The sequence below is a fragment of the Molothrus aeneus genome, chromosome 10, assembly GCF_037042795.1.
Source record: "Molothrus aeneus isolate 106 chromosome 10, BPBGC_Maene_1.0, whole genome shotgun sequence".
Taxonomy (NCBI): domain Eukaryota; kingdom Metazoa; phylum Chordata; class Aves; order Passeriformes; family Icteridae; genus Molothrus; species Molothrus aeneus.
Genome location: NC_089655.1, coordinates 13,840,805 through 13,903,475, shown reverse-complemented (window position 1 = coordinate 13,903,475; position 62,671 = coordinate 13,840,805). Strand labels below are relative to the sequence as shown.

The following is a 62,671-nucleotide window of genomic DNA, read 5'->3' as shown; positions in this document are numbered from 1 at the left end:
CATTATTTTGGGAGGTGCCAGGTGTGGAAAACACGATGGTCACACACGCTTTTTCTGCCTGGTCAGCTTTTGCTGCTTTCCCAAACATCATCCTTGCTCTTTCTAGTGCCAGTAGCAGACTAGGGTGCAGCAGGGGTCCTTGGTTGCTCTGGCACAGAGATGAGAGATGCAGAGTTCCCACCAAAGCAGGGTCTCCAGGGAAGAATAAAGACTCATACAATCTTTTAACTATTCATAGTTTTATTCCAGCTCCAAGGTGTTCTGCACTCTTAGAGACAACCCTCACAGGAGTATTTATACCTTCAAAACTGAAAATTAAGAAAAAAACAGGTTAAAGGTGCAAAACATTCATCATTTCCAGAGTCTGACAATCTGTCATAATAATTAATCAAATTGTTAATCCACAACCAAAGAAGATGGTGACATTTGTTCATTTTCTTAAGCATGTTCACATTGCCTGGAGAGAAAGCAGCCTGAATTGGAACTTTTAGTAATATGATGCTCTCTACTGTTTGGAGTAAGAATTACATAGTATTTATTCATAAAAAGTTATTTGTTAGCATGTCCTATGGAGTGTCATCATTCATATTTTTAAATTGAAACGTGTCTTAAAAAATCATACATAAATTACAAAAATAACTGGTCGAACTAAAATATAAAAGCAAAGTAGGATTTAAAATATAGTCCCTTAAACTTATAAATGGTCACAAAGTAGGCAAGCAAGAGGCAAAAACACGTGCCTCACCTCAACCCAACTTTTATCCTAGTTCTGAAAATACATGTATGTATTATGTCATCCTTAAGCAATTTATTTTGCTTTGAAAAATCTGACAGTATAAACAGAAACCTGACCTCTAAAGCACCCCAAATCTCATTTTCTGTTTCTCAGCATGTGACACCCAGTTCTGGCCACATTACAGAAAGGAAGCTGTGAATCAACTGGTGACATTCCACAGAAGAGCACTGAGAATGACAAAGGAGTCATAAAATATGGAAGAGCTACTTAGTGTTGTTCTATCTAAGGAAAAGGAGACTGAGAAGAGTCATGGCAACAATCTCCAAACAGGTAACTGGAGAATGTAACATTATCCCTGTCCACTGTGGACATGTTACAAGAAAGATTCAGATCAGGCACAAGGGAATACTTCCTATTGAAGTCAGCAAACATTGGCATTGCCAGGTGAACGCTCCAATGTCTGTGTGGTCTTTAGGGACAGGTGTGGCATGCACTGCTCAGAAGTGACCTAACCAGAGGTGGTCCTGTGTGAGCGCAGATGGACAGAGCTAATGAACTCTTCTGATGTCGCCTTTGCCTCCTGCTTCATTGTGGCCAGAAAAAAAACCCAACAATTCACAGAAGCCCACTGGGAAGCACCTTGTGTTTTTCAGCTTTCAAGGCAGAGCTGCCACGCATGTCATGCATTCCCCAGACACAACAACAGCTGGGGACTCATCAGAATCTTTCCTGTAACAGCGTGGGAGCCCCTGCTACCACCACCCGGGCTGGGCTGCCCTCAGCACCCTCTCCAGGCCTGCCCGAGAGCAGCCAGGGGCACAGGGATGAGGCCCCGAGGCGATCACGGGGGTATGGGGGATCCAGAACCCCAGTGTGAGGGGTCCACGACGCCGATGTGAGGGAACCATGATCCCAGTGCGGGGTTCCATGATCCAAGTGTGACTAATCCGGGACCGCGGTGTGAGGGCTCCATGCCCCCGGTGCGGGGATCCCTGATCCAGGTGTCAAGAACCCCTGATCCCGGAGCGGGGACCCCTGATCCCGATGCGGGATCCCTGATCCAAGTGTGAGAGCTCCATGATCCCGGTGAGGGATCCCTGATCCCAACATTAGAGATTCAGCACGCCCCTATTCTCCGCTCCCGGCCGCCCAGCCGCCGCGGTGCTCCCTCTAAACCCTCCCTGCTTCTCCGCAGCTGAGCCCGGAACCTTCACGCAGTGAGGCGCTGTTTCCGGCGGGCCGGGCCGGGCGGACCGCGGTGCCCGGAAGCGGCTGCCGCTGCCCTTGCCCTCAGCGCGGCCGCGCTCCTGCGGCTCCCGGGCCGCTCCTGCTCCCTCCCGGGCCGCTCCCGCTCCCTCCCGGCCCTTACGATGTGGCGGACGCGGGCGGCGGCGGCTTGGTAAGCGGGACGGGCCCTGGCGGGCTGCAGGCGGCGCAGCACAGCGGGTTGGGGTGCGAGGTGCGGGTGTGAGTGGCGCAGGGCTGGGCCTGAGGCTGCTGCAGCCTGGTAGCCCCGGGCTGGGCACTCTCCACCCTCCGGCTCCCCTGGGACCGGGGGAGGCGGTGCATGTAGGAGAGGGCTGCTTCTCCCGCATTCTCGCCCAGGGGAGCTCGGGCTGCTTTCGTGTCCATGCGTTGTCCCTGCCAGCAGCTGCCTTGCGTCCCGCTTGTTTTCCACCGTTCTACTGCAGCATTCCCGGCTGGAGCAGTGACAGGGACTGGTGGATAACAGCACGATATTCCTTGGCAAATTTTATAGAGTCATGGAATAGTTCGGGTGGGAAGGGGAACGTGAAGATCATGTAGTTCCAACCCCTCTTTGGGAGAAGCAGTAGGAAAATAAGCATTGTCTTGTGCTGAGGGAGAAAGAAAATGCCACCGTGCTTTTTGTTGGGTTATGTTTGCTTTGTAGTCACAGGCATAGCTGGCCACTTATTTTGTGTTTTATAAGGCATTTATAATCTCAGTGCAGTGTTGCAGGTTGCAGGCCTGTAATCAGGCAGAACCACTCATATCTGGAAAGATAGTTATTGTTATTTTTGTTATTGTTAAAACCAACGTAGCAGAGGCTTGAAATTTGGAACTCATTAAGTGGTCATTTAATAGCATTGTTCTGCCATCCTTTTCCATCTGGCTGTACTTTTCATTGGAGAGCTCAAGGTGATTTTTTGGTCAGTATTCATCAGGAGACTTAGCAGCAGCAGGAGGGAGGAAATAGAATATGGATGTTTTGGTGTGATGGAGGAGTAGTGGGGGTTTAAATGAATTATAAGATTTCAGATGTGCAAGTAAAGCACAGCTGGGTTTGAAATAGGCAGTAACACTCAAAAGGAAGTTGTGGATTGAGGTTTTGCCAGGCAAATTTAATAGAATTCAATTTTCCCTTCAGTTTAAGCATACAGACAATGCTATACAACACAATGTGTTCCAAAAGAAAAAATCACAGAGAAGAAAGTCACATAATATTGCACAAAATGCCTTTATCCCAGACGAAGATGAATAATGAGGAGTGACTGCTGTAGTATGTGCTACCACATGGTCTCTGCTGAAAATAATAAAGATCTGTGAAATGGTAATGACTGCAAAACAAAATAATGAACAGCCCAGTCATTGGCATGCATCATACAGGATTAGCACACCCTGATTTAAAAACCTGGCTTCAAAACTGGGAAATTAAACATTTCAAGTGTGGAGGCACTTTTTTATTGGTTCTCTTTGTAGTTAATTTCTGAGCCTTTTGTAATTCCATGTCCAAGAGGAGAAATGGTTTACTGGTTTAGGAATTGTTCTGTTCCTGCATATTAATCTCTTTCTAGGTTCTAAGTTTCATATTGCCAAAGCCCAGCCTTGCAGAGATAGTTTAGTATAGCAGCAAAGGGAGTCCTTCTCAGCCATAGTGACTTAGGAGCAAGGACTGGCAGAGCAGTCCCTGGAGTTGCTTTACTGAGCTTTCCATTGCACTAAAGGAAATTTCTAAACTTAGATCATTGGCAAAATTGGTCTTTAAGAGAGAAAAATATCTGAATTCTGATTCCAAAAGCTCAATTTCTGGATTAAAAGTTCTTTTTATGACAAAGTCTTTCACTTGTTTGGACATTAAGAATGTGCCTGTCACCTCTAGTACATTGAAAATCTTGAGGCAAAGAGCTGTATAGATCATAAAGCATGTTATTAGAAAGTGCTGTAATATTGTCCACTAAGTATGATTCACTTGTTCTTGTTAAAATCTGTTAATTTTAAATGTTTTAGGATTATGGAATTAGTAATTTGCCATTTCAGTGATATGAAGCATTTCTTTTCTTTTTTTGTCCCATTTGGAAGTAGATGCACTTGATAATATTGGAAACCCTGAAAAAGGACAAGGTTTCATTTCAACTTTCAAAATTTCATGCCTGTAATTTCACATATAGTACACAAGTTTTATTCCAGACCATGTGTTTGCATAACATAGGCAGGATTTTTTAGGCTCCTGTGTTTTAATGTGTGCTTTTCATGGCTGAGCTCTGCTTTCAGAGTCAAATTTTCCAGACTTTTCCCTCTTAAATCTGAGTTCCTTCATGAAAGCATCAATGCACATGGTGCAGCCACCTCCAAAACTAATCTTGTCTATACATAACCCAAGACAAAACCATAATCTTGTAATCCTAGAACCACAGCAAGTGAAAGGAACTGAAAAATGTCATTAAGCACATGGTTGGCCTAAATAGGACAAATGTATTCTCCAAAGAATTTTTTTCTGTGTATTGGGGTTTTTTAAAGTTTGGAAATCCTCTGCTAACTTAATGTTCACTAAAAGTTCATTTAGAGAATAAGACAGGCCAAACTGTTTTTTGTATGTTGGAAGTGTTTTATGGACTCTTTAGCCCAAACAATGCTTTACCACATGTGTTACTTGCCTTATTGCAGTGTGAAAGTTAAATGTAATCCCTAACAGACTTCAGAATTTGTAGTGAAGGTTTTGTGTCTGTAACCACTAGAAATACTATACCCATTAACAATGTTTGCAGCTTTTTATTTTCCTCATAAGCATAGCAGCAGTAGCTGGAAATTGCGGATTCAAGGTGATGTAATAAGATTATCTGTAGCCAGCTGGAATATAACGTGGATTGCTTCTACAGAGGTGTTTGAGTTAATGGTGTGTTGAAGAAATCAGTTGAAGTTTTTATTTCTTTCTTTTAGTGTCATCTGCCGGAGTCTAGCAAACAGCAGCTGTGGAATAAAGAGAAAATCACCGCTTCAAAACCTGCATCTTGTTTCCCGAAGTATCCATCATCCCTACTATCCAAGTGCAAAGTTCCAGAGACCTCCCTTAAGGATATCCATTCAGCAGTTCTCTTCTCTGAATCGTCTTCCCCTTCACAAAACAAAACTTTTAAATGTAAAACATGGGTACCAGTCCCACAGGAACTTTTGGCTGGCCAGATTAGCCTCTAGGCTTCTCAGAGTTCGCTATCTCATCTTAGGATCTGCAGTAGGAGGTGGCTACACAGCTAAGAAGGTATTTATCTCTGGAAACTACTTCATGCATTTTGTCTTTGCTATTATATACTTCAGAACAGAAGTTCTTGTTATAGCCACAAAAAAGGGATGCCACTGCTTGGTTAACTGATGATAATAAAAATGAGTGAATATGGAAAACATTGTTTAGGAAAGTGCTATAGATCTTAAAAGATCAAAGTACTACTCATAGCTAAAGATGGTGGGTTAGTATGTTTTATGTGTAGGTAGTAGTTGCTCATACACTTCTCTATGTATATTTCTTTTTTCTATTTTTCTATTTCTACCGTGATTTTTCTCCTTTCTTGTTAGACATATGAGCAGTGGAAGGACATGATACCAGATCTCGAGGATTATAAGTGGATTGTTCCTGACTTCATTTGGGAGCTTGATGAACTTGTTGACATCGGTATCACAAAGCCATGATGTTTCTCTGTCTAAAGACTGGCATGTGTAAAACTTAACAGAGGAGTGTAGGTCCTCAGGGCCTCACTCCAGGAGTAGCTTTTCAGGTGTAATTTGAGTGGACTTTTATTTTTGGAGTTTGATGTGTGTTTCACCAAAGAATTTGTATCAGTGTGTTTGTAAGAAGAAATTAAGCTCTGTTTAGCATGGGTATTCCCTAATGCATCCTTTCATTTGAGAATGTTCTTGGTCCTTTCATAAAGCCATATTAGTCCCATTAGTCTCCCAGAAAGGAGAGTTGCAGCATGATCAAGGGGACTCACACAGGTTTTGGTAGTATTATGCAGAAAGCTTTTTCTTTCTATATGATTGACTTATAAGTGAAAATATAAATAGATAGTAAAAAATGTGTGAGCAAAAGACCAGTTGGAAATGCAGAATAGCGAACCTGCCTATCCACACAACTATCTTGAAGATACAGAAGAAAAGAAAGTGAAAAATATAGACTTGCTTTCCTGAGCCTTCAGGTTGCAGTAGAGTCTTTTGTGTATTTTTAGATGAAAGACAGAAATCTGAAAATCAAGCTCTGACTTATATTTTGTATGTAGGGTAGAAATGTGATGATCTTTTTTTTGGAAAAGAAAATGCAGATTTTGCTGCAGAGAATGGTAGAATGCTTTGGATTGGGAGGGGCCTTATAGATGTTTACTTCCAGCCTCAATGCCATGTGTGAGAATTGCATAGGTAAATGCAGAGATTGGAAACTGATACAAGTTTTTCTTGTTCTTACTGCAAATAAACACTGCATTTTTATAGTACTTTAAAGCTAATGATTTTTACTCTTAAGGATCACAAAATTGGCTTTTTATGAAATTGAAAACTAGGCTTTTCTTAAAAAGATTAAAGACGTGAGCATAGATACAGTTTCATGTAATTTTAAAACATCCTCTACAAAGTAAGTGAAAGGATAGTGTATGAAATCTGGTAAAATGCAGCAATAAGTTTTTGGTAACTATAAAGTACCTAAGGCAGCCAACTTATCAGGAAGTTCAAAGTCTAAAAAAGCAAGTGGTTTTTCAGATCTGATAGTCTTTCCCAACAGTAGTGGGGGGAGGTGCATGTGGAGAGAAACTTCTTCATACTTGTTTAAAAATTTTTTTAAAAGCCATATCCTGAAACAGTTGCTAGGTTTTATGGCCTAAGACTTTTTTTTCCCCAAAAAATAATAGAAAAAAGCCCAACTCACTAGCTGTTGTACTGTTTTCCTAGAAAAACTTCTCAAAGCCCTCCCTGATGCAGATGACCTTGCCAAACTTATGCCTGACTTTGACAAGATTGGAGAGAGCCTTGCTTCACTGAAAGGATTTCTTTCTCCTGGTGAGAACAAATTTTCAGCTAAGTTTTAATTTCAAAAGCTGAACCTATTTGATGATGAGGGTGTAGGTATGTCCTTAGACATTAAAACAAACCAGATCCTGAAAATGTTTGTGTTTGCATTGAATATCTCTTCTGAAAGAGTTGTGGACACAGGTAAGTGTGATGTATTTTTAAAAGAGAGAATCCTAGTAGCAAGTGCAGAGAACTGTAATGTGAAATTGAATAGAAAACTTCTATTCAGCTTCATCTTCTTCTTCAGCTTGAAAGCTCAATTCTTCAGTGAGTCAGAGAAGCTGGATGTGTCCAGCTAGAACTCCGTGAGTGTGTCACTGGACAGCAGCAATATCAGCTGTTACAGGAGAAAAGAGTTGGATTGGATTGTTAAGAGCAAAGGTTCTTAATGTTGCAAGCGTGTGAAGTAGGGCATTTGTAACAAAGGTATTCTTGGAGATTTAGGTTAGGTGGGGCAGTGTTTCAAAGGAGCAGGTGAGTTCCAAATCCTTCAGAAAAGGCATGGGGATGGTTTGTCTATTCAGTATATCCAGGCAGTAGGAGGCTTAGTGTATCTGTGAGGGGTTATATCATTGTTCTAAGTGTGTTTGAAAATATTTTCATATCAGTGTGCGTAAGAAGTGTGGTTTTGTTTCTTTGAAATACTGTCAGTGGCAGAACCAGTTTATTAATCTTACAAATGCAGCAAGAATCTAAGTAGGGGCCAAGTTCAGCAGAGTGACAAGTAGATTACAATCTCCTATGTATTCTGGCTGTTTAAAATTTTAACAGTTTAAAATTGTGTTGTTATTGACCAATAGTGAGATGTCACCAATTACTTGTTATCATACTCACACTGGCATAATGGCCATTTATGATTGTGTGGTCCTCCAAATGAAACAAAGATCCCTCATCTTTATCTTGCATTTTGTTTTGTGTTTATAATTTTTATTTCCCCTCTTCTGCTGATTTTTCACAGGTTACAATTTGGTTAGTGAAGTCATAGGAGCTTCTGATCTACTTCTGTTGTTAGGTGTGTAAAAGCCCTTTTTCCTGCCCTTAACTTGCCTTTTTACAGCAAACTGTTAAAACACTACTATACTAAGAGGAGTGAATATCAATATAAATACAACTATTTACAGCAACTTAATATGGATTTATAAATACTTTCCAACTATTTTAAAAATACTTCATTGAATCACAGAATCTCAGAATATGCTGAGTTGGAAGGAACCCATCAGGATCATAGAGTCCAATTCCTGGCCCTTTTCAGGGATATCCTAAAAATCTCACATGTGCCTGAGAGAGGTGTCCAAAATCTTGTTGAACTCTGCCAGGCTTGGTGCTGTGACCACTTCCCTGGGGAGCCTGTTTTAGTGCCCATCCACCCTTTGGGTGAAGAACCTTTTCCTGACCTAGGTCCTCCCCTGTGGGAATGAATAGGTGAATGGTTGATGTATCTCTGCCATAGTCCTTAGCAGATGCTTTTTATTTCAGGCTTGTTTCAGAAGCTTCTTTTGAAAACCTGTCATTACAATAGGAAAGATTTTTTTTTCTCATTACAGTAACAGCAGTGGATTTTGCATTATCCTTCTGTCTTTCTCAAAAACTAATTCTGCAATATTTTGAGAACTTCTAATAGTCTAACTGAAGCTCCCTGCTCCCTTGTGATATAATTAATCTGAGTCATAAACTAGATATAAAATTTTCAGATGAATTTTAAACTGAGTTTCTTCTTCACTTTCTTAAGATGAATTTTTTTTATAGGAACTTCAAAGATTATTGAATTACTAACTCATGGGGGTTGAAGCTTTAATTTTCTAGTAACTGTAGTTCGCGATTTTAAGTGCCTTTTGCATCTTATTATTAGTTTCTGTAATTGTGTCCTAGGTTCTCCAGGAGAAACAGCATTCCGGGCTACTGACCAGGGATATGACAATGACAAACAGTTCAAGAAGGTAATTACTCACTTGCAAACCTGAAAATGTCTCTATAAACAGGTATTTATGGTTTGAAAGTGCATCAGTAGCCCATTGCAGAAGTTCATTTGAAGCAGCTTGAAAACAATTTATTGTTGAATATTAGTTCAGTATGCATTACTGCTTTTTATAAATAAAATTATTGCACGGATAATGAACATTTTGGTGTAAGGAACTTCAAGGCAGACATGAATAGGTTTAGTAATTGCATTATTAAGAAAATTGGTCTGTAATAAAAATGTGATTTTAGGTATTGTATGTGCATTTGCAATTTTTCAGGGCATGATCTCCATGGCACTTGAGTTTATAACTTATTACTGAAGTTGGTTTAGGTGTTTATATTTATTTTTTAGCATTTCTGCTTCAAACTCATTTCTGTTGACATTTTCACAGTTTTAATTCTTACTTAAGAATTTCTGCCTTAAAGGATTCCATTTCTTAAACTAGTCTGTTTTTTAATTTCTTCATATAGATAAAGCATACATCATATTTTTGTTACTATTTTCTGGAAAATAATGTTACTGTATTTTGATAACCTAAAGTTTTAGCACTTTTTTCCTTGAAGTCAAGAAGGTGAAGTTTATTTTTTTGTTTTCATGAACATTTCTGTTAAATTCCTAAATTGTCGTATTGCTCATTCTTTAAAGGCTTTTATTTTTCTTGTCTGTATTTAAAAATTGTTTTACAAAAATGGAAGGAAAACAATATACATCAGGGAATTTGTAAATTATCATATAGTTATTTTTGAACTGAAATTTTCTGAACTATAACTGGGGCTTTTCCATAAACAACTTTTCTGTATATACAGGCATGTATACATTTATTCTGCATTAATTCTGCATGGTAACATAGTGAAACATGTACAAAGCTCAGATCTTACAACCATTTTTCCCCCTGCAGAACACTGATAGATTTTTACACAAGAATTAACCTAGCTTTTTATTTCCCCTTTGTCGGTAAACTGTCTATGTTTTTCTCCAGAGTGATTGCTTTGCACAGGTTTCACTGTATAAAACATAAAGAACACTTTACTATTGATTTGTGAAGAAGTGGCCATCTTAGTTTATTGTCTCTGATGATTGAAATAACTGACACTTCTATTGAATACTAGTAATATCATTAAAACTTGTAATGATTCTGTGGTTGTTTTGGATGCAGTGATATCTGCATTTTAACTTTGACTGTGGTGTGGAAAATATCACCAGATTAAATTAATATGATTAAGAAAATTTTGGTCTAATGATTATATCTGATAAGAAACTGTTAATTTACTAATTAATCTGATCAGTTTGGACAGAATATTTGAAACTAGGCACATATGAATCTCTTACATTTATTCAGAGCATAATCACCAAGTTTGTTGGCAGGAAAAATTATTGCTTTCAAGACAATGGATGAGATGGCCTTTTTGCATTCAATGCTTACCACTGCCAACCAATGCTAGTTTAAGAACTGTAATTGTATGGGTTCATGAAGTGATTGTATGGGTGCTGTAGTATGATACTCAATGTGCCTGATGAGAGATGGTTTTCTTTGTTTCGTTGTGAAGAGATTAGTAACTGATAAATCTAGAAATTATTTGTTTGGAGGAATTTTCTGAAGAATTGTTACAGGATGTGATCCTCAGACAGGTCTCTAAAAGCTTCCAGCAGACTGAGTAAGAAACCAGTTGTTTTGCAAAGTAACTTTAAGAGAGTGAAAGATGTCCTAAACACGAAATCAGGCTGTACTGCTTCTTGTCAGCTAATGTGTTTATCTCATAATCTCTCATTTAATCCAAAAAGTACAATCTTTTTAAAAGAGAATTAAATTACTGGAGTGTTCAGATAAGTAGTTTAAATATGTGGCATCTAAATCTCTCTTTACCTGGATTAAATAAGAAATTTTGTTCTGGGAGAAAGAAGAGCAAAGTTATAAAAACTATAGTGAAGTAAAAGTACTGTATTGTAAGTGAGGAACTAGTTGAGGCTCCTACTTGAAACAGCTGTGTTATCTTCTTAGATTATCTTGCACTATTGTCTGTCTTCATGAAAATTTTCTTTAAGAAATAGTTTCCTCTTAAAGCAGACAAATTCCAAAGCTTAGTCTTTACCATTAAAGGAAACATATAGTGGATATAGCTGTGATGGAGTTGGATTGAAGACTGTGACTCAGGTCTTGGTGTGGGGCTTAGGGTCCTTTCCTGCTCTGGTTCTTTGGCACCATGTCGTGCTGTGGAGACCCTGCTGCTCCCTGGAGCACTTGCAGTGTGTGATTGTCTCACTCAGCCTGCACAGGGTCACCTTCAGCTGGTGTAAGGAGCTGCACAAATCCCACAGCCCCTGACCACAGCTGCTGCTGGAGAGCGAGAGAGACTTGAGTAAGGACTGTCACTCACTTGGATTTTTTTTTAAACATTTGTTTTTTGTTTTGTTTTTCCTTGCAACTTATGCAATAAAGTTTGCATAATTTTCTCTGTTTTATTAAGAGTGCTATTATATTCCCAACTTAATTTCCAGTTGGAGGTTATAGATGCTCTAGATAAAATTGTTACATTTATTCAAATTCTTAAAAATTTATCTCTTTACCTATCTTGTAATTTTCACTCCTTTGTATTCCTTTTAAAATAAAGAGAGAGTTGCACTCAGCTGTAGTGCAGTATCTTAACTTTTAATACAAGATAATAGGAGATGGGAGAAGTTTAAAGAATGCACAGTAACATTGTCAGGGTTTGTCCCAGTATGTCAACTACTGTAGTCTTTTAACTCCTGTTATTCCCTACCCTTTACATTGTTTCTTTGACAATGAAAAGAATAATGTAATGATTGTAAAGAACTTGATTTTTGAAATTTCATTAATTGATTGGTGTTGATTTTTCTAGCAACAATTCTTTGAAGGACAGGTTGATTTTGGTGGAGGGGACATGCAGTGATAGTGTCCAATGACAGAGAGATATCAATATTTTTATTTGTGTCTTGGTTTATGCCAGCTGGGGTGCTGTGTGTGTAGTTCTGTGCTATTTAAAGTTCTTAATTTTTTAATATTAATTTATTTTTTTAATCTAAAACAGTAAATTAAGATCTAAAATATAAGTAATAATGTGATTATTGATTGTAACATTATCTTCGTATCTATCAGAGAAGTCTTTTAAATGACATAATTTTTTTATTTGAATATTTTATTAAATGGTGTGACTGTAGTTGCAAATTATTCTTGTCATATTTTATTGTGGAATAGAAGTCACATGTACCAGATGTCTTTGAAAGGAATTGCTGATTAAATAATTCGATTTGGTGACTTCAAATTTCTGTTACTTGCTGTTTAAATGCTGAAAGGCCTTCATGGCAGATTTTGTTCAGTGTTTTTTCTTGTATTTTTGGACCCATAGCATAATGTTTAAAGGGAATGTGTTGGGTCATACCGAGAGTTTCCTTGTCTGCAAAATATAATTACTGTTCTTCTAATACTAAATCTAGCCAAGAGGCTTCCTCTCCTTGCTTCTGTGTAGGAATGAAGTCTTTTGCTTGAGTTCCTGGCTCAGTTTTAGTGCATCTGCTAGTCTGGCATTAGAGGCATTTATTAAATCTGAAAGTGGTTCAGTAAAATGCAAGAAGATTTTTCTGTGCTTCAAATTATACAAATCACTGTTTAACAATGTTTATATTTGGTCATTTGATTGTGTCTCTCCTTTTATCCATTCTCTTGTGTTGTTTATCCTTATGTGTACATGCCTGTGTGTGTATTTCATGCAACAGATGTATACTTGATGATGGATGTCTTGAATTCTTACACCAAAGTTCTGTTTCAGAGCTTGTTTTGATTCCTGAAGTACAATTTTGAAACATTTCATTTCACTGCATGTTTTCTTAGAAGATGTAATATTTTTTTAAAAGAAATTTATTTAAATAGTTCATTAATATTCTTCTCTGCATTCTCTGAAATAAACAGTTCATAAGATTCTGGTAGAGGCTGGCATTGTATTTCTCAACCAATTTTGAAAGACAGCTCACCATTATAGGATTGTTTGGTGTGGAGGGAGAAGAGAACTAAGCTTTGTGGAAATGCTGAATGAGTAAAAAAATAAGCATCAAGTTTTAGGAAGTTTTGGAATGATCAGGAAGAGTTATGACAGCATGAATTTAAATTGCAGTGTGTTATGGAAGTGGAGAAGGAGCTTTTTCTTTTTTTATGCTCAAGAAACTATTTTTCTTCAGCTAATTTTGGAAAGTCAAGTACCAACCAAAAATCATTTTTTATAAACTGTCTGTATTTTGCTAGCAATAAAAACAAAGCAAAAATACCCTAAAGAATTTTTACTGACAAAGCTGAACCGAACAGTTTGATAATATTTTAAAGCTGAGATAGTTATAGATGGAATTTTAAAAATATTTAGATGCTTTGTTAAAGCTGAATATAATTGTAAAATGTAGCTAAACATTGGTTGCTTTGTTCTCCCTGGATTTGCAAAATGCGTGGTTTTGCTGTCTCTATCCACTCCAGCTAGCAAGAGATCTTGCTAATGAAATTCCACTTGCATTTGAATTGACCCGTTCATACCTGGTTTTCATCTGTCTTTGTGTCATGCCTTTTGGTTTAACTTTGTTCTCCTTACGCCCCAAATTTTTCCTCTCCTTTTTATTATAAACTCATGGCAGGGCCTGCTTGGGGAGCTCATTCTGTTACAACAGCAAATCCAGCAGCACGAAGAGGAAGCACGCAGAGCCGCTGGCTTCTCTTCCCAGCAGAAGCGCAAGGTGATGCCCTGAGGGATGAAATGTTCTGCATTCACTCTAATCCAATACTTCAGCTCTCTGCATTTGAGCTAGAAAAATCTAACTAATTAAATCATGGATGCAAGTAATTGGCCAACTTCACTACAGATGGGTGGTCCTGTTTCAGGTTAACCAAGTTGCATTTAAAGCATGATGTTAAAAGCAAAAGAGGTACTTTGTGTCGCTTTGAAAATGTATTATCTCTGCCTCTATAAAAAGTGTTATTTAAAGTTCAAACATTAAAAATGCATTTAAGGAAAGTACATGAATCAAACCTGTTTACTGTTGCTTGTTTCTGGTGGCTCTGTCTTGTAAGAGTGTAGCTGTTTACAGGGACTATATCTCTGGGAGTTTTTCTCCCCTGCTTTATACTGTTGCCAATCTGAAAATGACAGCAGCTCCTTAGTAAGAATTTTGCCTATACAATAGAATACTGCTGACAATAACAGTATATCTACTGTATAGTCATCAGTGGTAGTCCCTTGTCTGTTCTCCATCTTAAAGCAGAATTTTTACTGATTTGTTATGCTTGTTGAACATCTATACTTCTCTTTACTTGTTTAATTTAAGCTCTGATCATTTTGTTAATTATTATATGGCTGATTGGAAATCCTTCTTAAAGTGGGATGTTTTAGTTGTCTGATCTGTTGCAATCTGTAATTCTTGACCACATTGCTTTGTTGGCTGCTTTTGTATCTCCTTAAAAACTTTCTGATTAGTCATACTTTTCAGCAGCTTTGGAATTGAGCACTGAATACAGAACTTGATCTTCTGTACATCTAAAGATAAATCCCACAGAAAGAGAAATGCTCTAAATATTAATTAAACTTTTAGACATGTTTGCATAGCTGTAATTGTCATGCTTTTGAGTCCATCAACAGAGGAAAACAGTGTTCTCTGAAAGTATAGTAGTACTTCAGTGTTTTACTTTCTTGCCATATTATTTTATATGGTTTAGAGTTACAAGCTCCCTTGTCGGATTGTATACAGTTTATTGTGAGAGAGCTAGAGTATAGAATAATAGATTGAAGTAATAATAAAATGTATGAACATGTAAAAATTGCTGGAAAACCAACACAATATTTGATATATAAAAATTTATCAGGCTAATAAACACGTTCAGAGAAAAAATGAGCTTGATACTACATTTGTTTATGATTGAGAGTCTACTTTTTAGAACTTTGTTGCAACTAATTCCGCAATTCCCAAGCTGTGAAGAAGCTGCAAGGGCTGTCTTTGTAAATGTTATCCTGCCCTCCATGGCAAGTATTGTGTTTTCAGAGGACTGAAGGTCTACCTTCCTTTGCATATGGAAAATTTTCACTTAGCATTCAATGTGCTGTTTGGCATACATGCCTTAAGACAAAGAATGAGTCATGTTTGTTACACTAACTTTTATGTTTGAATCAATTTAAAAGAGATGGTAAACTTTTCTTTAATACTTTGATATGAGGATATGGGTCAAAGAATCCAATTATTGATCCATATTCTCTTTTGGAAGAACAAATTGTGACTGTCAATGAAATAAATCATTGCAGGCCCTTCTGACAGGGCGTAAACTAACCCTTTTTATTTTTTAACTGAGTTGTCTTGCTTGCATGTCTGTAATAAAACATGGTACTTCTATTTCAGTTCTTGAAAGTTTTGTTGCCCAATTTACTTGCATATTTTTCCATTTTAATTTATTTACTCAATATTAAATCTACTGCAGTTGTAAATTGAGTAACAGTACAAACCATCTCACAATCAGGAGAAGATACTAAAACCAAAAATTTAATCTTCTGTTGTTGATTTTTTTTTTTCTTGGGCAGCCTGTTAAATATCTAGCAGTAAAATTGTTTACCTACTGCACTGTGCATGGCTGCTTGAATGCATTTTGTCTGGGCCTTAATATTTTCATTTAAATTATTGGAAATTGTTGTAGTTCTGCACATAATCAGTTTCAAATTATTTGCAGTGAACAGATATCTGTGTGCAAGGGTCCTTGATTAAAAATAAGTCTCCAGCATTCTTTTCTCATAATTCTTTATGGTGGCAATGGGGAAAGAGGGAGTAATCTTGAGTTACAAACCGTATTGAACTGGATTAAACAAATACTCAATACTCCGTATTGAACTGGATTAAACAAACTCAGTATGTTTCTATACCTATGTACTACCTTCTGTACTCTATACCTATAGAAACATACTTTAATAGTTGTTTTTTGGGGGGGATAGAAATCAGAAATCAGTCTTATGTGACTGTTAGTACTTCAAATTGATACTTTAGCTTTTGTGGCAACTTTAAAATTTCTAGCAATATTAAGGACCACATGTTCAAAATACTGTATGTATAACATTGAAATCACACCTGCACCAAGCACTGAGGCAAAGGCATCATTCTGGAGCTGTTTGTTGGTTTTGACATAACTTACCCAAAGTCCTTGTTAGAATTCATCATCTAGTGCTGGATGATTCTTTGCTTCAGATCTCGCATTGCAAGGCTGTGCAGTATTTTGGCTTTCTGCATTGAACAGAAGCATCAGCCCACACAGACAGTGCCTGTGGTTGGAGAGGTCTGTAGGGAAGCACTTTAGAGGTGCATCATGGCCCCACAAGTCCTCTGAGAGCAACAGAGAGCAGGAAAATATTACCTCCTTTGAAAGTCTGCAGCACATGGAAACTCTTTGTTTTCCTTTTCTTTCCTAAATTTTCTTGCTTCTTTTGGCTCTGTGCATCACTTTCTTTGCCTCCTGTTTTTGTTTTCCCCTAATATCTCTGAGGTGTTGGAGGTGTGTGTATATGTAAATGTTTATTTACATATAGCAGCTTATAGCTGCACGCATCAAGTCCTCTGTTCAACTAACCCTGTTTCTGATGTACTTTTGCTACCACTGAACTAATTAACAGCAATGAAAAGTTAATTTACAGCATTTTGTCTTTGCTCTTTATGAAAGAAAATAATGGCAATTAGATGGAAGTGTCAGTTTGGATTTCTTTCTATAAAGTGCAGACACAGTTCTTCAGGTTTAACAGCTAAATGGTACTGAGTGCTATGAATACTTGTGGATTGTAATTCTTGTTTAGTCTGTAACAACTCCTGTAAAGTTTTAGTAATGGAATTAATTTATGTCTAAATAACAGCTGTCCTCTGCATATTAGATAATATGCTCTTTCTCATTTGAAGCCAGCTTGAGTTGTAAATGTCACATGGGCTTTATCACGTGAACTTTATTTAAATATTGACACACTCAATAATTGTTTAGGTTACCATTTTTTCTAAATTGAATATTTTATCAGTCAACCATTAGATTTTGTTGTCTGTAAATATTTACATCATAGGAATTTGTATTCCATCATTAATGCTTTTTGCCTTTGTGTTAGTAAAAGGGGGTTGTTTAAAACAACTGTTTACTGCATCTTGATGAACACATTTTAGGAACATTTAGCTTAGAATGTTTCTTAGTGCTTGATCTTACTACATTAATTCCTTGAATCTCAAGATGTCTTGTACTATAATATCCTAATTTTTCCTAAGTTTTAATGTAATCTAAATAATTTTGAAATAACCCTTCAAGACTGTCCTGCCTATCTAAAGTATATGAAGTTGTGTAGCCTGTTTAGAATTATGACATACAAATATGAAGTAAGAATGCTTATGAATATTCATAAATAGTGAATACTCACCTGAAAGTATTTTCTGTAGCAAGCAGGTGTTCAGTGATTTTATCACATTAAGATGGTGCTAATTCAGAAAATGGATATACAAGATCCTGAGAGTTTGACCACTAAAACTACGTTTAGTTCAGTGGCAGAAATCTCAGCACCATATGAAGCAGCTTTTCCTTAAGCCCACTTTCCCAGTATTAAGGTCTTGAAGGGTTCATTTTTACATTTGCATGTACTGAAATTCAGACAATTCTTTGATGTAAAGCTCCTGATGCAGATGGGGCTTTCCATCGGCTTTAAATTTCAAATGCTAATTGAAGAATTTTACTTGCTAAAATGCATGTCAAGTCACTTTTCTTATGTGGAATGAAACTTTCAGTTCATAATTTGGTTACTTACAGTGCTTAAACTAAACAAGTGATGGTAGCCATGATTATTTTTCTTTGTAGGTTTCTGACAAAGAGAAGATTGATCAACTTCAAGAAGAATTACTACGCACTCAGGTGACTTTTCTGAGTTATTGCTGCCTTAAGTAGTGATTTATGTTCAGCAGACTCAGATTTACTAGACAAAAGCACACCTGAAATATGTTTGGTAGAAATGCAGTGCTTTTTTCAATCTCTGAATGTATGAATGCAGAGTCCCCTGTGTTGGCACAGAGCAAAGGTCAGTTTAGTCTGTTCTTCTCTGACAATGACTTACAGAAAGCAAGACCTCATTCCAAGCAAGTTTTAATCTCACCTTGATTAGCAAGACAGAGCTAGTTATTTGTAAGCTAGATTTTTTTCAGGGATGGTGCACATTAGTCATATTTGTCAATGTTTTGGTTTTCTTGCTCACATTAATGTACAATTAATCTTTTATCTGCAGGCTTCTAAACTGATTGGCTCTTTGACTCAGCTACATTCTATAGGGGCATTCCTAACCTCATGATAGATTTGCTAGTTTTGAGTGCATTTATTACTTACCTTTTTTTAATAACATATTGAAATTTGTTTTTTTTTAAAGTACACTCAGGCCAAACACATTTCCACATTGTAGAAAAACATTTCCAGAGTAGATATCAAAACTATATATATCTCTCATCTTCAGAGTACTACTGCAATCTCCTAAACAGGGCAAAGCTGGTACAGTTGTCTCAATCTGAGGTTTTATGTTGAAGAAAGGGTCTAAATGAGGCATGCCCATTTACATTCAAGCTCCATTTTGATTGAATGGCCAGTTCACACTGACACTGATTTCTGTCTGGTTCCATATGTGTAGCTTCTTTGAAAATGATGCTTAAGAAGCTTTAATATTGATCTTTGTGTCCTGAGGTTTGAATAGTGTGCTCTTATAAAAACTTTTGAAGCAAAAGGGTTGCATTGCAAAAAATAAAGTAATTCTGACACACTTCTCTTGGTGACCTTGTATTCTTAATGACTAGTGATCATGAAGGTTTCTATATTTCTGAAAGACCTGCCTGAAGGATTATAAGTTTTTCATAGGTAAAACTTCACTCATGTGAATCTATTATGTCCATAATTGCACAAATATGTTTGTACTACTTTTTATAGCTCAAATACCAAAGAATGCTTGAGCGATTAGAGAAGGAGAACAAAGAATTGAGAAAATTGGTACTGCAAAGAGATGACAAGGGAATTCATCAGAGGAAGTTAAAGGTATGTGTTACAAAACCTCATTGAAATATAATGGCACTGTATTTTCCATTATGCTATTCTAAATTGCATTTGTTTATTCATATATAAACTTCTAACATTTGTTTTAAGATACCTCTGTTAATTTTTTGAGTCATCAGGACTTTCACACATCCTTTATTTTTTAACTATATAACTATATATATCTCTTATTTGACTGTGTTTTTTCTATGTACTTTTTTTTTAGAAGTCCTTGATTGATATGTATTCTGAAGTACTTGACATCCTGTCTGATTATGATGCCAGTTATAACACTCAAGATCACCTACCTCGAGTAAGCAGATAACAAGTTCAATAATTTCTACTGAAACACCAGTTTTGCAATTAAATAGAGCATTTCATTATATTCCAGAATAATCCAGAGTTAGTGCTAGGCTATTTTCTTATAATTCCACCTTTTTGCTTAAGACATGTCTTTCATTTTAAAAGCAGTAAGATAATTTTGAAGATAACAAATTTAACCATGTTAAATAAGCCTGTTTTGGCTCTTAGATAAACCCTGTCTAGATTCAGTTACTGCTGTTGTGCTCAGCTTTCCATTTTCAATGGAAATGGATGATGTTGATACAGATGTATGTCTTCCTAGTCAGCTTTTGTCTAAACTTCCAGAATATCCTTCCAAAAGCCAATGGCTGTTTAAACTTTCACTTAAGGTGGTGGTGGTTGGAGACCAAAGTGCAGGAAAAACCAGCGTGTTAGAAATGATCGCCCAGGCCCGCATATTCCCTCGAGGCTCTGGGGAGATGATGACACGTTCCCCTGTCAAGGTAAGAAACATCCTCATCTCTGAATCAGCATTTGCTGCATTGTTCTCCCTCTGATTATGACATTGATTGAAGCATACATGTACATAGGTTTATAAAATGGCCTGTAAGCAGGGGAGTTGTTTCAGCCAATGACAAGAGCTCTGCAGGTCTGTATATGATCCATGTGTACTGTCTGAGTAGTAGCAGTACCATTTAGTAATTTTGTGCTAAATGATCATTACATAGAACTGTGTTTCTACAGAGGGAAGTGTACATATGTCAAGTGTTTCTCATGTTTCTCTGTGCTAGATTTGCTATACTTTCTCATTAAAGCTTTTAACATTTAGGTGACCCTTAGTGAAGGTCCCCACCATGTGGCTTTATTCAAAGACAGCTCTCGGGAATTTGATCTGACCAAAGAGGAGGATGTAAGTATAATAAAGTGACTAGAAGTTAATGAGACTTCTGTTGATTCTCTGAATAATTTTGTATCTCTGTGATCTCTAAGCCCCTATTTAATTAGAGTGAAAGATGTTTAGTGGGGCAAGGCATTGTATTAGCTATTAAATTATCTCTTTGTCTGGCACTGAAGTGGATAAAATGTTGAGTGCTCCTTGTGCCAAGACACTTTTTGAAGCATGAAGGGATCTGCAGGTAATCTGTCATTTAGTGCCCTCCCATTTACTAGACTTACTAAACATGCATTTGAAATACTTATAAACTGAGATCTTCATCCCTAACTAAAAATGTTTTTCTGTCTAGGTAATTTTTCTTCTATTACAGTTATAAAGAGTTTTCTGTTTGGTATTTTGCTTTTCTTGTAACAGCTTGCAGCTTTGAGAAATGAAATAGAAATCAGAATGAGAAATAGTGTGAAAGAAGGGTGCACTGTTAGCACTGAGGTAAGACTTTTCAAATACTTCATGGTAAATATCTGTATGTGTATATGTTTTGGAAGTATTCTTCAACTGGGGGACTGTGATGAATCCAGTCTGCATATACTTTGTGTTTTGCAGTATACAAGGTGTATTTGGACTGTTAAAATCAGTTTCATACAACAATGCTGCATTTATACTTGCATTAAAAGTTGTACTTCCTATTTAAAATGACGGGTTGTTCCTGAATAAAACATATGTGTGTAGATATGTGTTCATATAGTTTCATATATGTTTTTGTCTATGTAACTATATTCAAAGTAGATGGTGTATAAACTTCTAATTTCAATTTTATTTCACAGACCATCTCCTTAAGTGTGAAAGGTCCTGGTTTGCAGAGAATGGTATTGGTTGATTTACCTGGAGTCATTAGTGTGAGTATGCAATAATTTAAAAAATGAAGACATGTAAATAAAGTAGTGTTATTGTTGAGAACATTAGCTGTTGGGGTTTTTTTAACATGTTTTTTTTCCTTTGTTTTTCTTTAAATATTTATCTCCATATGCATATTAAAGACTGTGACGTCAGGTATGGCTCCAGATACAAAGGAAACTATCTTTAGCATCAGCAAAGCCTACATGCAGAATCCTAATGCCATCATCCTCTGTATTCAAGGTACTAAGAATCTAAGCAATTATCCATTTGTATTTTTAATCATGGTTCATATGTTACTCTGAAGTCTGTTCTGATAGTATTTTTCCTTTTGTGGTAATTTGTGTAGTGTACAAAACAGCATGCTGTGGAATATCTGTTTATAAATTAAGGCAATCTGTGCAAAATTTGTGGCAAAAGCAACTTTTTGCTGAGAGTTTTTGTATCATTAAAGAAAAATGGATAATAAAATTCAAGTTTTCCACAGAAGTGTTTTTGGCGGTAGCATGCAATAATATTGAATATAATATAATATAATGTTGAATGTTTTGAGTAAGCTGATACTTGTTGAAAACTTAGAGAACTACAACAAACTGCTTTGTTTTGATTCTGGGAACAAAGCAATTTTTCCACTATGTGTATCCAAAAAGGGAGCATAAGTCTACTTTTATGGGGTTAAATTTGTAACATGAAACTTGATGATGGCTACTGTGTTTTCAGTACTGTGTGTAGATTACATAGTCCCTAAAATAAACTTTATATTTATTTTAGATGGGTCAGTGGACGCAGAGCGCAGTATTGTCACAGACTTAGTCAGCCAAATGGATCCCCAAGGAAAAAGGACAATATTTGTGTTGACTAAGGTTGATCTTGCAGAGAAAAATGTGGCTAGTCCAAACAGGGTGAGTCCAAAGAGGTGAAACTCTTTTTCTCATATTGTGCTGGCTAAAGTCACACATGGTAAAATATTTGTGATGCTGGCAGAGATATTGGACCTCACCTGCCTGTTCTAGATGGTTTTGAGTGCTTATTTCTCTATTGAGTATGATGATATTTTTAGTAGTTGTTGTTTTAATCTCTCTCAGGTCTTGCTTTTAGTGATCAGCTACGGGACTTCAGTCTCAGCTTGCTATAATACTGATTCCTTTCATGAAGGTGACCTGAGCAAGTTCCATTTCCCAGAAAGGCTAAGGATATTCTGATATAGGCATTTTTGTTGTGTTTTGTGTTCTGCTGTGTTATGCCTTTTTAGATTTATGCCTTTATTTTTTTTATTTGTTTTGTTTTCAATCTCAGTAGTACTCATAGTCCCATGACAAAATGCTTCCTGCTGTAGTCTATGCATAACTATGACTAGATCTGGCCTTAAAACTGTGGAATGTCTCTGTGCAAAGTTAATGATGTTTTTTTTAATCCTTTATTTTCATAGATCCAGCAAATCATTGAAGGCAAACTCTTCCCAATGAAAGCTTTGGGTTATTTTGCAGTTGTTACTGGAAAAGGTAAAGAGAGCTCTAGCTCTGCATATTTTGTCCTTGGTAGCCCAGAAAGCTGTCTGAATGGAACTGTTGCAGCACTCTTTTCTTTTTGCAGGAAACAGCAGTGAAAGCATTGAATCCATTAAAGAATATGAAGAGGAATTTTTTCAAAATTCAAAGCTTTTAAAGTATGTTGCTATTTTATCCTTTCTGTTAAAATGAGCTTGTGTTGGTAAATGCTAGCATCAGGTTTTCTTGTGGAATTTAGAAGGATTGCAATGTGGAAACACTAATTGAGATTTAATATGCTTAAATTAAGTACCATGTTGAGGTGACCAATTTATCCTGGTTTCCTAATGCTTGCTGTAAGTCAGTGAAGACAGACAGGCATCTTCAGGCAGCAGCTGATTCCACTGCAGTTCTGGGCCACTTTTCCAAGGTTTGTGTGTCTCTCCATTAGCTCTACAAGAACTAAGTTTCAGCCTGTCTGAGCACTTAGAGCTGAGAGGAGTGAATCCAGCCCAAAAGTGAGTTTTAGTGCCTGTAAACGTCAGTTGTCTTGGTGTGACCATGTTGTATTCAAAGGGTTGGTTTGTATGTTCTGAGGGAGGCTCACTGAGTGGAATTTTGATTTCATAGGCTGGTATTCTTCAGAAAAGTACAGTACATGATCTTTGGGACTGTGGTACCTGCACTGCAACCTCTAGAATAAAAACTTATTTAGGGTGGGGCTTTTGTTCCTATGTTTTGTTTTGGGGCTTTTTCTCCTTGCTTTGGTGATGATCTACACTGAGTATTTTAGAGGAAGAGACTGGAATTTGGGTTTGGTACACAGTTACATTGTTATTTTCTGCTCTGAGAAGCAAAGCTTTATTGTAGAGAGCAGAAAATAGGGGCCTGAGAAATAGTATGCAGAGAACTTCCTCTGGCTGTCTTTCTTCACAGGACAAGTATGCTGAAAGCACATCAGGTAACAACCAAGAACTTAAGTCTTGCTGTGTCAGACTGCTTTTGGAAAATGGTGAGAGAGTCTGTGGAGCAGCAAGCAGATGCTTTTAAAGGTAAACATGTTTTGAAAAAATATAATAGCAACTTGCTATTAAACAATTATTTCTTCCATATGCATATAATGTTTTGCCAGCATACTTGGGAATTGTTTCATATGTTTTATATTATCAATATTTCCCATTAATTGATAATTGCCCCAGGTCATTTCTAGAAAAAAACTAAAAAAGTAATTTATGTTGCCAAGTACTACTTGCTCTAAAAACCAAAGAAGTAAAAAAGTATGAAGAACAAAAATCAAGTTGGGTTTTTTTTTTGTGAGCAAAATACAGTTCTTCCACTGGATTAAGATGTTTAAAATGGCTTCCTATAAAAAGGTACCATCTAGTCAGCCAGGGCAGGGCTGATGTGAGCAGAGCTGGAAGCTGAATGACTCCTCTGTGCTTTTTTAATGCATGAATTCTGCAATTTGTAGACAGAGTATCTTGGCATAGACAGAAAAAAAAAATTCTGCTCATTTGCAGACACACTTAAAGTTCTTGGAGAGTTTTTCATAAGCAACATTCATGGCAGTTTTAAAACCTGCTGAACTTGTAAGGTAGTCATGAAGTGCTTATGGACAATTAAAAGAACAAGGCCCTGTTTCTGATTTTTGCAGCCACACGTTTCAATCTGGAGACGGAATGGAAGAACAATTACCCCCGGCTGCGAGAGCTTGACAGGGTAAATTACACTGCTGCTGTTTCTGTGTGCTGCAAAGGCTTGAAGACTATGAATCTAAATTTATGCCTTTTAATTTCATTTGTAAAGGTTTCTTAATGTTAACACAAAGTACTGACATTTCAAAATGTTAGGACAGGGTAAATTATTGTAGGGGAAGGAAATACTGTTCTTCAGAATTGTGATGCTTCAGCACTTAAGTCCTTCACTCTTCTAGTATACAGTTACCTGACTTAGGTAACTAAGGGATAGGTCAGTGTTTCTTTGTGATTATGACAGAACTGGCAAAGAGAAGTTACATTCCCTGGTCTTTCAGACAGAGTAGCAAAACCATTGGGATCTCATTTTGTAATTCTTTTATAGAGATCCTGAATGTTGAATGCCATGCCTGGACAAAGGCATGCAAGATTTGGGAGGGAGGATGTATGGTAAACCAGGGTGCCTGATGATATGCACACACATTGTTCAGAACATGACCAGGAGGCATCATTTGATGCTTAAAGGCCTTAAGGAAAAGGTCTTGAATTTTTTTACCTTTTGTATGGAGACATGATCAAACTACACATAATCTTATTATTTTCTTTTGCACAGAATGAACTGTTTGAGAAAGCAAAGAATGAGATTCTTGATGAAGTCATAAGTTTGACTCAGGTCACCCCAAAGCACTGGTACAGTAATTTTGTCTTTTTTTTTTTCCCCCACAATAAGTAAGAAACTGTTTTTCTTGGACAATGTATTGTGTTCCTATGATCTGTAATGTTGTTTTCTGTGTTCCTAACAAATTGAATGCACACCTATTAGTCGCTTGTGTACTGGAAACTATCAATAATTCTCATTTTAGGGAGGAGATGCTTGAGAAAACTTTATGGGAAAGGGTATCTACTCATGTGATTGAGAACATATACCTGCCAGCAGCACAGACTGCAAACTCAGGGACATTTAACACCACTGTTGACATCAAACTGAAGCAGTGGACTGACAAGCAGCTGCCTAATAAAGCAGTAGAGGTGAGAATTTAGTTATTTAAATAAAAAAATGAAATTAAAACTTAATTAAAATGTAAAATGAAAGCATAACTCCAGAGAAGTAAGATGATGTTTGAATGGCTGAACTGCAGTTCTTTTAACTAGCTTACAAGTCAGAAAAGGCTGGCAAGATCTACATTCTGGCAAGATCAACGGTCCCAGAACCGTTCAGAGCAAAAAAACATTGTATTTTGCTCTTCTGGTGAATTTTGTCTATTTTAAAGAAAAAAACCCGAACCTATTTTTGCAAGGTTAACAAACCCCTCAAGTAGGTGTATTCACATTTAATAGATTTATGCAAGTTTAACAGAATTCTTCTTGCTACAATATAGTGAAGCAAAGTTTAATGTTGCTTTTATTAGCCGTGGATAAGGCAGCAAAGAAAAAGTCAGTGATTTATGTTTGTGTGGGTTTTTTTGGAAAAGTCTCCAGATTTTCATGCTTGAAAGAATTGTAGTAAATGTGCCTTTATCAGGTGGTGTATGGTGTAATGGTCCATTTCAGGAGAAATTGTTTGCTAACTCTCCAGGTGGCATGGGAGACTTTGCAAGAAGAATTTTCCCGTTTTATGACAGAAAAAAAAGGAAAAGAGCACGATGATATCTTTGATAAACTGAAGCAAGCTGTCAAAGAAGAAACTATTAAGCGGCATAAATGGAATGAGAGAGCGGAGGATAGCCTGGTATAATGTAGTGGGCTTTTTTGCCTTGAAATGTTTTTATTAGAGATGAATAATTGGTATTTTTGCATTCTTTCGATGTAATCATAGAATGATTATTGTTCTGTCCATCTCACATTTTCTATATGTTTTAATTCAGTGTTCCCCATTTCATTATTATCTTTTATTAGTTATTGCCCTAAATAGTATCTAATAAAACTGTTTTGGCTTGTTCATGAATGTCCTCCATAACCCACTGGCTGCACAAGGGCAGCCTGGTGAGAATTGTTTGGCATCAGCTTATTTGTTCTGTTCAGTGTAGCCCTATAAAATAACATCATTTGGTTTTCATCTTTATAGATTCCGTAATCCAGAGGGATTTCGTATATTTTGCTTTATTTTTTCCATTATTTATGTAGGCTGTAGAAAATAATTTTGGCAGTGCTTTGAAAGGTGCCTCTTGAATCTCTTGTATGTGCCCAATATAATCTGTTTCATCAGACATTTTAAAAAATGAAAAGAATACTAGAAATGGGTTATTAAGTAAATCCTGAAGGAATGATTTGCTGTGTGCTAAAGTGACATTGTGCATTGCAGCGGGTGATCCAGCACAACGCTTTAGAAGACCGGTCAATATCTGACAAGCAGCAGTGGGATGCAGCCATTCATTTCATGGAAGAGACGCTCCAGAGTCGGCTCAAAGACAGTGAGTGCTGTCATGTATTCCACTCTTCTTCCCTTTTTAATCTGAGCCAGTCTTGAGCTAGCTCACTTCACTGAAGGGCAGCCTTCATATCAGCCCAGCTGACACAGTGGTGACTGCTTGCACTGGTACTGATACTGAAATATTTAGCAAAATACGGCCTCAAAAGCTCTCTTGCTCTTGCTCTTAAAATGAGACATCTGCATGAGAGCAGTAGAGATCTATAGAGTCAAAAAATGGTCTAAGTGCACATGTAGGAGAACAGGATAAATTCAGGGAAAATAGTTGGTCTGTTTATGGTTTCTAACATAATCAGTTTTGATGCAAGTTGCAGCCAAGGTAAGATTTGAGCGTTTTATAATGCATGATTTGGAATCAGGAGGCTGATCTCAGTAGAGGGTTGTTGTGTTTTTTATATACTTCTTGAACTATCTACTGGTTGGAAGTAATTTTTAAATTTTAGTAAAATACATCAACAATTGCTTGAAGTAAAATACACCTGACTTAACCCAGTGTGGTGTATTTTATGTTCTTCAACATTAAATGCTCATTCTTCTTCACATACCTAATTTTGAAAGTTTAAATTTGGCTGATTGCATATCTTTTGTTTGATAATTAATATCGTACCTCCTATTTCAGCTGAATCTGTTATTGAAGATATGGTGGGTCCAGACTGGAAAAAAAGATGGTTGCACTGGGTAGGGCGCACCAAAGAACAGGTAAAAGGAAAAAAATTATAAAGAATTTACAGTTCACAACTTTTAGAAAACTTTGATTATTACTCAATAAATTTTCAAAACTACCGATTCTCTTCACACTATTTAGATGACTACAAAAAAACCTCACTTGTCATTGTTTTAAATAGCATGGAGAATTTAGTATACATTTCCATGCTCCATCTACAGAGTGACTTGTAAACTGTTTTCCATTTTTCAGCTGAATTACGTCTTTGCTATTATGCCATTGACCTGTGTATTGAAGTTCTTGCAGTAGAAAGAAATCAATGTTAGCAGGTGGAAACTGGGCTATTCTCTCCTATACTTTTCATGCCTGCCTTCTAAACAGAAGTCAGATGCAGTTTCCTGTCATGCTCTATTTGGATTTAATTAGTATGGGAGAGCATTATCATAACATCTCCTTTTATTTGCTCATAACTTTTGGAAATTTCCTTTGAATTTTAATTGCACCTTTTGTTGAATGCCCAGAGATTATAGGCTTTTTATATTACTTTTCCTAGATGTTTCTCAAACTGATTCATACTTTAAAGAAGTAAGCAGAATTTAAAAGGATAGAGTAGGAAGTAATTGTTTTGGAGAAAGGACTTTTACAGTCAGCTATATGCAGCCGGCTATTGGAGTATGGTAGTGACTTCAGCCTATATTAGTTGACTTTTATGAACAGCAGCTTAAAGGTATGAACCCATGGAGAGTTCCTGCTAGCTAATAGTCAAAAATTACAGTTTTAATCAGTGTCACAAGTGATATATGAATGTGAAACCTGCTAGCAGATATTCATCTAGGGAAAAGGGGGCTAACACCAATGATTTTTTCCCACCCTTCTATTCTTGTTCTGCATTTCTGTGTATAATGAAAAGAGAAAAGAATTAAATTGACAGTTAATTATCCATTAAAAATGCTATATTTGATGTGTCTTTGCACAAATTCCTTTTGAAGTAACTTAAAAGTAATAGTTAATAGTGTCAGAGGTTTTTTCTGCCCTGGCTTATTAAGCAAATAGAATGTTTATTGGGGAGGGGCTGATGATCTCTATGTCGCTAATAATAAATTCCAACTAATCATTTATATCCTAGAATATTCGTAATGAAACAAAAAATGAACTTGAGAAATTAATCAAGTGCAATGAAGATCATCCAGCTTATTTGGCAAATGATGAAGTAACGACTGTCAGAAAGAATCTGGAAGCAAGAGGAGTAGCAGTGGATCCATGTCTGGTGAGATGCAGGGTTGTAACAAGACACATGGAAGCCCCCTGTGAACATCTGAATGTTTTCTAGATGCCAAAGAAAAGATTTCATCTGAATACTGAGTTTGTAGTGCAGATGTTTCCAGACAAATCATTAAGTGATTGCTTGCACGCAATTCACACACTTCTGTTGGCTGGCAGACAGAGGCTGTGCAGCACTTTGGAATCTGTCCCTTTAGACTGGAATCAGAATCTGCTGAGCAGACTTTCTTGCCTACATTGTCACAAAGCTTGTTAGAAATTATTGTTCAGATGTAATCAAGGCCTTTGTGAGCAAGTTACAGTAAAAACATACTGTGTATCCTACAGCTTTCAGTGTGGTTGTATGTGGAGTTTACAGTTCATTAGTACAATGAAGAGAGAGAAAATTTTTTTAAAATACTTAGAAAAAGGCAGGATTTTTTTAGAGTGTCCCAAGGGATTGTATTGTACATCTGAAATGTTCTGGAAAATTACATATCTCATTGCAGTGAAAGGCCCCTAAGGGTAATTAGACCTGTTATCTAATTAAATGTGAGATTTTAAATGAGAATTCAGACATTAATAAGTAATAGATGTAGATTTCCTATAGCAGTGATTTATTTTCTGCAATAACTTTGGCTACCTTTGCACCATTAATACATGCACTTCTCCTAGGAAGAAGAGTTGTAATATCTGCTGCTCCTTTCCTATACAGCACTTTGCATTTTTTATAAAGGTCATAGTAGTGATCCACATCTTCTACATGAGGAGGCTGAGTGCAAATTGAGGTTTATCTAGCTAAGCAACTGATTTTCTTAATTATGTTTTATGGGTTTTCCAGAGAGGCATCTTGATACACATGTTTAATTTTGAAGAATTGAAACATAATAAACCTAATCAAGAAAAGTTATAAATGTTTGTTTACGTAAGACCCATTAAATATTTCTCTAAGCTTTAATCTGGTTTAATTGGTAAATTAATGGGTACAACTCAAAAATGTGTTCTCAGTGCTAATGTAAAAAATGTTTTCTAGTATATAATTTAAACGTGTTTTGGCCACAAACTGTATTTTTAAGCATTCCGTTATGTTCATGGAAGAGTAGGTTTTTAAACTGACAAGTCATCTGTAGTGTTTGCCAAGTGTAACTAACACATTAATCATATCCCAGTTGCAGACAAATTGCTGAGAAATATTTAGATGCATGTTACATGATAGGAACAGTGGAATTTGGAGTTATATTTTAAAATTAAATGCAATCATTAATCTAAGCATGATAGTGAGTGTATGTATTTATTTATTTAGACAAATTTAAATACTCTTTTCATAGATTAAAGACACATGGCACCAAATTTATAGAAGATACTTCCTGAAGTCTGCTTTGAACCACTGCAATCTATGTCGAAGAGGCTTCTATTATTATCAGAGGCATTTTGTGGACTCAGAGGTAAATTAAAGAACAGATGTACTTCATCTACACTGTTGTTTTGCCTTAATATTTCTATTTCAGCTGAAAAAAAATCTAGAAGTACTTCAAAGTAACCTGACCAGATAGCTGGTGATCTCAGATACGTTTTACATGGGGCTTGTAATGGATAAAATGCCATCCTGGTGGTAATTATGTAAAATGACCACTAGGTATCAGCCATGACCTAAACATCTGTTTCTAGTCCATGTGCATTGAAAATGCACCGTTAAAACCAGTAGTGTACAGCTGTTGATATGTTTTTGATAGCCATTTCTCCCACTTTCCCATTGATAGTTATTTGCTTCACTTATACAAAAAAATTTAGAAAACATCCGTATGGATTCACAGGAAAACTATGGTCAGTAAATGTTTATGGTTAATGCTTCGAACCGTGTGTGATCAATGGGGAAAAGAATGAACAGCTATGAAGTTTCCAAACAGGTCTTTATAAATAACTTTTCCAGATTTGTCAACCCAGGCTTGTGCAAGAAATGACAGTATGCATCAAATCACTCAAAGAATACACTATTTTCTTACCATTATATTTTAAATCAAAGAGAAATTGCTGGAAAGATAGAGGTCCTCACTTTTTCTCTTAATAAGCCATGAAGCCAGAAATATTTGTTACTTTAGAAATACCATTGCCTGTAAGAGATAAGAGAGAAGGAGATCACAATATGGAGAGCTCCCTCTTTATAACACTTAAACTCCTAATCGTGTTCCTGTCTTTTTTAAGGTGCCCTAATGTGAACTTAATGCTCCCTTCTGCCATCCTTGCAGGTGTAGAAACTGTCTCTTCTGTTGTTAATAAATACAGCTCTTGGCCCAGCCCTGTCTTCAGAAGCATTTGTCATGCAGGGAGGCACAGCCTGGAGCTCAGCTCTTGTCTCTCAGTGAATTTGCTACCAGCAGTGGTGTTCCAGTAAGCATTAGGTTACACTCCCCAGCCTGCATAAAGTGTGTACAAATTGTTTTTCCATGGTTTTCCATGATACAGCTCTCTCTGTTGAAAATAGCAGAAGGTGATGCAGTGCATTAAATAAGGCTGATGTGGTTCTTGTGAAGTATTTTTGATGTGTTTCCTTGTTACCTACACCAGTAATTCTGTGGGGTTTTTGTGCAATGTCTGGATATATATACATGAGGTTACAATTACTGCTAAAAATGTCAAGAGATTCTTGTGTGTGTAGGATGTTCGTTGGACACTGGTCTGACCCCACAAGTTCTGTCCTTCCAGCTCGAATGTAATGACATCGTCCTCTTCTGGCGGATACAGCGAATGCTGGCCATTACAGCAAATACCCTGAGGCAGCAGCTCACCAACACTGAAGGTAAGGCTCAGTCACTGGAAGGGCTTGAAACAAAAAATTATCTCCTTCTAACAAAAGTCATCCAGTAATAATTTTGCTTAGAGGGGAAATATCCTTTGAAATTTAAAAATCTTTTTCAAAGAATTTCCATTCTTAATGGCCCAAAGAAGGGCCATTAAATGTTCAGAAGTTTGCTTTTTCTCCTATCAGGTTAATAAGTATGGTAATATATATTGTATCTCCAACAGACCTTCCCAAAATTCTGTCCTTAGGTCATTGGAATTGCAAAAGTGTTGCCACTCACTTTTTTTTGGTTGCTTTGTTTTTTTGTTTTTTTACAGTTAGGCGCTTGGAGAAGAATGTAAAGGAAGTGCTTGAAGATTTTGCTGAAGACAATGAAAAGAAGGTGATGCTCCTAACTGGCAAGAGAGTCCAGCTTGCAGAAGATCTCAGTGAGTACTCACTCTACAGTGTTTTGAAGTGAGCTTGAAATGAAGTAAATTCTACCACGGTTCTTGAGAGCATTCAGTGTGATGTGGCTTGTTTATGTGCTGGCATTTATTTAATATCATACAGATTTTTTCTTAAATATGGTCAGATCTTACTGATTCTAAGGTGAACATAGGTAGTATAGTGTGATAATATAATTTACACTAGATGTAACTTCACTTATATAAATATATTGAAAAAATGTAGTTAAAACAGAGTAATATTTAAGGGCGATTCCTCTTCCAGAGGGATTACAGTAGTTTAATGCTCTGGGTAACTCAAAAAGTACTCAAAAACCATTAGGGTTTTATGATTAATATAATAAAAATTTAAACAGTGAAAGTTGTTAAGGTGACAGTCCAAGTTGAGGTTGTCTCCTGTAGTTACATAAATACCTGCATGTTCACATCACAGGTGAGCATTCTTCTTAGATCTCTGTTTTGTGTTTGATGTAGAAACTAATTTTTGTCTTAAAGTATGACTTGGGATATTTAATTCAGAATAAATTAATATTGTGATCAGTGTTTTTTCCTTCAATTAGCAAAGTAATTAGGAAAGTTCTTATATCCAGGGTTCAGTAGGACAGAGAAGTCTGCAATAGGTGTTAGTTACCTAAATATGAATCATAATTTTCATAAAGTATATTGGTATTTTAATTAGGAAGGGCAGTGATCTCCTGAGCCACAAAGTCCAGTCTCTCTGTTCCATGCAGCTGTGTTTATATAACCCAGCTGATTCGAATATCTGGAGCTCTGTCTTGAAATCAGTTACTTGTTGGGGCTCTCTATTGACACTGAAAACATGTTCCAGGATGTCATTCTTCTGGTGGTTACAAATAGACTTCTAATTTCCAGACTAAATTTGTAAATATGGGGCTGGGATTCACTTCCTGATTAGAAACTCGACTTGAAAATGTAAATTATTTATATACCTGAGGTTGGGATGACTCCTCTTGATGCTGATTATATGGGAACACTGTCTCACTGCTGTTTTATCAGTCTTGTAGTGCTGAAGCACTGAAAGTGTTTTATTGTTTATTCAGGATACTGGTTAATGGCTATTACTCACATGGGTGACCAAGTCTCATGATGAGAGCTCACACAGGACTCAAAACTTACTTGAGCGGGTTTTGTTGTCTGTGTTCTACAACCTTGAATGGTACTTTAATCCTATATAAGAATATTCCTTCTATGACATTTATGCCCTGAATCTTGCTGCTTCTCACTGTTGATATCTCAAGTTTTATTCTAGGTATTTTAAAGAGTGTAAACAGATCTTTGAACAAATTATTAATTTTTTAATATACTGAAGGATGCATTTCTTCAAAAGTATGCTTTACATGTAACATAAATATACTCCTTAACATAAATATCATCATGATACTTGTACCAGGGAAAGGTTACTAAGTTTATGGAAATAGAGAAACCCTAGAATTAGAGTCCTTTGGGAAGAAAGGATCATGAAGTGCAAAAAGGGGCAGAGGAAAGTATGAACAGCTGAATTGGGAAAATTTAATTCAAAAATGTCCTAAAATGCAATCACTCTATGAGAATGCTTGTACTGAAAGATACACCTGTGGTTGATGTGTCCCAGAGTCCTGACCCTGGCAGTGAGCAGGCGTGGGAACAGCATAAGCACACAGTAGTTCTTGCCTGTTGTGCTCTCACAGCAGCCCAGTCTGCGGTTCCAAGATTTCCTAATCCTGAGGTAATATCTTTGTGATTAATAGGCATTCATGGAGGTTTTTTTTTCCTCCTGTGAATTTCTCTAATTGCTTTTTGAACTCATGTAAACTTTGGCATCTGCAACATCCTGTGGCAATTAGTTCCAGGGTTCAACTACACATTGTGAGAAAAAGTACTTCCTTTTGTTTGTTTCTGAGCCACCTGCCAGTTTCATTTGGTTCTCCTTAATTCTTGCACTGTGAAAAACATTCAGTAATCTTTTTCTTTTCATTTTTTTTGCCATTCATGACTTCACAGACGTGTATGCTACCTGCACTTGATGTTCTTTTTTCTGACTTGAAAAGTTCTTATGGTGTAGCTGCTCTTTGCATGGATATTTTTTCCTGGTTTCAATCAGCCTTGCCACTCTTCTCCTCTTTCCTAGTTCCACCAAACCCCTTTTGAGGTAAAAGAGCAGACCTTGCACAAAATATTTGAAATGTATCTACATTATGGATTTATACAGCTGTGTTATGATGCTTTCTGGGTTTTATTCTGGTCTTTTTTACAGTAATTCCTTGTAGTCTGTTTCCTCTTTTGCCAGTTACTGAACAGTGAGCTAATGCTGCAGTGACCTATCTGCTACAACTCACAAGTTCTTGTGCGAAAAGTAACAGCCATGATATTTTCCTTTTCTTGTCATGTTTTAAAACTGTAGGTACAGTTGAGATATATTTATTGTTTTTTTATTATAAGGATTCAGAAACAAGAGTAATTTGCTGTCTGTCTCTTACATGCCAAACTGGGTTCTGTAGGCTTATTCAGCAGTTGATAGGAACCTGTTTTAATGCAGTTGTTCACAACCTCCTTCATAACTCTGGAGGATTATTTTTATTGAAGCTCTTCACCAAAGTTGTCTGGCATTTGGGAAACATAGTCCTGACTTGGACAGAAATAGGAGGAATTACATTTACTTTCCGGTTGGCACCTGCATCTTGATTGTACTCATTGCTGACGGACAAAATACTTTGATTTGAAATTTATATTTCACACAACTAAGTATTTGCTTAGCTATATCAGTATCTTAAATATGCTTCTTAGGTGTTCCATAAGAAGTAAAATGGGATAGAAGGACAGCTGAAAGTACAATGGTAAACATTAATATTTTATAGGAAGACTTTCACAGAAAAGCCTCTTTGCAAGACTGCCCTGTTTGTATTGCTGGCTTTAAGGCACTGCTTTGGGCTGGAGGGAAAATCTAATGGTGGCAAGTCAGTCCCTTCAAATTCCTGCAGCTGTTACACACAAGTGTGTGCACCTCTATACAAATCTTTTCCACTTGCTCTTTTTTTTGGATATTAATTACCCTTTATTTCTAGAGTACCTTTGAAAATGGATGAGTCAATATATAACCTTTAATTTTATAAGTGAACATTTGCAGTATTTGCAAGTTCCTACTGTTTTCTTCTGTAATTGTGTTTAACTTTCTAAAGTGAATGATATTGAACATTCCTGCAGGCTGCCTCTGAAGTTACTGAAGGTTTTAAATGTTCTCTGTATTTTAAAATGGCATTTGGTTGGTTATTTATAAAAGACAATGATTTGAAGTCACACCTTCCCTAGAACTTTATTAATTATGTTCTTCAGTATTGGGCAATAGGAAAATAATACCTAGGTGAAAGAATTCAACACGAATAATGTATTTTCTGCTGTTTTATTTTTAACACAAATGACAGACTAGTAAGTTCAGCAGAAATACCTGATAGCACGTGGATAAATCATACCTTTCTGTAGACTATTTATAACATGGGAATTGTTGAAAATGTTGAGTCCCCAGTACAACACTTGGCAGAAGTAGCTCACTGATCGCGCGATGTCTCTGTGCCGGCCGTGCTGCGTTTCCCCGCGGGGCCGGAGCAGCTGGAGCGAGCTCCGGCGGTGCCGGTGCCGAGCGCGCGGTGGCGCTGAGCGGCCGCGGAGGGAGCGCGGGGCTCCCGTCCCGGGGCTCCCGTCCCGGTGTTCCTATCCCGGGGCTCCCCTCCCGGGGCTCTACTCCCGCTGTCGGCAGGAAGATGCCGCTTGCCTGTCCCTGGTTCCTCTTGTCCTCCACTCCCCCTCGGGGTTTTCTGGTTTGTTTGTATGACATGTGATTTATGAAGATTGTAAAGGACGGTCATTTTTTTTTCCTCAGCTGAATATTTCTGGTTAGCAACTGCGTGGAAAGTACTGGTTTAGTAAGCTTTATTAAGAAAAGACTGTTAGGAATTGAATCCTTTAATCATTTCAGAAAGGAAGTGGGTCTTCAGTGTCTTATCCTAAAGCTAAGTGCCGTCTCTGCCTGTTGCAGTAGCACCTAAAGCCTCCTAGGTGGTGCACATAGATGTTGAATGCTTCAGGTGAATCCAAGCTTCAGACAGGCAGCAGGAGCATTGCCATTCACTTGGAATCTCACAGACCCCAACGAAATACATATGTCCTATCTTCATTTAGTTCTTCTCCTTTTAGTCCTTTTGGACAGCAAAACTATGAATGTTGCAAAGCCACAGGATAAACAAAACATAGTACATACAAAGCATCTTTCCTAGGTCAGCATACTATTCATCCAATATCCTGTGTCCTCACAAGTTGGAAAAGAAAACCCAGTTCTTCACCAAATTATAAGTAAAACCATGTGCATGGGAGAGTCATTGGCAGGAGGTGGGAATGCCTGTGGAAACTTGATTCTGAAATTGCTAGGAATGAATGTGAATGGATCAGCCTCCGAGTTCATTTGTCAGTAATGTTGACACCTGTACAGGTGTCGTGGGCTAGCTGAGACTTTGTTCTGCACAAAAGCTTTTTGAAACATTTGAGGAGTAAGCCCTCACATGAAGAAAATACAGCTTAGGGCCATTTGTTTCAATTCTGTCATACGTTTGTAAGCTATGAAATGTAATAGTTTGCAGAACTTAATTATTTTCTTGTAAAGACTAAAACATATAAAAACTAAGCAAACCAGAGTTACAGTCAAATACTTTCAAGTTTTATATCTAAAGTCATTGCTTTGCAGTCACAGAATTAAATTTTTATTTACTTTTTCTTTTGTTGAATGTAAGCCATTTGCCAACTTGGAGCATGAATTATGTAATTTCATATAGTCATATAATAAACTTCCCATTTTAATGGAGTTAGAAAGCTAAGGTTGGCACTTCCATATGCAAGTTGCTGACTCAGGGCCTGAAGTTCCTGTGATTTGGCTAAGCTGAGTGGATTCTGTTGTGTCTGTTCTGTGTAACAAACTGGTTTTAATCCAAGTGAGTCCCCTTTTTTGTTATGCATTTATTCAAAGTTGGGGGTAAAGTCTGTGAAGAGTACTTTGCATATAATTACTTGCTCCATTTTTTCTTTCATTGCTGTTAGCTGTAGAACACAAATGTTGTGTGAAAGTAATCCTATACTGTGGTCATTACTGTAGCCTAATTAAATTTCAGTTCCTTCAGATGACTGCCAATCGTGTTTTGATTTGACCTCCATCCTTCATGACATTGTTGGTTACATGTGCTCCTTAAAATCAGGCTTTGACTTGACTTTCTAAAGCCTTTGCTTCCATTTGCTCTTCTATTATGAGCTTTAACTTTTTTTTAAAAAGGTCACAGTGTTTCATAGGGGCAAAGCTCAGCTGTAGGGGGAAAGATCTCTCAAATAAGCAGATCATAGGCAATTTTCCTGTAGAAACTAGAGGCAGACAAAACAGCTCAAAAGGCAGTGGTCAGTAGTTCTTAAATCAGAAGCAGTATGGTTTTCAGTGTTCACAAGATACAGAAAAAAGGTATAATTTTCAAGATATTTGAATGTCACCCTTGCTACCCAAAGATAGATATAGGAAAGAGGAAAGGATCTTGAGAAGTGCAAACGGAGGACTAATTTTATTAGAATCTGATTATTTACAGTTATTTTGTGCTCTTATTTCTTCCACAGTGCCTAAATATTGGAATTTTAGAAGCTACTTAAATAAAAAATATGGTTACTTCATAGTTGTAAGACAATTCCAGAGGTGTCAGCAGTCTCACTTTAGTCTCATTCTCCTTTCCCCTGGTCATAGCAGGGAGGAGCACTCACTCATCTCATCCTGAGCTGGCAGAACATTACACCAGGAAGATGGTGTGGCCTTCTACCCAGAGAGATGCACAGCAGCCATTTCCCTCTGGGAATCCCCAACAGATCTCCAACTTCTGTTAAGCATGTGCAGGGAGCTGCTGTCTTCACAGTCCCCTGCCAGCAGCTTCCCTGAGGACGTTGGCATGGTCTGTGTCTTATCAGGGGCTGCTTGTCATTTAGAGCACATTGGTTTCTGCCCAAATCTCAATCAGTCACAAAGTGTGGGCTGTCTGTTTCTTAACGAGTTCAGGCTTGTGCTGGTGTCACCGGTGTGCTGGTGGCAGCATGATTCCTGGGCTCCCTTGGAGCTCTGTAGGGGTCCTGGTGCTCTGTGATGCAGGAACTTGGGGAACAGGGTGCTTGGAATCAGTCTCTATGGTCATGTCTTCAATTTCCCCTAAGTTTGAACCCAAGCAGTATCTCACAGTAGACTTGCAAACTTCCTGTTAGAATGCAAATTAATTATTTTTGTATGACTCTCATGTTTTTAACTCCCTGTAGATAATTTAAGAAATCGACCCAAGCAAGTGGACCTTGATGTGAAAGACACTGGTTAAATGTTCAAGTTCTTTTTTTTTTTTTTCTCTTGAGTTTTGGGGCAGCAGCATGAAACTAATGAATTAAAATCAGAAGAATGTGTAGGATGGTCTGTGTGTCAAAGTGCAGATAAGGTAGTTCCTGCTTTGTGTCATGGCAGAAAGTGCTTTAGAAGGCTGCATCTTCTCACAGAGGGAAGTAATCCTCAAGGGAGAACATACATCACTTGCAGACATCCTGTGATGGAGTGATGGTTTACTTAACTTAAGAATCCCAGATGACCAAAGCCTGTCTGCTGTGATTTCTTAGTTATTGATGAAGAGTTAGGCACTGATGTCCAGGTCCTAAAACGGATCCTTACAAAGTTCACCACATTTGTCACTGACTAAAAGAAGCCTATCACTTAAAGTTGACATTGAAAAATAGTGATAAACTGCTACATGAATAATGACATGTTTAATGCCTATTAATCTTTCTCTAGACCCATGTCTCTTGTACTTGAGGGTCATTGTGGTGTTGTCTGCTGAATTTATTTTTTTGCTAAAATTTTCTGAATGATGCAAGGATCAAAACATCTAATTGGATGCTATTTTCTCTTTGGTACTGGTTCCTTGTGAGGGTACTTATTAATCAAAATTTAAGTACTTATCATGGAGAGATTTACTTATCATGGAGAGATTTACTATTGGTATAAATTACAGGCTTGTAAATGGACCAATATATGCTTTTGTTCTAAAGCAGTATGGAGCTGTGGAATGTAACATTCCCATTTCCAAAAGCTGGAGGGGTCAGTGTCGTGCATGTTGTACATTGTCAATTGCAGTAGACTCCACTCTGTCCATAGGAATTATAGCAAAGAAAAAATAATAGAACCATTTGGATAAGGTGACTTAAATTTCCAACTATTAAACATTGTTATGATCTAAAAATTTCGTCTAATCATCATTTCATTTTCTCCCATATTCTAGAAACACTTAAACGGTCCTGATGGTATATTACTTCATTATCTAACTAATTACTGAGTATGCTTTCTTTTGGGTGGAGAAACACCCAAAAATATATCAGTTATTTTCTCTGTTAAAGTCTTTACAGTTTTATAGCCTTAAGGTTGCAGTAGCCTTAACATAAGTAGTTTATCTTCATCACTGTGTATATACTTTCTGCATAAGGAAAAGTTTCTCTTTTGTTACATCACTAGATGAATTGTTGGGTAGTATTTCTGATTTGCCTCTATGCTTTTCACTGTTTGCACACAAAATAATGAGCATCACCATGTTCTGATTCATTCTAGTTTAACAGTTTAGATTTGGAAGTTCAATCTTCCTGTATCTGTAAGTCTGATCCAAAGTATGAGATTGTTTTATAAGGTTGCTTTGTCATTCTGCTACTGTGCTCTTTCCAGCTGTCCAGTAAGCAACACAGCTAAGTTCTGTTGAAAGGCTGAGTTATTAGAGCAGTTTTAATTAAAACATCTGAGATGGAGGCAGAGGACTGAAAGATGCCCAAGTCCTACCTTGGTATTGCAGACCTTGTGACTATCATAAACTTGCAACTTAATACAGGATAATGATCACTGGGACATTAGGCTAACCTCAGTGACAGTGTAGAAATAGTTTGTGACCTCACATCACAGTTTGGTAATATTTTGTTTCCTTCTGTAGACAAGCAGAATTTCCATGAGCATGAATAGCTCATGGAAATGTCTGTTGTATAAAGTCAGTAGTCTACATAATTGTCAGTTTTGCTTTAGCCCCATAGTTCAGTTCTGAAATGCTCTGTCAGAGACAGGATTTCTTGCTTACCAACCTGAGGAGCCCCAGGGATTGCTCCAAGAAGCTCAACCAGCTTCTGTTCTATTCCACCAAAGAGGGGGCAAATGTGTGGCCAAAACTGTTTTGTTAAACTGAGAGCTCTGGCCAGTGAATCTGGAGCAGCTATAGATCAAGACATTGATTATTAATCTACTATTTCAACAGCACAATACACAGTTACCATTTCTGGGGCTGAAGATCATTATTAGTAATGCTAAAATATTGTTGCAGTGCTCAGTAGCTTGCAAAAATAGCTGAAGTGTTTTCAGACAAGCTACTTCTGCTGCTGCCTGGTTATCTCTAGTGTGAAATAAAGGTAATACTGTTTCATACAGGCTGCTGACAGCTTTGTTCAGGTGTGCTATGAAGGGATTAATAATTCATGTGATAGTAATACTTGCAACAAAGTAACTTCAGTGATGGCAGCTGTGACTTGGGGTTTTTTTCTTGATTTTATTATATTTCTACATCAGGCTAAATATACAATTTGGAGGTGATCTGTTCCTATTTAAGAGATGGAATTGCCTACAACAGGGAAAACAAAACTCTATCTTTGTAGGAAACAGGGTCCTTGACGTTTTCTCCTGTTATGGCCATGCAAAAGGAGATCAAACTGGATGCAAATTCAAATGTCCTGATAGATTGCAACACATACAAAAAACATAACATTTAAGGACAGGTACTACAATGTAGCGTCAGTTGGCATCTTCATTCAGTCTAACTACTGGTAACTAATGACCATGACAGCTACATTCTGCAAGCTTGCATTTTAAAGGTTGTATATTCTTAATGATTCATGGATTTACTAGATGAACTATTATAAATTCCATTTAAACTTTTCAGGATTCTGCAGTGCCTTTATTACACTAATGAGCTAATTGTTTAAGAATCATTCACATGATTCATCCTCCTGCTCAGCCTTTTTGAAAAAAAAAACTTTTAGCTGCTGAAACTCTCTTGACAAACAATATTTATAGCAGTTTGACAGCAGGATGAAGAACAGCGTTTGTCTTTGTAACAGCTTAAAGAAAAGACCTTTCCAGCACCCAGCCATGCAGTTACAATCTTGACCTCTTTCTTTTGCTGGGAACATACATACAGCATACAAGCAGCACCTCCCATGTGTTTTCTTGACCCTTTGACTGTCCATTCACTTCCCATCTGTTTTGCAGCCTTAAAGGAACAGAGGGGGCCCTCTACTTATAAATCTGTCTTTGCAGCTGACAAATTATATTCTGTCTCTTTAAGGGCAGCCTGGGTGGTTTTGCCTTTTTTTCCTTCTTCCCCCTTAAAACTTTAGCTTTCCTCTCTGTCTTATCCAGAGGAAAATATGGTATGTGAACAAGAGGAAACTGGCAAAATATGTCATAGATAATTTCAAAGGATTTTCTAAAATTCAGCAGGACATGACCTTGCAGTGATCAGGGAATTATGGCAGTGTTTGCACGAAGCCTGAGTAAGCATGTTGCTGCAGGTAACTGTGGCTGGGAAGTCTGCTTTCTGAGGCATTATTTGGAGTGCCTGGGAGTGTGCTATCTCATACCATTTTAACAAGAACTAAAGCTTGCACATGGCCCTTAGAAAATCAAGGAATGTGGCACAAAAGGCTGAACTCCAAAGAGATGATTCCTCCCTCCCCCCTTCTCTACCTGACTGTTCATAGGGGTTTTTACAACTATGGAGTTTGTGTTTTAGATAGCCCTTAGGTAAAAATCAGCTTTCAACAGAAAACTTTGGATTGACATCTCTAGTTTTAATGGTGTATTTCTGGGCATTGTGATGAGTTCTGACTGACAGGGCTTTCCTTTTTACTAGAGGAAAGATGATGCATTCAGAGCAGTAAATTCTGAATTTCTGCCTCTGTGGTTAACTAACCATAACATAGAAGTAGCACAGCAAGCAGTGAGAAAGTTTATAGGCAAGGAGGGGATTAAGAATGGAAGGAAGGTGGAAAAAAAAGGGAAGGGGAGAACTCAAGTCTAAACACAATCCAGAGCAAAAGGAGCAACAACCATGAGCTTTCAAATATCAAAGCCATGTAAACATGAGTTGGAGATAGAAGTCACTTTAATGTAGAACAGGAGAATTTATTATAAGATATTAACACATTTTTGTGGTCATTTCATACTGTAGGTTTCATCAAAGTACAAAACAAAAATGGATTTGTGTCCAAAAAGATCTTAGATTTTTTTTGTTGCTGCAGTTGAAATTTGGTATCATATGTGCACATTTGTAATTGGGAAGGGAAAGCTTTTTGATTTGCCCAAAGTACTCATGTACTCCGGCACAGACAGACATGAACATTTTTAAAATTCTCTGCTAAAATTATTGGTTCTTTACAGGTGAATATGTATTTGAATGTCTCAAAATAAATTTATCTTCAAAACCATAAGCAAGACAGGTTTTGTGGACAGAGGCCACATCTCTTAGTAAACCAATTAACACAGCTGGAAAATACAAGAAAACCTTTTCTTGCCTCTAGGAGTGTGTTTGAAATAAATCAGTAATACACTTTGCTTTTGTAATTTGTGTTTCTTATTTGGGATTTTTCAGCCTTACATCAGGAGATTTGCTTGATAAGTTGCTTCAGCTGTTTCATTTTAGCACTGTTTATTGCTGGCTAGCTTAGCTTGGATATCTGAGGCAGCAATCAGAAAGCAAACCTTCCTTGTAAGACTGAATATTCCAGGGGGTTCCCTTCTGGCCAGGTTATGATAGCAGGAAAAGCAAACTCTCTCTGTGCCTGCATCTTTCTGCATTCACAGTGTATTCCAAATCCTCATTACAGTTCAATTAGTCTGGTTTTGAGCCTTTTAGATTTGGGATCACAGGATTAATGAAAAGAAAATGAGTGGGTAGCAGTATCATTTCATATGGAGATAAGGAGAGACTGAGCATGAATGAGGATCTCAAGACATCTGAATAAAGAATTTCCTCATTCTGTCAGTGAAGTTTTATGGGATATGGAGGGAGGATTATGGGAATATTCATGACCAGATCAAGAGGCATAATGAGTTGATGTATGAACCAGCTTATCTTTTAGGTAAACATGGGATAAATGGGAAATAGAATAACCATTCATGGCCCCTAGGCCTGTGAATTTTACTGTTTTAAGATGGAAACAAGGGTTTAGTTACAGTTATTCTTCATTGATTTAATTTGATTTTTGATCAGTGTTTAGCAGGTGCTGGAAGAATTGTTTATTTGTAACTTTAGGTCTGCATTAGAGCTAGCAAAGAGCAAGCACATCATCTTTCTAGAATCCACTGTAAGCAATATGTGTATTAAAACTTACAGAGTACCTTGTAATAAGTGTAGCACTTTTGTTAAAGTCCCCTTTGTGACATGGGAGCATTGTATAAAAGAGCTTGGGTAGTTCAACCAGTTACAGGAGTAATTTGCGAGCTGAGTGCTTTTAATCTGTGGTTTACTTATCCTTGGAAAAACACAGCGTCACAAGACATAGAGCAACAGGTCTCTAAGTCTACCCCTAAATTTACTTCTGCAATAAGTATTCTTACCTGAAACCCAGATGCTTTTCTGTGTTTGGCATGCTGATAAACTTCCCTCAAAACAGAATGTACTGTAATTTACAAGTATAAATGACTGATACCTTGATCTAAGTGTCAGTCAGAGTCCTACAAATGTGGGTACAGAGCTTGTGCATTTCACTTTCCCTGAAGTTGGATAACATCTGATTCTTGAATTTTGGGAATGAATAGTTCCACATACAAAGTCACATGGTGCTGATGAAACTGTGGACAGTTACCCCAGAACTGCCAGGCCTGCACTTGCACTCCTCTATTAGAATTCCATCCAAACATTTATATTTACTAGTTTATTAAGATGAGTGTTGTGTAAATGCATAACTCTGCCCTCAGCCTATTTCAAAAGTGAACCAGTCCAGCAGACTGCTTCTCTGAACTACAGAATGGACTTGCAGAAGTGTGTTACAGGTTCCCTGGGATCTGCTGCTGCAAAAGGCTTTACCATGGCTAAAAATACAGGGCATGGCATGAATAATTGCAGCTATTTGGCACTCATTGTAGCTGTTCTTTTTTAAGAATAGCCAGCATATTATTTCAAAGTATTAAATTACCTCAAGACCTCATAATTACTACAGTTAAGTAATCATTTCAATTCAGTCCAAGTATAAAAACTAATAAAGTGCTCATAGTATGCAGTCAATTTTAGTATACATGTTCTCTGAGCAAACACAGCTGATTCAGTATATTCTGGTGGAATACATATTTGCTATCCTGTTGTTTTAATATGCCTTAATCAGAAAATTAGAATAGATTTGTTGGCACAAACCTTTTTTTAAGGGTGAAATAATAATTACATGGTTTTGCTGATGCTATTAATTTTCAGAGCTGGAATATTTCATTAGCAAGAGGTTGAGAAAGGAAAATACTTGCATTTAATACTGCTAAATCTGCCTGCTTTCACTGGGTCTAATGGCTTGATCAATACAAAGAACACACTTGGGAAAACATGTTGCGATTGGAAAAAAAGGTGCCACAGAAAACCGCTGAAAGCACAACATAAAGAGATCTTCTGAGTCATGAGATCTCATTCCCAGTTATCACGGGCAGCTGCTGTTCATTTTGGAGAGCAGGGTCCAAGATTAATGATCTGTAAACCCAGAATCATTATAGAATATTTGGAGTTGGAAGGGACAGTAAAGATCATCTCATTCCAACTTCCCTGCCATGGTCAGGGGCACCTTCCAGGTTGGTCAAAGCGCCATGCAGCATAGCGTGGTCAAAAAAATATGTTATTTCTGTCCAAAATAGTAGAATGTTATTTCAAAGGCTGATTTTGTAAACATTCATAGAGCAACAGTATTGGAAGCTGAGTTAATTAAGTTGCCTGAATTAATGTCATAGAAATAATATTTTCTATACACTAGAGGTTTATATACTGGCATACAATGCATATTCTTTTTTTTATTTAAAAAATAGTAGTGAAAACACTTTGCATGTGCTCAGTAAGGAGAAGTACTCATAGGACTACCTTTTTTTTTCATTGATGGCTTTCAAAGGTTCTGATGAACTGAATCAGAATTAATTTTTTTTTTTAACCTGGTGAAAATCAACTATTGCTGTTTCTTAATTGCCAAGGTACAGCTTTTGCCCTCCCATTGACTCTAATCTTCATTTTATATCAAAGTACCTTAAGAGAAAAAAAAAATCCGCTGAAATTCAATAAGCTTTTTTGGTGTTTTCTCTAGGACTTGAGTGTGATTCTGCTTCACTGTACTTGTGTTTGTAGATAAGCACCACTGGGGAGGGCATGCTGAAGTGTTGAAAGTGTCAGAGGCTTACCCTTCATCACCTCAGAGCTGCAAGATAAAGAGAGAAACTTTAGGTTTCTTCATACTCATGCAGGCTATTTTCCATACTTTATTTCAAATGCTCACTAAAATTCTCTACTTCTGTTAGAATAGAACTGGAGGGGTTTGTTCAGTTGTTGTTGTTATTATTACTCTTACTCTAAAATGGATTTTGTGTTTGTTTGTGCAGTTGTCATTTTGTTAGATCAAACTTTCAGTTCCCATATCTACATTAGTGTTCTCTTTAAAGGTCATTTTTTTCTGCTTTTGTTTACATGTTCCATTTAAAGCTGATAGTTTTATTATTCTTTTCGTTTTGCTGTTACTTCAGCTCAGCAAAGTTGATTACATAGGGTATTGATAAAGAGAAGAAAAAATAAAAGTATTTTTAAAAAAGCTCAAACCCTGTATCTCAGACAAGGGAACATATGGCTTTAATCCAATAATATTTTTAGCCTGGAAAAAAATATTTGTCTGTGTTTATGCTCATCTAACTTATTTTTGTCTGTCCTATTGCTCTCCCCCCATTCCTTCATATTTCTGAAGTGTGTGTTTTTCATGCCTATAATCACACACAGAAGGAGCTTCAAATGAGAATGTGGTGAGATCGAATCAGGAAATCTCACAGGGTTTGGATTCCAGCTGTGTTCTAAATCTTGCTTCATAAGCAATTTAATAAATCAAATAGGTTATATGATGACAAATGCTGTATGGAATTGAGAAAAGAGTGGAAAAATGCCTAAACCCCTGGATTTTTTGCAATCTATTTTGCCTTTTCATTCCTAGTAACTATTTGTAGTTATGGTCAAGTCTTGTTTTGTTAGGGAAGTAAACTCCTAGATTTAGTTTTTGTATAAAATGAGATTCTGCCCACATCCATCTGGTTACTACTGAAATGCAAGAAAATAAAATGCAAGTTTTAAACATTCTTAACATCATGTGTGCCCTTTGGAGGTGGTGTCCTGAATACTGACATGTGGTTCCCTGAAATTATCTTGGGTGAAAGGGCATGAGCTTTCAACTTTATTTAAAATGATTAGTGCTGTTTGTTACATTTGCTGTGGAGAATGAGGACATTTGGTTAAAGAAGAAAGGGCCTAGTGGGCATTATTTAAAACCAAACAGCTCCCTGCATGTAACAAGTGTACAGAAGTTCTGCTGTGCATAATCTGATGGAAATTTCAGGTTTTTGAAATACATTTCTAGTATTGGATTCCTTCAGGAAATTTTTGAGTTATTAAATTAGCAGGATAGTCATAAAATGTGTCTGTAGGAGTTCTTCAAACAGGACAGGGTTTCCTTTTTTCTGATGCAGAAAAATGTTGTAAATGTTTCTCTGTAACTGAGAAACAAAATGCTTAGGGTAATATCGATGACAGCATTAATTTTTGTTTGTGTTTGCATGTTTTTGTTCATGGTTTTCGTGTGAGTTTTCCTTTCTTTTGGAACCTGTCCTCAGGTACTTAATAGTAATAAGTATTTGAACAGGGATCTTTTTATTTCCACCAGAAAAAGTTCGGGAAATCCAGGAGAAGCTTGAAGCCTTCATAGAAGCCCTCCATCAAGAAAAGTAGATTGTTCAAGCAGGTAATCATGTTTTGATCATAAAGAGATTGCTGCAGTTATCTTATTGATCTATATAAAATCATCCATCTCATTTAAATGCATCTTTTCATACAGACTTTGTGAAAATTCCTATTTGTTTTATTCCATTCTCTGGCTGTTGCTGCTTCTTGCTTCTAATCTGCAGAACGATACTTTCTGTTTTTACACTACAAGCAGATATGAAACTTAGTAAAAATACAATAACTGACCAGTTATTTAAGTATTGGGAATCATTGTAGGCTATCTGATTACTTTCAGTTCATTATTTTTATTTGTATTAGGAAAATTTTATTCCATAACTAGCTTGAATCAAAATAAATGGAACACTTTTCTATGGAAGCATTTTGGTTCTTTTGCTTTTCTTCAAGACACTATATATCATTTGCAAAAGTATTTGCATGCAGGTAATTTCCAAATCTCATTTCTGTTAATTCTCAAATCCATAAGCTCAAGTGCTGTCATACATTTGTACATATTTTAAAATAATTGTCATTCTGTTTCAACAGCAACTTTACACAAGAATGCAACCTTCTCCAGGATACCTTGCACAAAGACTGAATTGAAATGGCTTTTGTGTCCCATTCTCTTTCCTGTCTTTTGGGGAGCATCCTGAAATGTTGAAGGAGAAAGAAAATAATGTCTCATGGGATTGAGAAGTTCAGTTAAAATCCACCTGCTCGTTTAATTTTTGAAGCTACATGCACAGAAGAATCTGATTTGTGTATTAATGAGAAAACTTGGGAGCTTGCTGAAGTTGTACATTTAAGGGGTTTTTTTCCTGAAAGGGGAAAAAAGCTTGTTATTTTTAGTATGTGTCTTGTATGGTAGAGCTGGATCAGATTCATAAAATGATTTTATCTGTTGTCATTTTCTTGCCTGCAGATGATGCTGGGAGTTTGACATAACATTTTAGTATTTGTATGTACATTAAAATGCCCTTCTAAGTAATTTGTATCTGTTATGCTCTGTGTTGAAGCATTTGCTGATCACTGTGGTACAGATTTAAAAGCATTGTATTGACATCCTGAGAGGAAGTGATGGATTTTGTTAAACTCCTAAACTATTTAGAGATGTCAGCCAAGCAATTCTTGTAGTTCTTTCACCTGAAAGCACAGACTGCTATTCAATGACACCTTAAAAGGTTTAGGCTCAGGAAATAATGTCAGCAGCTGGTCCTTTTACCTGTTCTTTCCTGATATATGTTGTTACTCTTGAATGTCAGCCGATTACATTTCATTTCTGGGATTGCACAGACTCAGATTTCCTTGTTAACTCCTCCCTTCACCATAGGTACAGAGTAACCTGATGGAATAGGTGTGAAATATAAAAAGAATGTACAATTCCAACTTCTCCAACTTCCTAACTAAAAAAAAAGGAAAAATTTCATTAATTTAATTTTTACTAATAGCTACTGTAAGACCAAAATCACTTCTATAAGAATGTCATGCACAAGGTCCTTCCACACCCACTTGATGTCTATCATTCAGTAAAATTAGTAAGGCACTGAAAACTGCCTTTCTGTTTTGCCATAGAAATATTACTTCAGACAAATTTAAGCATGATATAAGCTCTCTATCATAGGTGCCTGGTGGTTAATCACCACCACATTTCTCTGCCCACACTTTGCCACAAATGGTCTGGATACACTTCTGAATACTTATGTGGAAGAAGGTGTTCGGCCTGAAACAGTTTGTGTTGCAGTTATCTGATTATGTACATTGAAAAACTGACCTGGATTTATTTTCCCTTTTGAAAAGACAATTGATTTTAACATGTAGAAATGAAAAGAGAGGAATCTGAATGTTTTCCAACAGATATTCTTTTGGTTTGCTCTGAGAGGAAACAATACAAAGTTTGGAAAGATGTTCCCCAAATGTTTGGACATAAAATATTCAGCCATGTGGACAAAAAGCTAACATAGAACTTAAAATTATGTTGAAAGGTTAAATATTTCAGGGTGATCTAACTGAATGTTTGGAGATTTTCTGTTCAAAATTAATTCCTGAAAATGAGTGTTTAAGAACTGAAAAATTAAAAAATGGCTTTTGTCATGACCATTCTCTGAAGATAACTTCAGAAATGTAAGTTTGCCCAACTTTGAAGGTAGACACCTTTGTGTATAGCAAGTGAAAGAAGTCTGTACTTTGTAAAAAAAAAAAAAACAAACGAAGAAACAAACAAAAACTTTTGCATTTACCTAGAGATCACTGTTTGAAACTTCTGTGTAATGTAAATGTTGCAAAATATCGCATCCAGTGGCCCAACGCTCATTTCTTTTAGCGTGATGTTCCTATGGGTTTAGTTCCAACTTCTCTGTGCTGCTCATCTAAGATTTAGCATGATGTATTCCATGGAAACTAGGTATTTATTGAATAAAAATGTAACTGAAGGAATAATAAAATGTGGGTTTTGAACACGGTGTTATTGCACCTAACTAAGAAGTCACTTTGACCTTCTTTTTCTTGTTTGTTAAGTCGTGAACAAATGTACATTAATGATACCAGTATATGTTAATGATATCAGAATGTCTGATTGAGAAGAGCTGGGTCAGCACCAGGTAAGCAGTGACTGTACCAACTGTTATCTTTACTATATAAATAATGTAACATTTATGTAATACATTTAGACAAAGATCTTATATCAAGCAGCATAAGAAGGTTTGCTGAATATTACAACAGAATTGAGACAGAAAACACAATTATTTGAAGTGCCTAAAATTCATGTGGTACTGAAGAGTATGTTATTCCAAACTGGTTTGCACAAGTTCATGATATTTTTCTGTATTTCATAGGCTACCTTCAGATTCTGGAGACAGCAATTCATTGTAAGGAGCAATGACTAATCTGAAATTTCTGTATCTTTTTGAGTTTAGGGAGGAGAATCACCAAATGTAAATATTGTTGATGTTCCATAAATGGATATTTCATTTCCAAAGAATGTTCATTACTATTGTGTAGATATGCTAAGTTATTTCTGGTTTTTATAAAATGAACCCTTTATGAGCCAAGGTTTAAGTACTAATGGCCAAGAGGTATCATGACACTTTTTGATAAATGATACAAATGATAAAATGATACAAATAATGTCTTTTCAAATGTCAAGAATTACTCCTTCTCAGTGGTTACTAGTAACCTCATTCTAAGTTATCAGACTGTGAGAGAAATTAATATTTTGGAAATGTTTAGAAGTGTAAAAACCAAACATAAAGGGTGAATACATCAATGAAGTTCTTGGTTATTTCACACACACTGGTGTGCTCTTTCACCATCAAAGCCACATGAATCTGGTTCTTTGCTGAGTCTATTTTGAACATAAGCTGAGTTATGATGTAGTTCCAAGGCTAAAGTTTTAGTAAATTTTCATGTATCTTAATTTAGCTTAGTAATTCTTAACAATTGTATTTAAAAAGATGCAAGAGATTTCATAATTTGAAATGTCGAAATATGGGGATTTCTATCTGAAAAAACTTACCATCTTAGTGATTTACCATATCCCAGGAACCTTTTTCATTTTAAATGTCAGTTAAAAGTTCTTGGATCCTGTTCTATTTTTTAATTAGTCCAGTAATCCATCTTCCCTTGCAGTAATCTTTATAGACCATGATCAATCACTTGCTAGTTTTTATTCAGTAAGATAAATTAAAAGTATTATAAAACCTTTGCAAGATAGGTAACTCCTAAAGCTAGTTTCACAAGTGCTATGAGTTCTAGATGGCTGTTATCACAGAGCTTTCACAGCATGTAGCTGTTGCCAGGAATTTTTTAGTATAGTACTATATAGAAAGGATGGGAAGAAGCTGAAATGGTACAGAGATTGTAATGGTTGTTTATCCTGTGGTGCTGGAATGGAAAACCCATGCAAATTTCTGTGTATACAAATCTTGATTGCATCTGCCATCACCTCAGTGCTTCAACACATCAGAAGGTGAAATTATCCAGGCTGTTCTGTAAGAAGTGCTGAAAGTCAGAGACGTTATTTTAGTTTTGACTAGTAGTGATTGAGGAAGTAGTTCTGAAGGTACTGATGAAACAATCCTAGAGCCAAATTCACAAATTGTTCTAGAAACATTTCTGAAATTGACTCAGGTTTCTTGGGACTGGCTTTAGGTGCTGTTCCAGTGCCAATTCCAGAAATACTTCTAGTCCTGTCTGCTGAAAAGCAGTTCATTGCACATAGCTGCAAATGCTTGTGTGTTTGTGTTGCAGAACACTGATAGAAGACTGTTTATTTGCTGCTCTTGGAAGCCTATGGGCTCCAAGAGGACTTCCAGAACAGTGGTGATTTCCCAATATGACTTTAATACGGCTTTCTAAACTAACCTTTGTAGTGACAAGCAGCAAAGTGAGCTTTGTTCAGGTTTTTCACCCAAAGGACAACAAACTTTAGAAGGTTAGTCAGTGTAAGGCAATAAAACCTTGCCTTATACCATTATTAGTACAGAGGAATATGTGAAGTTTGAATGAAAAGGGTCTTTTATAATAAGTTTTAGAATAGAAGCTTGAGTGTTACATCCATTTTAGAGACCTTTTCAGGAAACACCTGACTAAGTGAGCATTACTGGACAGGACTGACAGCTGCCACATCCTTAGAACTGCAAAGGACAACCATGTTTGTGCTCTATTAGTACCAACCTTACCATTTGGAAGTGACAGAAGCTCTACCTTGGACTGAATCTGCACACTCATGTTTCATAAAGGATCATCTCTTCCAGATTGCTGAAAAACAGTAAATTGTACAACAAAAGCCTCTTTAGATATAGATATTATTTCACTACAGAAATCATAACTGAAAACCATTTTCACTTCTGTTTCAAACAACTGCCCTCTCTTTGCCAGCCTCATGAAATAAGTATTAAGGTTACAGTATGCCCCCTATATTTAGGAACATTGGAAGCAGTGTTTGCCTCATGTCCACAAGCCAATTGCCTGTAGCTTTTGATGTTTAGAGATGGAACATTCATTGCAGCCTTCTTTACAATGAGTCTGTTCTGGTTCATGTGAAAATCAACATCCTTTTTTGTGTTGCTGTCTGACAGGATGCTACAATACTATTAGCATTTGCAAAGGGTTTGCTCTGTCTAATAGTGCAACCCCCAGATCACAGGCTGCTCAGTTTGTGTTTCTCTATTATGTGAAAGACACAAAGAAGCTGAAGGCTGGCAAAGGCCTGTCAAATCTTGTAATGTAGCGAGCGACCCCAGAGCTTCATTCCGCTTTATATCATTCCTTGTTCCCCATCCCACCCCTCTCCTTGAATGGGCTCTGAGGTAGGTAAATGAATTCAGGGGTATGGTAGGCGGATGATTCTTTTCTGACCTTGTTCCTGTACCATTTGTTTCCAGGCTTGTTGGAGGGAAAAGGACATATCTGAACCTTTTGTTTCAAATAATTTTCTCGCAGGTTGGGGAGTTAATGCAGACCTTGTCTGAACTCACCCGAGCGGAAAGTGCTCTGGGTACAAGTCTTGACACGCTTGGTCCCTTGGAATTGCCAGATTAAAGGAGAAGGCAGTGAATTGGAATTCTTTCACATTTGGCATTGCTTAAACACCTGGACACTTTTTTTTTTCCCCCAGTATGCACGTGTTTATATCCTCTGTCGTGCCTTGGAACATCTGTCTTAAAAGCAGTCAAGAAGCAAACAAAGAATGACCTTTGAGCAGCCCAGTGTTATGTGTTTTAGCTGGGCAGGAGGTGAGGCTGAGGCAAAAGCTGACTACAGCACACACCAAACACCAGTGGCTTTCAAAGGAGTATTTCAGACTGATGTCTGAAATTGGCACAGCACATCTTGAAAACCATCAGGTTTGTTTTAGGGATTGATCTTGGATTATGTCTTTGATGATAAGGAAGGCAAAGCCTTCCTGCATGCCAGGACTGAATCTTGGGAGCAATGACACTTTTTATACCAGAGTTTCTGAGCTCTGAATCCTTGAAGATACTTTTGTAGAAAGAAGACTAGAGGAATGTGACCAGTAGCAAAACACAAGGTGGGAATACCACTACAGCTGTCCTGCAGTCATAAATTTGCCCTCTGCACTGTCAGTGCCGTGAGGTTTGGAGGACTGTTCATACCTGCTGAATACTGGATTGCAAATGTCTCAAACAGAGCACAAATTATAGAATCATAGTGTTTCCTGAGTTGGAAGGGACCCACAAGGATCATTGAAGTACAGCTTCTGGCCCTGCAAAAATACTGCTCTCTCCAAGTCTTCATAGCAGACAGTAATTTTGCTGTGCCTGAAGTGTCCAGTTCAAGTCCCCATCTGCCCAGGCCAGCACAAAGCTGGTGAGAGGCCTGTTTGCCATTTGAGCCCAACACTTTGTGGGACAGGTATCCTTTCCTAAAGGCTCCACAGGCCAAAACAGACACTGGGACAAATCTGTAAGAACATCAGGCCTCAGAGTTGATACAAAAGACACAGGCATAAAGGGGATGAATGAGGATGGTCATACCCCATCTTGTCTTAAAAAATGTAGATACTAATGATTTTCTGTTGGTAGACTAGCCTGAAAGTGCAAGCATAAGGGATGTTACCTATCACATCAATGCCTATGCATAATAACATATTTTCTGCATACAGTTATAGACTAATAATAATGACATGTTATGGAGTAAGTAGTATTAAGTTTGAAAAGCAAACTTCCACATCCTGCACAGATTTGTGCCATCCCAAAACAAACTCTGCTCATGCTTAATTTGTGATTCCTCTGTGCTATGTCTCTATATCTCAGGGGGATGATGAGTTCATCTAACAGTGGTAATCTCAACCCACCTAAACTAAAAGTTATTTGCATGTGCAAACTATTTTGTAATTTCAGACTAATTATGGGCTAAATTTTTTATCCAAATGGATAAAAGCTTTGCTGCCCCATTTCCTGGATTCCTTGCTAAAACACTTAATGCTTTCACAAGATTCCAGTATTGCAGATGTATAGCTTTGTGTAGGCCATCCTTATGATCTCACAAGCAAGACCAGCAGGAATATTATCTTTATAAGGCCCTTCAAGAATACATATAAATAACTAATTTTTTTTAATCTTCCAACAATAACCAGGAAGACAATGTTATCCCTTTTGTTCTTATTGTAACTCTGCTCTCACTAATGGCCAGAAGATTAGTTTTTATCTGGAAGTTCTGATCAATTAGATCTTTTTGCAAGACAGCAGTTTTTAAGCTATTAAATGTTTCTTTTATGACCCAAGACTCGTTACCACTGGAAACTGTTGCTATACGGAGAATAAGAGCTTCCCTTTTAAAAAGTCCTTTTTTCCCTCCTGTCAGTTTATGCAAAGTTCATCCCTTCAGCTGGAGGAAATAACACATCCCTTGTCAGAAAAAGAAAATAATTTTCCACTGCCTAGTGCCTGAAAATTGGAATTCCATAAAGCTTATGGAAGTACAGCTAGCCATAGGTTATCTGGTGAGGTTCATTTCTGGACTCTGCTTTGTTGGATATTTTTGCACACCCTGTTTGCTTTCCTTGCCAGCACAACCTCCTTCCCTGTCCTTCTCTGCCCTATGGGCATGAAAATTACACCCTCACCAGGTGACATTCTCTGGCTGAACGTCAGATCAGATGCTTGCAATAATCTGTCTTGAAAATATATGGTAAAATTTCTCTGTCTACTACTGCTCATGTCCCTTTTCAGTTTTATTTTTAATGTCTTGGTTTTAGCTACAGACGTGTATCACATTTTATAAATATACCTGTATCTCAACATTTATATTACATATGCATAATTATGCAAGAAAAAAACATGCTGAGTGCCTCAGAAATCGTGACTTGCTGACTGATCTCTGCCTAGCCCAAACCAGAATTTATCTAATCCAGTCTGAAAGACAAATGCCACTAGTAGATGAGTAACAGAGAAGAAACATTGGAGAGTGGTTCATGGCAAGAGGCTGTTTTCATGTGGAAACAAGGGAATATTATTGCACTTGCTGAAGTTTAGAGCAACTCCCAGATCCTCGCTGAAATCAAGCTCTGTGATGAAAAGGCCTGTAGCCTGTTGGGCCAAGAGATGGGGATTATGAGAATATTCATGACTCCTGAGAATCAGCAGGTGAGACCTAATGCACACTATTGCCCCTCACCCCTTTCCCCAGCTCATCCTTTTGGTAAACAGTACATAAAGGCTGAGTTCCCAGAGTGACTGAACTCAGTTCCTGATCCTTTTTTTTCTCCTCTTTTTTTCACCTCCATTCTTTATAAAAAAGATTGCAGTGGTTTTGCCACTTGTCCCGAGCAGAAGCACAGAATCTCCTTTTCATTTCTAAAAAGCAACTGTGTGGCCAAACCAGAAGTCTTGTGACATTACTTAAGAAAGCAGAATGGTATCTTAGCATCCAAGGCCTCTTTTAAAACTTAGTGAAAAGCCTTTCTGAGAGCTTGGATAAGCTGGAGAGGAATCTCTGTGACATATGTGCATTGTCTTAGAAAAGCATGGGTTGGAGCCAACTGTGGGCCTCTGCCTTTAATATACTGGGTATTTGTCATGCCTGTTTTGGTGTGCTTGCTAGTCAGCAAACACCCTTGTGTAGAGCCCATGCAGTTGGAAGAAGCTGCAGTATGGGATTGATGCAGGACACTGTTCCAAGGCAGTGAGTGGCAGGGGATGCTCTGTGAAAAGGAGATTCCTTGGGCAAGATGGGCAAAAGTGTTTTGCCAGCTTTTCTCCAATGCAGCACAAGGGCATAGTCTATAGCAGATTACATCAATGAAGGTTTTGTAAAATTGTCTCACTGTGATGTAGGTGAAGAGGGATTCTCACAAATGCTGATCCTGTCCTGATTCTGACAGCTTTTACCTGCAGGCATGAAGTTGCATGTTCAGCCTGGTGGGGTAGGGATGATTATCAGGTCTTTAGCTGAAGTCTAAGTGTTGTCATCCCTTTGAAGCCTGAAACAGTGCCTGCAGTAAACAGAGGAGACCATGCTGGATCTTTGCTCCACCTAAGTGTTGTTGCTTGCTTTATCTCTGCAGGAATGTGCCAGCCCATTCTGCTGGTGTGTGACTCTCTTGTACATGGATTGCAGCTATAGATCAGTGATTTGGCAGTGGGAGGCGTTGCAGTGAATGCAAGCACAGGACATTTAGGCTGCTGTCAGCCTCAGGCCTGTGCCACTTTTCCAGGACTGGGTGAAACTGGAGTTCCAATTCTCCCTCTATGTGCCCTCATACATGGCAAGGGCAGGCACTTTTCCAGGCCCATCAGCCTTCCCAGCAGGGATAGGCAGTCAGCTCAAGCCTTTCTGGCTGTGCTGAGGCAGATGACTGCAGAATTATGGTTTGGTAAAAATGTACCCTCATGCCAACATTTGCTGTAGCCTAATGCTTGCAGGACATCTGTCCACGAAGCCAGAGTGATTATTCTGCTGTAGGGCAAAGGTAACATCTTGTTAAAGGTTTTTAGCCTTTCCAGGAAGGATGGTTACATCATCTTAAATCCCTCTTGGAATTTCAGTCTGCAGGACCTGTAGTGCCTGGCTCTGACAAAACTGTTGTTACAAACTTGCTTTCAAAGTGTCTCAGCATAAGGATGTTTGTTTGTTGTGTCCCTGTGACAGCAACCAAACAATACTTCAACAGTTCTTTCTGTTAATCTGAATGTAACAAATAGCACTTAATTCTACGGCTGGAATTTGGTCCCCAACAATTGAAACTGAACTGCTGTCTGCTCAATATAGTTTTTCTAGTAACTGATGCATCTAGGTCAACAAACTGACAGGCGTTGCTCATTTTACTGCTTGGCAAATATTGAACTAAAGTCTTCAGCACTGTAACACTGTTGACAATTGCAGGATAAAAGCATTGTCCTCCTTTGTTACCATGAAGTGCATCTTCACGTCTGATTCTGGCATAACACACTTGGTAAACAACACGGGATGTTGTGCTCTGGAGTCCCAAGTGTTTGCTCTGACAATACAAACTTACTGCCTGCTCTCTAAAACCAAACATCTGTCTCTGCCATGGTTACTCCAAACTGATATTGAAACAATCCACTCTCTTCCTGAAAACACTGGAGGATGACAGCATGACTGCTGTTGGAGGAGCTCTTTTCTTTTTTTGAAAGCTATCTGTACCACCCTCCCTTATTATGTTGCAGGTCTACGTTGAGGAGCCCAGACTAGGCTTCAGGAGTCTGAAAGATAATACTTGAATACTTGACAGAAAAAAATCACTCTGGATTGGTAGAGTTAAGACTAATCCCACTGGAAAGGAAATGCTATGTTGCAAGTCCACTGTCAATTCTTTCTTTTCCAGGAGAGCATGGTAGGAGAGACAAAAGACTAATGAGCCAAAATGGAGTTGAAAAAATTCCATGACAAACATCCTGTTACCTGACCTGAGCACTGCTCCAGTGACTGAAGGTGAATCTGCAAGAAAGAGCATTTACAGCCATTTGGATCCTGCTGCTCTAGACTGGTGCCCACCAGCTTGGAGGATTGGTCCCCTCCACAGAAGTATTAAAAAATTAATCCACAGCTTTTTATATCCTTGATGGAGACACAGATAGTGACAGCATATACTGTTTGTTGCCTTTTTGGGTTGAACTACTGGTGCTTCCTCTTCCTTTCTGCCTCAGAAAAAAACCAACAGCTTTGCCTTTGAGATTAATGCAGTCAGATGCTAAAAAGAAATTTAAGGCCCTAGAAAAAAGAAAGAGGCCAGCATGGATTTCAGTACCAGGTGCTGAGATAGGACAAGTCCTGTGACCATTTTGCATTTCAGACTCGTCTTGGGTCACTCAGAGCTGAAGGGAATGAGAGATGGGATTGTGATTGTGTTCCCAGCAAAAGGGGGAGACAAAGCTGCACGCTCCAGGAAAATGCCATCGTAATTCTTCCCATATTAGTTCAGAGGTTCGTTGGTCATGAGGCTGGAAGCTTTTGTGGCTGATGTCAAGTGACTGCTTTTGGGTATGATTCACCTATTGTCTATAAGGCTCCTTTTACCAAAAAGCAGCTGGTGAAGCCTCTATTTCCCTTAGACAAAACTGTCTTGAACTTTCAGGGGAGAACAAGGCCTTCACTGTGCTGCCCTGACTGAAATCCCAGCCACGAGGGAGAAGTCAGACCTGTTTCTTGCTTTTGCAAAAGCAAGCACTTTTTTCCTCCCAGCAATAGCTGTGAAGTAGACAAAGGAAGCAGCCATCAGCCCTAGGAGAGAGATGAGTCTGACCATCCCATAAAGCTGCAGTATTTTTGTGTCACCTGTGAGTGTGGATGGCAGAAGTGTCTGCTGTTCTGGCTGAGCCAGCCAAAGCATGATACAGCAGAAACTGATTTCCCAGCTGCTACCCAGTTCTGGTGTCTGAGTTTTTCACAGGTTTAAAGCTCATTTTTATACAATCCACTCAGCTCATGTGATTTTTCCTTTTAGATGGCATTCATCTATATGCACTCTATGCTAGGAATGAGATAACTAACTTGCAAAGCCTGGCTTCCCTTCTGAAGGAAGCAGCTCCCAGAAAGGCTCAGCCAGAGCTTGTCGGCTGTTTGGGGGAAAGGACAGCCTGGTACTTCAGTAAAAACAGTAGTGAGTTCATGTGGGAAGGGGAATGGCAGCCTTCTGATGAATCAGTTGGATTCTGTGTGAGGCAGCATCTTCCAGCTTCCCTCCCAGCAGGAGCTCATCAGGCCAAATACAGCTGGCAGCAGCTCTCCACCCAGCTGAGGCTGTGGAGTTGGATTTATGACATGGTAACAAACTCCCATTCCTCTACAGACGGACAACTGGCTCTGTATTAAACAAAGGCAAGAATATTTTATATTGCCATTTAAAATACTTGTCTATTTGTTTCACAGGTTTTGTTGTGCCTGCCTTGAAAATTGCATGTATGTGTATGACAGCCTGGGAGTTTCCCTATGCACTGGGGTCAGTTTATTAACCCTGCTCCTGCAGAAACTGTTGTCTTCAAATGCATTCTTCAAAATCATCCAAACCTGTGTCTTAACCCCAAAAAGGCAGATTTTTACTTAAGAAGATATTTGAGAAATAGACTTCTAATAAATCTGAAATCCAGTTCCTAAGTAAAGAACCTCCAGAGATTCTCAGCCTTTTTACTCTATATTCAACAGCAACAAAGAAATAATTGTACCCAACCAATCAGCAGAAGGAAATATGCATAAGCCATATTCAAATGTATATAGGCACTGAGCTTGGAACTTTTGGCTGCACTGGTTTTTACCTGCAGAGTTGATTTTAGGATGAAAATAATCCCTGAATAAGACCTAGAAATCCCTGAATAAGACCTTTTATCTCTCAAAATGATCATTTATGTATGGTTGGAGAGTTTTCCCAGAATTTGTCAGGTTCATTGGGCCTGATAATTTTAGAATAAATGCTAATGTGAAAATTGCATTCTGGTTTAAGGAAATACTCACTTGAACAAAGGCTTCACTGTGGACCTGAACTGAGTATTTCCTGGAGTTTACTAACACCTGATCCTAAACATTATCAGAAACACTACTCAAACTCAGCAAACTACAACTCCATTCCAACATTTAGGGAGAAAGAGGTTAGCATGGAGCAGAGGAGCTGCCTTGGGCAGACAAGCCTGCAGAGAGAAGAGAATGGGCAGGGTATGCCACACTGCACACTCACATAGGGCTATTCCAGGCTCAACAAAGCCCTGGAAGAAACTACTGTGTTTTAATTGTGCAAACCCACGTGGCTGACGAGAAGTACAAGAGTGGCTTTTTTGCTTGTTAGAATTCTTAAACTAGTGCTTTGCTACAGCCTCTTTCTCTGGAAATGCCTCATGTTTGAAATATGCTGTGCCTGAAATCCCCTGTTTCCAAGTCCTTCTGGAAATAGCTTTCCTGTATGTAGGGCTTAATTTGTAGTCAAGAGACAAAAGGATCACCTTGAAATCACATCAGATTAGATGACAGAGGGCTGATTGGGTATGCAAAGAATAAGTCAAAACCTTTCAGGAGAACTATGGCATAAATTCCCAAGAAAGCATGTCTATCCTTTTGTTGTCAGGAATTTTGCCAGTATTCCAGTTTTCAGGTCCCCCAAATTGCCATTCCTGTTAGTTGTGTTTGCTCAGTCAGCACTGGGACAGTGATGTGAACTGTGCTTGCAATTACTCTAATGAGGAACAAGGGCAGAACTACCTCAAAAAGATTGTCCCAGTCAAACACCCCCATGCAAAACTGAGGGCTTTAGGTGATAATGAAGACAACAGGGTTGAGGAGAGGTGTAACAGGTTTCAGGTAAACATTTTCAAGATAACACCATTTCATTTATAATAAGCTGAAAACAGACGTGTTAGGTCCAAGATACAGAGGTATGGTGAGTTGTTTGCTTGGTCAAAAGGAGATTCTGAGGGATAATGCACACCAATGATCATCTGGTCTCCTTCTACCAACATTAATCTTGGATTTTCAAGGTTGTTTGATATTGTTTGGGTGGGGGTCCACTGACTTAAATGAAGTTTTTCCTGCTATTTGTTTTCACTTACACTGGAAATCAAAGGAGTTCAGCAATCCTTGACATGAAATATTTGAGTCAGTCCCAGTGTTTGTGCTTTTCCTTGCTTGATTTTTTTTTGTTTTTACAAGGTAATTTTCCAGTGTAAGGTAAATATTTGGTAAAGAAAAGTATTTCTACATCTGAGATTTTTTTCCTTATTTTCCTATAACAGGTTGTCTTGGGGAATTTGGAGATGGCAGGGAACAAACAAAAATCCATTACCTGCTTGTAAGCAGCTTGTTAGAAGTGTTTGTATTCATACTCCTTGGTATTATTTCTAGGTGGTAGAAATGGGTGAGAATGGATCACTGTGATCTGCACCAAACTTCTGCTGGGCTAAGGGAGACTTGCAATAAAGAAGCATGGAGGGCTAGTGTGACAATCCTCTGTGATGTATCTTGTCACCAGATAAGTTTGCTAAGCTTATTACAGGTATTGGTAAACAGCACCATCTTATTTTGTCTAAGTTTATGCTGTAGTTTCAAGCACTGAGATTTCATTCTGCCTTTTATCTGATGCATTAAGAGTTGTCTTGAATGGGATGTCTTATCACTGTTAATTATGACTGGATGCTGAACTTGGAGGTTATTAATTCTATTCCCTACTAGCCTAAGCAAAGGTATTGAACCTGGGTTTCCAAGCAGACCCTCCCAGCTTCAGCCAGAATTCTTTCCAATGCTCAGAGTGTTCTGTGCCTGCAGAGATTGGCAACCTGCTTTGCTGATGGAAACTAAGAGGGGCTGAATGAGCCAAACATGCAAACCAGCTCAGCAATCTTGGCTGCTGCTCCTCCACTACTGACCCCAGGCCCAAGGTCCTGGTCTGGAACTGGATCATGGCTTTATGTCTGTGTGGCCCTATCTGGCTGGTTGCCATCCCTTGAGGGATAGGCCTTGCAGTGAGCATTCCCATAGGTTGATGAGGTCTTCAGTGCAGTCAAAAAATCCTTTCTTGGAGCCAATGATTCCCAAAGTCTCCCCCTTGTCATCTGGGGGTGACTGGCAGTTCAGCCCCTTTCATCTTTGACTTTTTTAACCCAACTTGCTGGGTCTGGCAGAACTTTAGATCACTTTGCTTTTCATTTGGCATTAGCCCACTTGAAGTAGGAAAGTTTATGCCTGGAAACAGTTGGTCAAGATCTGAAAGGAGAAAATATTAATTCCAGGCATGGAGAGCTTTTAAAAGAGCAGGAATTTCATGGAAATAAAACAGTGTAGTCTATTAAGTTCCTCTCATGGACTTTTATGAGGACAATTATTAATATTGTTGAAAATTATACTCATGAAACGTGTTAATGGGAATTGTGCTGGCTGCTGCCAGAAAAAAACTGCAACCTTTACAGCTCATTTGGAGACAGAAATATTCAGCAAAGTAGCCTACAGGGTGCAAAGGTTCGCGTGGTGCCGGCTTAGACTAACTTAACATACGCCCTCTGTAGCCCTGGCATTGTCCAAAACCTAATGCCTATAATAAAAGAGAGGAAAATTGGACCCCAAGTGGCAAGGATTGTAAGCCCTTGGAATTCTCCTAATCAGAGATATTCAGCTATTTTTAGTTCATAATGTTTAGTCAAATAGCAACAATGATTTTTCTTCTTTTTTTCAACTCAGCTGCACGGTGTGTTGGAGGGGGTCTCGATGGCCTGTGACCTTGCCTTTATCTGTCAGTCTGTCACCACTGGTCTTCAAAGTGCAGCTTAAAGGATCTGAAGCTTCTGTGTGGCCTTGATGTGATCTGCTTTCCTGGTAAAGTTTTTCATTAGCGGGTGCTTTTTTAAGCTGGTTGGAACTTGCTTTGCTTGCTCTGTGGGATGTTACTGGCTTGGGGGCTCTCCTGACCCCCACAACCAGGTTTAATAACCCTGCATGGCCTGTATTTGCAAGCTTTGTGTGTATGGTGGATGCTGCTTCTGCACAGGGGATGCTGCTTCCTGCCTCATTGATCAGGCTCATTCTTTTCTCCTCCTGCCTCTGAAATCTCCATCAAAGACTCTCAAAAGAAGAAATATTTTTGAAGTACAGTTGGTTGGATACAGTGACTGAGCAACAAGCCCATCCATCTGCACAGTGCTTACCCACCTGCTAAGGGTACTGCCCTTCCACCCAGCCCAGATCCTTACTGCTGCTGTGTCAGCCATGCATTTCTTTCCCTCTGAATCTTAGGGGG

The 62,671-nt window shown here is 37.8% G+C and overlaps 1 protein-coding gene across 4 annotated transcripts; it reads left to right on the top strand.

Annotated features, from left to right (window-relative positions):
- Positions 1-2,011: 2,011 nt before the first annotated feature.
- On the top strand, positions 2,012-49,434 carry OPA1 (OPA1 mitochondrial dynamin like GTPase). 4 transcript variants are annotated; one of them, XM_066556362.1, is made up of 31 exons: positions 2,012-2,135; positions 4,916-5,234; positions 5,546-5,642; positions 6,908-7,015; positions 7,986-8,039; positions 8,897-8,964; positions 13,620-13,718; positions 17,833-17,886; positions 18,940-19,044; positions 19,268-19,354; positions 19,734-19,847; positions 20,174-20,254; positions 20,654-20,728; positions 21,064-21,135; positions 21,277-21,376; positions 21,905-22,035; positions 22,563-22,635; positions 22,727-22,799; positions 23,557-23,672; positions 24,275-24,339; positions 24,928-25,004; positions 25,178-25,343; positions 25,891-26,043; positions 26,617-26,725; positions 27,362-27,441; positions 28,533-28,673; positions 29,995-30,111; positions 31,370-31,463; positions 31,784-31,894; positions 46,925-47,002; positions 47,527-49,434. In XM_066556362.1, the coding sequence occupies exons 1-30, from the start codon at positions 2,107-2,109 to the stop codon at positions 46,987-46,989; spliced, it is 3,033 nt and encodes a 1,010-aa protein (XP_066412459.1). In that variant the 5' UTR covers positions 2,012-2,106; the 3' UTR covers positions 46,990-47,002; positions 47,527-49,434. The 4 variants fall into 4 exon arrangements, with proteins under 4 accessions (XP_066412459.1, XP_066412460.1, XP_066412461.1 ...); XM_066556363.1 differs by lacking the exon at positions 7,986-8,039; XM_066556364.1 differs by lacking the exon at positions 13,620-13,718.
- Positions 49,435-62,671: the final 13,237 nt, after the last annotated feature.

Coding starts and splice junctions, on each gene's coding strand:
- OPA1 (XM_066556362.1), top strand. CDS start 2,107: ATGTGGCGGACGCGGGCGGCGGCGGCTTG. Junction 26,726..27,361: donor CCAGAGTCGGCTCAAAGACA/GTGAGTGCTGTC, acceptor CTCCTATTTCAG/CTGAATCTGTTATTGAAGAT. Junction 27,442..28,532: donor TAGGGCGCACCAAAGAACAG/GTAAAAGGAAAA, acceptor TTTATATCCTAG/AATATTCGTAATGAAACAAA.